At 42.5% G+C, this 72089-nt stretch overlaps 3 non-coding genes across 3 annotated transcripts; 2 read left to right on the top strand and 1 right to left on the bottom strand.

The window, feature by feature from the left end:
* The first annotated feature begins 27717 nt into the window (after positions 1 to 27717).
* LOC120274353 lies at positions 27718 to 27823 on the top strand. Its single transcript, XR_005540879.1, has one exon. It is a non-coding gene; the product is annotated as a small nucleolar RNA R71 (small nucleolar RNA).
* A 19044-nt stretch (positions 27824 to 46867) lies between these two features.
* LOC120274192 lies at positions 46868 to 46974 on the top strand. Its single transcript, XR_005540727.1, has one exon. It is a non-coding gene; the product is annotated as a small nucleolar RNA R71 (small nucleolar RNA).
* Positions 46975 to 55522: 8548 nt separating this feature from the next.
* Positions 55523 to 55629, bottom strand: LOC120274267. Its single transcript, XR_005540797.1, has one exon. It is a non-coding gene; the product is annotated as a small nucleolar RNA R71 (small nucleolar RNA).
* Between the last annotated feature and the right edge of the window lie 16460 nt (positions 55630 to 72089).

Raw genomic sequence — 72089 nt, 5'->3', positions numbered from 1 at the left:
CTAGGAGAGATTGAAAGGGGATACTTGTACCTACACGCCAAGAAATCGGGTGTTGGTAGCCCTCCATTGCTAGGTTTAAGCCGAAGGATAGTAGGTTTACTCTTATTAGAGATTTCCTAGAACTTAATGCGATCATAGGTTTGTTAATCTGGAAGAAATTCTGATTGACATTCGTATGGGATCAGGGGTTAGTCACCGAGAGATTGTGGCTAATCTACTCATGAGATCTCTAGGTCTCAATTATCATCAATGCATCTTTAACACATCCTAGTTTGGGACTTAATGACAACCCTAGGTGGATTCCTTGTCCAAACACTACCTTCTCATGCTTTATACTCCCTTGTTTATTTACATCTGTGTGCTAGTTATCCGGCCATAGATTAGTCAGTTTATTTTATTTTATTTCATTTGTTCTTCATACCAAGAATTGTAGGCTAGATAATAGATGAAGGGTGAGTAATAATACTTCCTTAGCCCCGTGGAATACTACGACCCCTGTGTCACTCACAGGGTATTACTTGGCGATCCCGTACACTTGCGGGCGATCAATCAGAGGGGAAAGTGGATGCTCCTGTACCTCTCGACTCACCCTCTCAACCCTCTCCAACCTAGCTTTGTCTAACGCTCGTGGTGTGTCACTCACTCACAAGGTTACCAACAAGAACTCTCAACCCTAGTGTCACTCTAGGGAAAATGTTCATACAATCAAGCATTCAAGGTTAGAACTCACAATAGACATCAATTAATTGAAAGCATAATAAAGAGATTCAATGAAACAAATACATCCTAGGGTTCACAAATACCCAAGTGCCCACTAAGGGTTTAGCTCTCCATGGAGCTAAGTACAATCAAAGATATAGAATGTAAAAGCAATAAATACCTAGAGAAACCCCCTTGATAGTCGTGTCGATGGTCTTGTGGAAAATCCTCTACTCGTCGTCCAAGGATTCCCTTGTCCGGTATAGGATACGCCTCGACGGAAGCTCCCCTACCAACCTTCTTCCAAAGGAATGATGATGTCAGAGCCATAGAACCTCTCTAAAACCCTAGACAATACCTCTCAAAACCCTAGCTGAAGCCTTCTCTCATGTTGGGGAAAAGATGGAGAAAAGAATCTTGAAATCGGGGCTGAAATCGGCTTTAAATAGGGCTGGAATCGGGCATCCACACGGTCCTGTGGATTCTTCACACGCCGGTGTGGATTCTCTATTTTGCAGTTTTCTCAGCCAACTATAAACATTGCTTCTACAGTACTTTGCTACAGTATTTCTACAATACTCTGCTATAGTATCGGGCCTGAAAATACTTCCCGAATCCATACTTTCATAGAGGTAACGCAAAACAGGCACACGTTCACGTCGTGGATTGCTTTGCTTCTTCAATGACGGATAAGTTGATGGAGATGTTGTTCTATGTGCATAAGTCAAAATGTTTGAGTGTGACTGCCCTTGTACCCCTCCAAATGCTTGTGCTAACTCAAATACGAGGAGGTTGGCACATCCTCTAGCATCTCACACCCGACCTATGTCATCGCGTTTGAACCTTAGCAAGATTTCCTCCAAAATCGGTGCATTATGATCCACATTGGCTTCTTTCCTTCATAATTGGGTTCACAACCCTACCTGCATAAAATTGGAAGTGCTTGGCCTTAGGCACACCAAAGTGTACAGAGAGAGCATTCTACAAGTACAAGGGACTTATTTATCTACAAAAGTGACAACAATTTCAAAGATGGTAGTAGCTTCACACATCCTCTAAGGTAGCCCTTTCCAAAGCGGCCGCTAAGGTGGCTTTAACATTTTCGAGGTGGTTGCTCTTTCTACCGGAGTGGTAGCTTTCACTAATCCTATGAGATAGCTCTTTCTCTCATTAGGGCATAGCTAGTATCCGAATTATGAGAGTAGCTTCATACTTCATAGGTGGTAGCTCTTTCCACGCAACAAGCACAAATAAACAATAAAACTATTTTGTTCCTTCTTTTCATTTTCCATTTTTTATATTTTTTATATTTTTTTTATTTTTTTTACACTAAACACAACTATAACTAGTCCCTTTAACATCGAACATGAGTTTCCAAAAGAGTTTAAAGAGTGAGTAGTGCAGTGAGTGTACTTCGGGCAAAAATTCCTAAAAATTCAAATAAAAGTAGAGCATGAAGATATTTAATGTTAAAAATTTTCCTAAACTCAAGAATACAATCATTGCAACTAAGGTGAACTGCCATTGGCTATACGAGCATGTGTAACAATTAAGAACGATAAAAAGGATGTATGCACTATGAAACTCCCCCCCACACTTAAGATGTACATTGTCCCCAATGTACACATGCAAGCTCACTCATAATGTATATCAATGAAGAATATATGTGGGAGAAGCAATCAAAACAATACTCCCCTGGCTCCTAGTGTCGCGTTTGATGGAGCTAAGTCTTTGGGAGTAATGTTCCAACAGGTTCTGAAGCTCACACGGGCAAGTGCCGAAGCACCTTAGCCGTGCCCATGATAGAGTCTCAATTCCCATAATAACAAGACCATCTGCACGCATACACGAGGGGGTTCAGTGAAGCTCAATACAACAAAAATAACTCGAGATGCAAAATGAAAATAAACTCAGAAGGAGAATTCTTTATGACTGAACAAGTCTAAAATAAAATGAAAAATAAAGATAATGCAGAAAACAATAAAGTCAAATGTCGATGTCTCGCTCTGTCGGCTCCTCTGCTACTGCTGGTAGTGGGGAAACATAAGGTGGATCCACCCGTGCTGGTATAGGAGATGGAGGTGCAAGAGATGCTGAGGGGGGGCTGAGGAGTCCTCGGTCGCAAGACAAATAAGGAGGCGATGTCTCGCTCTAAGATCTGCTGTAATACATCAAAACGTGCCATGAACTCTATGTACTGAGTAGCCTGCGTAGCCCTAATCTCGGCAATCTCTGCTCGCACCACTCCTGAAGTATTCTCGATCCTCTCAAAATGATCATGGGCTCGAGATGGTGTAAACAAACATACAGGGGGTACGTTCTCCACCACTGGAGGTGCCTCGGTCTCCACTGATACTGATGGAGGCTCATCACCTGTATCCTCGAATGGCATATTCAGCACATAAACACCATTTGGATATTTACTGACCAAACCCACGAGCCTCATTGTCTCCAACCCAAGTGGTGCTGGTATTATCGTCTTATCGGCTCCGCTGATTTTGTCTCGTAGACCCATCCCCAAAATCAGTCTAGTAATATATGTACCCGAGAAAATGACACCTAGTCTGGGATATTGTCCTAGATGCTTCAAATACTCAGCTAAAATGTGCCCCAGATAGACCGGCTCATTCCGAACCATGGAGTGTAAGTACATAAGTTCTTGCTTGTTTATGACTCCCGTGCTATCACCGCAACCATTCATTGAACTGCTTATGATGGCGTGAAGATATCTATAACTAGGTCAAGATAAACATGAGGCCTTAGACACTCCTGGTTCATATCGCCACTTTCCACATAGCATTTCATACGCCTCCTTGGGAGATAAACCCGACATGTCAATCGGAAGATTCTCATACTCCTCAGTCTCAGTATACTCCTCATCATATAGACCAAGTCTAGTGGAGAACTATGTGACGCTTATACTATGATTTTGCCCAAAAGCTCTGAACTGAATAGTGCGAACACTATCAAAATGAGTGTACGAGATCGCCAAGTAATACCCTGTGAGTGACACAGGGGTCGTAGTATTCCACGGGGCCAAGGAAGTATTATTACTCACTCTTCATCTATTATCTAGCCTACAATTCTTGGTATGAAGAACAAATGAAATAAAATAAAATAAACTAACTAATCTATGGCCGAGTAACTAGCACACAGATATAAATAAACAAGGGAGTATCAAGCATGAGAAGGTAGTGTTTGGACAAGGAATCCACCTAGGGTTGTCATTAAGTCCCAAACTAGGATGTGTTAAAGATGCATTGATGATAATTGAGACCTAGAGATCTCATGAGTAGATTAGCCCCAATCTCTCGGTGACTAACCCCTAATCTCATACGAATGTCAATCAGAATTTCTTCCGGATTAACAAACCTATGATCGCATTAAGTTCTAGGAAATCTCTAATAGGAGTAAACCTACTATCCTTCGGTTTAAACCTAGCAATGGAGGGCTACCAACACCCGATTTCTTGGCGTGTAGGTACAAGTATCCCCTTTCAATTTCTCCTAGATCTAGTATACGTGAGTAGGTCACATCTACGCATACAACTCATAGTAGAATTACGGATCTCTCCATACATGTAATTCTAGACATGAAAGCATGAAAGATTAAATCTCAAACAACCATCAAACTCAATTAAGAATAACATTCCAAGTTCATACACAAGATTAGCCCTAGGGTTCATCCAAATCCAAACACAACAATAAGTTAATCCCTCATGACAAGGCATACTTATACAACATACAAGGAAAAGAAAGACAATAAAGAAGCAAGAAAACTCCCTCTACGATCTTGATCTCCTTGAATCGATGAAGCTTCGAATGATGATGCAATGGTGGTCTAGATCTTCAATCCAACTCCTTCTCCTATGCTCCTCTCCCTCTTGGTGATGATGGGTGCTCATTTCCCACAAGGATCGTCGCCGGAAGATTGCCGGAAGGCCTCAAGATTGTGTGGTGGCGGCGGCCCAAGAGGCCAAGAAGAAGTCTTTTCAAAAAGTCCTCACCAATGCCCTAATATACCCTAATCATTTCCTCCAAATTGACCTCAATGAGGACCTCATTGAGCTCCCCATTGACATTGTTCGGGGTAAGAGGACTCCTCAAATGCACTCCAAATAGTATCCATACTGGCTCAATGAGCACCTCATTGAGCCAGTATGCCTTCAATCAATCAACTTTCTTTTGTGCTACAGTGATCATCCCGGGCTCTATACCGGGCAGCATTGAGGCCGTATGCCATGATTTGATTCCTGCCTTGAAAACTCCCCAGATGCTACAGTCTTTGCTACAGGGAATACACTACAGTACTGCGCCCTGGTTTTCTTCTCCTTTTCGCCCAAATTATATCTTTGTGTCCTCCATGGCATTCCCGTGCCCTGCAAAGCAAATAATACACGATTAAGCACAAAACGGGCATCAATTCTAGTAAAAATACATGCTAGAAGCGACAAATACATATACAGAAATATGTACATTTAGACACTTATCATGAGCATAAAAACGGTCGAACTCAAATGAAGCAAGCACCTCTAAAGTGAGTGAGCGGATAGTAGGATCATGAATATTCAATAACTTGTGCCAACTACCGACCAATAATAGTTTCTCGACCTCATCAGCCATGTCATTTGCTAGTTGCACCTTCCCGAGTGACCCAACATCCGGGATTCATGCTTAACCAAACTTGAGCCTTGCTAACCGCTCAAACTGAGCTCGATATGTAGGAAGTGTGAATTCCATGACTTCCGGCTCAGGGGCAGGCCCTCTAGGACGTTTAGCAACTGCCTTCTTCGATCTGGTGGTCATAGCTGCATGTATTAGAAAAAAGAAAATCAATCAGTTTCATTCAGACTGCAAGAAAATAACAACACACGGCCGTGCGGAAATTCCACACGCCCATGCAGTTTCACTGGGTGTGGAAAACGCATGGCCCTTGTAGCCATTCTTCCAGCTATACCTCTATCTCACTTCCAGTTCTTATCAAAAACAAATCATAACCATTTAAGCAAGAAACCGATGTGTATTATCCATTTTAGTCACAGGTAATCAGCTAGACTCAAAAGAAGTCAGTGACGAGAGAAAACAAAGGCTTACCGACGAGTTGAAGCTAAATACCCCTACAATCCACACAATGCACAGTAAATTGATTCAAAGACAACAATAGGAGGACAGGAGAATGTCGGAAAAAATGTTCTTTCGGCGGCTTACGATCAGTTGAGGAACAAGGTGTGACCAATGTAATGGGAGAGAAGACAGTCTTTTAATTCCTGGAGATCCACACGGGTATGTGGGAATCACCCACGCCTGTGCGCCTTCAAACGAAGGTCTCACAGGGGCAGACACATGCCACTTTGGCTGCGCTGGATATCCGAGAAATTATCCTAAGTGCTCCGCATGCCCGTGTGGGATTTACGCACGGTCGTGGACATTTACAGGCTCAACTCACAAGGGCAAGCACACGCCCCTGTGTCTTCTCGGGATGGCGAGAGTTCCTCTGTAGAGAATCGCACAGGCGTGCGGAAATTACCCACGCCCGTGCAGTTTTAACAAGGTCACCCACATGAGCGAGTTCACGCCCCTGTGCGCTCTTGGGATAATTTGAAAAACTCTGCAGGAAATCACACGCCCGTGTGGAAATTACCCACGGGCGTGCGATGTTTGCATGGTCATTCATTGGGGCAGCCGCACGCCCCTGTGCCTTCTCTTGATGAGCTTGCAATACAAATCCACGGGCGTGCGGAAATTCTACACGCCCGTGCATTTTCACTAGATGCCTTAGAAAAACCTGCAGGCTCTGCAGAAAGTTTATGAACATGTTTACACACTCAGAGCCTGCCCTAGTATGCAATTTTTACCAGTGAAAAACTTGGAATAAAGCTCAAATGACATAACTTAGCCAATTCCACATGAAAACACACGAAGAATATTCAAAGCCCACAAGAAAATCTCAGCACAAGCATCTAAAAATCAAGACACCAACACTTAATGAATTATTCATTCAAACAAACTGAACTAGAAGATAAGAAACAGTAAACCCTTGGGTTGCCTCCAAAGAAGCGCTTGTTTAACGTCACTAAGCTTGACCTACCTTGCCTTACCTCACGGGGGTTCATGGAGGAATAATACTTCTCTATTGTCACTACAAATCTCTCTGCCATAGTATGTTTTCAGCTTATGTCCATTCACCTTGAATGTGCCCTTCTCCGGATGGTTAATCTCAATGGCCCGATGAGGTGAAACTTCGGTTATGGTATACGGACCAGACCACCTTGATTTGAGTTTCCCTGGGAATAAACATAGACGATAGTTAAATAGTAACACCTGATCGCCTGCTTTGAAGTCCTTTGGAATCTTAATATGCTTGTCATGCCACTTCCAAATTCTTTCCTTATATATCCTTGCATTCTCATATGCCTTCATCCTCCATTTGTCTAACCCATTGAGATGTAATATTCGTTGCTCTCCAGATTTGCGCAAGTCAAAATTCATCGCTTTAATTGCCCAATATGCTTTATGCTCCAATTCCACCGGTAAATGGCACAATTTTCCATACACTAAATTATACGGAGTGCTCCCTATTCGGGTTTTGTAAATTGTTCTATGAGCCCAAAGTGTGTCATCTAACCTTTCAGACCAATCTCATTTCCCTTGTTCCACTTATTTCGTTAAGATCCTCTTGAGCTCTCTGTTTGTAACCTCCACTTGCCCACTCGTTTGTGGATGGTAAGGAGTAGCAAGACGATGATGAACTCCATAAAGTTTTAACACTTTCGCCAATTGTGTGTTACAAAAATTGGTTCCCCGATCGCTAATGATAATTCTTGTAGTTCCAAATCGAGTAAATAACTTCATAAAAAACTTCACCACAGTTCTTGCATCATTAGTTGACAGAGCCTGGGCTTCCACCCAGTTGAAAACATAATCAACGGCTACCAGAATGTATTGATTGCCATTGGACTTTGGAAATTGTTCCATGAAATCAATTCCTCATACATCAAACACCTCGCAAAATTGCATAGTATTTTGAGGCATCTCTTCCCTCCGTGATAAGTTTCCAGCCCTTTGACAACTATCACATCGTAAAACGAATTGATGAACATCTTGTAATAAGGTCGGCCAATAGAATCCAGCGGCTAAAACCTTCGCTGTAGTTCGACTTGATGCATAATGCCCCACCACTGGACCTGAATGACAATGGGCAATGATGTTCCAACCTTCCTCCCTGGAAACACATCTTCACACCACCTAATCTGCACAAATACAGAATAGGTAAGGGTCTTCCCAGAAAAAATTCTTAAGGTCACTGAAAAATGTCTTCTTCTGTTGAAAGTTAAACCCTACTTCAATACCCTTCCTGACAGATAATTTGCAAAATTTGCGAACCATGGAATATCTTTTGATTCTGATGTCTGTACCGCATACAAATGCTCTTCAGGGAAGAAATTATTAATTTCCTTGCTTATCGGTACTTGCCCCTCACAATCTTCTAATCTCGACAGATGATCTGCAACCATATTCTCTGTCTACTTTTTATCTTTTATTTCCATATCAAATTCTTGCAACAACAATATCCACCAAATCAATCTCGGTTTCGCATCTGCCTTGTTCATGAGATAACGGAGTACAGAATGATCTGTGAACACTGTGACATTAGATAGCATGAGATATGGTCTGAATTTATCAAAAGCAAACACTACTACTAATAATTCCTTTTCAGTCATGGTGTAATTCTCTTGTGCACTTGTGAGAGTCTTGCTAGCATAATAGATCGGTCAAAATTGCTTATTTGTCCTATGAGCCAAGACCGCTCCACTGCATAATCACTAGCATCACACATTACTTCGAACGGCTCATCCTACTTCGGTGTTGTCAGGATTGGTGCTTGCACTAACTTTTCTTTCAGCACATTAAATGCATTCAGACAGTTGTTTTCGAAATAAAAAAAGGTGTATCCTTCTCCAAGAGTTTGGTCAACGGTTGGGAGATCTTTGTAAAGTCCTTAATGAACCTTCTGTAAAAACCTGCATGCCCAAGAAACTGCGAATGCCTTTCACATTCGTAGGTGGAGGAAGCTTTTCAATTATCTCAATCTTCGGCTTATCCACCTCTATACCTACCTGGGAAATCTTATGTCCAAGGACAATGTCTTCTTGCACCATAAAGTGACACTTCTCCCAGTTGAGGATGAGATTCTTCTCTTTACATCTCACCAATACTCTTTCCATATTATTTAAGCAAGCATCAAAAGAGACCCCGAACACTGAAAAATCATCCATGAAAACTTCCATAATATCTTCGAGAAAGTCATCAAAAATGGCTGTCATGCAGCGCTGGAATGTTGCAGGGGCGTTACACAACCCGAAAGGTATTCTTCTATAAGCAAAAGTACCAGAAGGGCAAGTAAATATGGTCTTCTCCTGATCTTCTGGGGCTATTGGGATTTGAAAATATCCCGACATGCCATCAAGGAAGAAGTAGAAATGATGCCCCGCTAGTTGTTCCAACATTTGGTCAATAAATGGCAAAGGAAAGTGATCTTTCCGAGTAACGTCATTCAGTCTTCTATTGTCAATGCAAACTCGCCAACCAGTAACTGACCTAGTTGGGACTAACCCATTCTTTTCATTCTTTACTACTGCCATTCCTCCTTTTTTTGGGACAACTTGGGTCGGGCTCACCCACTTGCTATCATATATGGGGTAGATGATTCCTGCATCCAAAAGTATTATTACCTCCGCCTTGACAACCTCCTTCACATTCGGGTTCAATCTTCGCTTAGGTTGGATCATAGATTTGTACTCATCGTCCATTAAAATCTTATGAGTGCAGAATGATGGGTTTATACCCTTAATGTCGGAGATCTTCCATGTAATAGCTGATTTGTGTTTTTTCAACATGCTAACAAGCTTATCCTTCTGTTTTGCAGACAAGTTTGAAGCTACAATCACAGGGAATTTAGAGTCCTCCATTAAGAATGCATATTCCAAATGTGCAGGAAGAGTTTTAAGCTCAAGTTCTGGTGGTTCAACAATTGATGGGCGCAAGTTGTCCTCCTTCAATCTATCAATCTCCTCGAAATCATTTGCCTCATGTTCATAGTTATTCTCCTCTTCTTCCACCTGGGTACCTATTTCTTTACAATCTGCAACGGATATCAACGTGTCCATTCCACGTAGTTCCGCTTTTGAAATAGCAACTCCCACTAAAAAGAGTTCTTGCCTTTGTTCTTGATAGGAAGAATCAAACTGAGCAAGGATTCTTTCTACACTTTCCTCCAACTGATCACTCATTGACACCGACGTGGATCCCTCAAACTACTTTGTCACATTATCTAATTCACAGTTTTGCCCTTGAATCCTAGCGATGTACTCTTCAACTGATTCTTCTACTGGCTGTTGAGTTGCACACTGCTCTTGATGAGAATAACATGGTATGTCGTGAAATGCAATTGTTTTAACTTTCTGCTCCACGTGTTCAACCATTATCATGATAGTGTTAAATGACTCAAACATGTTAATCATTTTTTGTAATAAAAAACAAATAAGGAAAAATCAGAACAATGATAGAATAAGAAGATATGAAATAGAATGTATGGTAAAATAGCTAAGAAAACAAAGTCCAAAGTATCTCTAAACGCCTACTCTCCGGCAACGGCGCCAAAATCTTGACAAGATTCCCTTGCGTATATCCCGCAAGTGCACGGGTTTGTAGAAGTAATAATCCCGGATGAGCGGGTATCGAATCCACATGGAGTAGGGAATAAAAACACTTAATCCGCTTCTTAGCTATGTGAAAAGTCAGTAGTGATAAGTGTGATAATGATTCAATTCTCAACAGTAAAAACAACAAGTAAGAGAGCACGAGTAAAAGAGGAGGTAAGGCAATCGATAAAGATGGGGTACTCAGATAATGCTCCGCCTAGGACAACCGTTTCAAGTGCAAGAACCCTTTATTATGCTTCCAAATCAATGCAATGGTGAGTCGTCGAAATCCTTAAATGCATAGTCCCAAATCTAAGGTCAACTATGCCTAACTCTATACATGTCCCGGAGGAAAGATTAGATAACCTCTCAACCTCGCACTCGAATAGAGTTGCAAAGAGCTCTAGGGATTCCAATTGATAAATCTCTTCCTAATTATAGACCCAACCCTTTGGTAAAGGTGGAAGGTCCCTAACCATGATTAAGCCCTAGATACTAAGATCACCTCAACGCTTCACTCCGTTGCACGTGCAACTAAGCCGCAGTGGAGGGTCATCCCTTAGACCATTCACTCTATTATGGCCACAAAGAATTCGAGGAACGGAGGTAGAATTTATCACATCGGAGGCGAAAGGGGACACTCCTGTACCTCTCAACTCACTCTCTCAACCCTCTCCAACCTAGCTTTGTCTAACGCTCGGGGTGTGTCACACACTCACGAGGTTACCAACAAGAACTCTTAACCCTAGTGTCACTCTAGGGGAAATGTTCATACAATCAAGCATTCAAGGTTGGAACTCACAATAAACATCAATGAATTAAAAGCATAATAAAGAGATTCAATGAAACAAATACATCCTAGAGTTCACAAATACCCAAGTGCCCACTAGGGGTTTAGCTCTCCATGGAGCTAAGTACAACCAAAGAAATAGAATGTAAAAGCAATGAATCTATAGAGAAACCCCCTCGATAGTCGTGTCGATGGTTTTGTGGAAAATCCTCTACTCGTCGTCCAAGGATTCTCTTGTCCGGTATAGGATACGTCTCGACGGAAGCTCCCCCACCAACCTTCTTCCAAAGGAATGATAATGTCGGAGCAGTAGAACCTCTCCAAAACCCTAGCTAATACCTCTCAAAACCCTAACCGAAGTCCTCTCTCAAGTTGGGGAAAAGATAGAGAAATAAATCCTGAATTTGGGGCTGAAATCGGCTTTAATTAGGGCTGGAATTGGGCATCCACACGGTCCTGTGGATTCTTCACACGGCCATGTGGATTCTCTGTTTTGCAGTTTTCTCAGCTGACTGTGAACAGTGCTTCTACAGTGCTTTGCTACAGTGTCGCTACAATGCTCTTCTATAGTATCGGGCCTGAAAATACTTCCCGAATCCATACTTTCATCGGGGTAACACAAAACGGGCACACGTTCACGTCGTGGATCGCTTTGCTTCTTCAGTGACGGATAAGTTGATGGAGATCTTGTTCTATGTGCATTAGTCAGAATGTTTGAGTGTGACTGCCCTTGTGCCCTTCCAAATGGTTGTGCTAACTCAAATACGAGGAGGTTGGCACACCCTCTAGCATCTCACACCCGACCTATGTCTTCGCGTTTGAACCTTAACAAAATTTCCTCCAAAATCAGTGCACTATGATCCACATTGGCTTCTTTCCTTCATAATTGGGTTCACAACCCTACCTGCATAAAAGTAACATAAAAACACACATATTACTGTAAAACCCTGAGAAAACTAATTCTCAATATAAGGAAAGAATGCTTCGCATTCATATCGCACAAGCACCTATCAGACTCCCCCACACTTAAGCTTTTGCTTGTCCTCAAGCAAAAATTAAACATTCTGTGCATAGATAAAGGAAATATTGGAAATTCTTGGCCTTAGGCTCACCAAAGTTTACAGAGAGAGCATTCTACAAGTAAGGGAAATTTCAACATTAAATACAAAAACTCAATGCTCTAGCTAAAAATTTGAATAAAAAAGGACAACAAACCCGAAATCGTGTAAGTGTGTGAACTCACTCAAAACAACCCAATGTATACTCCTCAAAGTTCTAAGTACAAGGGACGTATTTATCTACAAAAGTGACAACAATTTCAAAGATGGTAGTAGCTTCACACATCCTCTAAGGTAGCCCTTTCCAAAGCGGCCGCTAAGGTGGCTTTCACACTTTCGAGGTGGTAGCTCTATCTACCGGAGTGGTAGCTTTCACTCATCCTATGAGATAGCTCTTTCTCTCATTAGGGCAGAGCTAGTATCCGAATTATGAGAGTAGCTTCATACTTCATAGGTGGTAGCTCTTTCCACCCAACAAGCACAAATAAACAATAAAACTATTTTGTTCCTTCTTTTAATTTTCCATTTTTTTATTTTTTTATTTTTTTTATTTTTTCTTACACTAAACACAACTATAACTAGTCCCTTTAACATCGATCATGAGTTTCCAAAAGAGTTTAAAGAGTGTGAGTATTGCAGTGAGTGTACTTCGGGCAAAAATTCCTAAAAATTCAAATAAAAGTAGAGCATGAAGGTATTCAATGTTAAAAATTCTCCTGAACTCAAGAATACAATCATTGCAACTAAGGTGAACCGCCATTGTCTATATGAGCATGTATAACAATTAAGAACGATAAAAAGGATGTGTGCACTATGAAACTCCCCCCCCACACTTAAGTTGTACATTGTCCCCAATATACACATGCAAGCACACTCATAATGTATATCAATGAAGAATATATGTGGGAGAAGCAATCAAAACAATACTCCCCTGACTCCTAGTGTCGCGTTTGATGGAGCTAAGTCCTTGGGAGTAATGTTCCGACGGGTTGTGAAGCTCACACGGGCAAGTGCCGAAGCACCTTGGCCGTGCCCATGATAAAGTCTCAATTCCCATGATGACAAGACCATCTGCACGCATACACGGGGGGGTTCAGTGAAACTCAATACAACAAAAATAACTCGAGATGCAAAATGAAAATAAACTCAGAAGGAGAATCCTTTCTGACTGAACAAGTCTAAAATAAAATGAAAAATAAAGATAATGCAGAAAAAAATAAAGTCAAATGTCGATGTCTCCCTCTATCGGCTCCTCTGATACTGCTAGTGGTGGGGAAACATAAGGTGGATCCACCCGTGCTGGTATAAGAGATGGAGGTGCAGGAGATGCCGAGGGGAGGCTGAGGAGTCCTCGGTCGCAAGACAAATGAGGAGGCGATGTCTCGCTCTAAGATCTGCTGTAATACATCGAAACGTGCCATGCACTCTGTGTACTGAGTAGCCTGCGTAGCCCTAATCTCAGCAATCTTGGCTCGCACCACCCCTGAAGCATTCTCGAGCCTCTCAAAACGATATGGGCTCGAGATGGTGTAAACAAACATACGGTGGGGTACGTTCTCCGCCGCTGGAGGTGCCTCGGTCTCCATTGGTACTGACGGAGGCTCATCACCTTTATCCTTGAATGGTATATTCAGCACATAAACACCATTTGGATATTTATTGACCAAACACATGAGCCTCATTGTCTCTAACCCAAGTGTGCTGGTATTATCGTCTTCTCGGCTCCGCTGATTTTGTCTCGTAGACCCATCCCCAAAATGAGTCTAGTAATATATGGACCTGAGAAAATGACACCTAGTCTGGGATATTGTCCTTGATGCATCAAATACTCCGCTAAAATGTGCCCCAGATGGACCGGCTCATTCTGAACCATGGAGTATAAGTATAGAAGTTCTTGCTTGTTTATGACTCTCGTGCTATCACTGCGACCATTCACTAACCTGCTTATGATGGCGTGAAGATATCTGTAACTAGGGTGAGATAAACATGATGGCGTGAAGATAACCCTTGTGAGTGAATGACACACCACGAAAGTTAGACAAAGATATGTTGGAGAGGGTTGAGAGGATGAGTCGAGAGGTATCGGAGTGTCCCCTTTCCCCTCCGGTGTGATTCATCCTACCTGCATTTCCTCAAGTTCTCTGTGGTCATAGTAGAGTGAATGAGCTAAGGGATGACCTTCCACTTGGGCTTAGTTGCAGAGGCAAGGGAGTGAAGTGTTAAAGTGATTTTAGCACCTAGGCCTTAATTGTGACTAGAGACCTTTCACCTAGACCCAAGGGTTAGGTCTATATCTAGAAAGAAGATTTATCACTTGGAATCTATAGAAGTCATTGTGATTCAATACGAGTGTGAGGTTGAGAGATTGTTTAATTTCTTCTCTTGGACATGTATAGAGTTAGGTATGGTTGACCTTAGATTTGGGATCATGTATTGAAGGATCTCCACGATTCGTTAATGCATTAGTTAGAAAGCATGTTAGAGGGTTTTTGCACTTGAAATGATTGTCCTAGGCGGAATAATATCCGGGTACCCCATTTATATCGATTACCTTACCTCCCCTTTACTTGTGCCTTCTATCTTGTACCTTTTACTTTTGTTTACATTACATCTTGTTACACAACTATTAATCAGTTTTCGCTTAGTTAAGAAATAATTCAAGTATTTTTATTCCCTACTCCCTGTGGATACGATACCCACTCATCTAGGATTTTTTACTTTGACAAACCCGTGCACTTGTGGGACATACGCAAGGGGCGTTGTCAAGTTTTTGGCGCCGTTGCTGTGGAGTAGGCGTTTACAAATACTTTGCACTTTGTTTTCTTATCTACTCATTCATTCATTCTATTTCACATATTTTTTTCTATCATCATTCTAATTTGTTTTCTTTCATGGGTGCAGCTCCAGGTTATAATCCGATGGAACCCTTCGATATTGATTGAAGAAGATCCTCGACTTGAACATACACTCAGAAAAAGGGGAAAAGAATCTATGCAAGAACCATCTAATCAAGCTGAAATAGAAGTTGAAGGGTTAGATAATATGGCAGAACAAAATGAGCAATAGAGGACACTTTCTGATTATGCTAGACCCTACATTTTTGGCACACAATCGAGTATTGTGCGACCCCCAATTATAGCTCCAAACTTCGAGCTGAAGCCAGCATTCATCCAAATGATTCAGCAATCAGTGCATTTCAATGGGTTGGACGATGAGGATCCAAACAACCATATAGAGAACTTCTTGGAAGTTTGTGATATGCTGAAGATTAATGGTGTATCAGGAGATGCTATTAGATTGAGGGTTTTCCCATCCTATCTCAAGGGAAGAGCCAAGCAGTGGCTACATTCTTTGCCCAAGGCCTCCATCATGACTTGGAACGAGATGGTCGAAGCTTTTCTTGCTAGATACTTTCCTCCGGGGAAGTCGGTCAAGCTTCGCAATGAGATATCATCATTTGTGCAGATGGAGTTAGAGTCATTGTTTGAGACATGTAGCGCTTCAAGGACTTTTTGTGGAGGTGCCCACAACACGGATTTCCCGAATGGATGATTATTAAAACTTTCTAGAATGGGATGAATCCGAGTATAAGGTAATTGCTAGATGCCACCGAAGGAGGTATAATGGGGAGTAAAACCCCGAAAGAAGCCTGACAGTTAGTAGAAGACATGGCCATGAACAGTTATCAGTGGAATGCGCAGGAAAGGAAAAAGGTGGCCGGGCTTCATGAAATAGATGCAATAACTTCGTTGACGGCTCAAGTGGAATCGTTAAGTAAGAAGTTAGACCTTCTAAGTTCTAATAGAGTGGTGGCCATGACAACTTACACCAAATACGGTGGAGGACATGCTCCCTCTGATTGCCTAATCTCTATTGGTGATGCATCTTCAGTGGAGAAAGTCGATTTTGTGGGTAATGCAATGAGGAACCAAGTGAATCCATATAGCAACACCTACAATCCGGGTTGGAAGAGTCATCCCAATTTCTCGTGGACCAACCAAGGACCACAAAAGGCCATGGCACCAACGGGTTTCCAACACAACAAGCCCCAAACATAGAGAACCGAGTTTCAGGCTTGGAAACCCGAATGACCAATTTAGAGAAGGCATTGACTAGATTTGTGCAATCATCAGATACAAGGTTTCAATCAATCAAGGCTACAGTTCGCAACCACACCGCTTCTTTGCACAATCTTGAGAATGAACTGGGGCAAATTGCAAAGTCTCTATCAGAGAGATCACAAGGAAACTTGCCGAGTAATTCTAAGACCAATCCTAGAGAGCATGTGAAGGTGATCACTTTGAGAAGTGGTAGTGAGGTTGAGTGTAAGCTTCCGAGTGAGAAGTCCAGTGTAGAAGCACCCGAGGTCATAGAGGTTAAGGAGGGAGCAAGCAAAGAGAAGGTGGTGGCACCCCCACCTTTCAAGCCAAGAGTCCCTTATCCCTCTAGATTGAATAATGACCAAGCGGATGAACAATACAAGAAGTTATTGAGTTTGTTCAAGCAACTACACATCAACATTCCATTTGTTGAGGCATTATCTTAAATACCTAAGTATGCAAAGTCCTTGAAAGACTTGTTAACCAACAAAATTAAATTGGAGGAGAGTACCTCTATGATTTTAGATGGTTCTTGCTTGGCGGTCTTGCAAAAGAATATGCCGAACAAGAAGAAAGACCCAGGAAGCTTCATCATTCCATGCAACATTGGTAATTTGGGTGAAGAAATGGCATTGGCGGTCTCAAGGGCCAGTATCAACGTCATGCCGTATACTTTCTTTCAGAAGCTAGGCTTGGGAGAGCCTAGGCCTGCTCGGATGACATTGCAATTGGTGGACTGAACAGTGAGACATCCGAGGAGCATTATTGAAAACGTGCTTGTCAAGGTAGACAAGTGCATCTTTCTTGTAGACTTTGTAGTGTTGGACATCGATGAGGATGCGGATGTACCTTTGATACTTGGGAGGTCATTCTTGCGCACTTCCAAGGCATTGATCGACATGGACTGCGGGGAGTTGACACTGAGGGTTTGAGATGATAAGCTCACATACCAACTCACTGAAGCCATGCGACATTGTCTTGACTTTGATGATACTCTTTAGGTTTTTGACACTACTAATGAGATTGTTGATGAATATATACAATAAATGTTTAATCTGGACCTATACGAGGGTTTGTTTAACTAAGAGGTGGACAACGAGGAAGTAATGATGTTTGGTTCAATGGAAGAAGTACTATCTACTCCAGGGATCATGAAGAAGGTGCTCAAGAAGATGAAGAGGGCAAGGTGACACCACTGGAAAAGTCCCAATGCTGTTGGGGATGTACGAGAACTGAACAAGTTGGATGAACCATTGCTAGGCGGTACAAAGCCCGATAAGTCTCCCTCTACCTTTAAGAGACTTTTATCTTCATGCTTTCAAGCTATGGGTAAGATGGTAACTTTCATCTATGAACCACCGTGAGGAAAGATAAGGTATGTCAAGCTTAGTGACGTTAAACAAGCACTTCTTAGGAGGTAACCCAAGTGTTTACTGTATTCTTAGTTTTTTTTTAGTTTAGCACTTGCATGAATAAGACTTTAAGTGCTGGTGTCTATATATTTTAACACATTGCCATGATTTTCTCGTGGAGTTTTGGTGTAATCGTGCGTATTAATGTATATGGCGAAGATTTGGTCATTTGGGCGAGTTTTTCATGTTTTAGCTGGTGTATTTTGCATAGTAGGGCAAGCTCTGAATGTTTATACATGTTCAACAATTTTTTGTTGAGCCTGTAGAGTTTTCTAAGGCATCCAGAGAAAACACACTGGCGTAGGTATTTTCCACTCGCCCATGGACCTACATGGTGAGCTCATCCAGAGAAGGCACAGGAGCGTGGACTTGCCCCAGTAAATGACCTTGTGAGTTTAGCACACTCGTGGGTAACTTTTGCACGGGAGTGTGTATTTCTGCAAAGACTTAGCAATTTTTCCCGACACTGGTTCATGGACTCAGCCCTGTGGGCGATCCTGTGATAAATGCATGGGCGTGGGTAATTTCCACACGCCTGTGTGGATCTGTATAGCAGATCTCTCCTCCATCCCGAGAAGACATAAGGGCGTGCGCTCACCCTTGTGAGTTGGACCTATGAATGTCCATGCCAGTGCCGAATTTTCGCACGGGCGTGTCAAACACTTAGTGATTCTTCTTTGTTGGATAGAGAAGCCACAGGGGCGTGTGTCTGCCCGTGTGGGTCGAGTGCACGGGTGTGGTCATTTTCTGCACGCCCGTGCAGTTGTATTTAGAGACAAAGGAGTGTTTTCCCGAGAGCGCATAGGGCCGTGTGTCTACCCCCGTGGCTTTCTCCCTTAGAGGCACACGGGCGTGTGTGATTTCCACACACTCGTGCGGATGAACAGAATGTCAAGAGGTGTGAGTTATTTTTAAAGCCTCGTCATTTCTCTTCATTTTCACACTCCTCATTCATCTAAGAGCACACCTGCACTCTTCCCCGAATTCGTATTACCCATATGAAGAAATTTTTACTTGGTTTTCTTGCCGAATCAAAGTTTTAAAATTCAACTCACTGATAAGCCCTAATTCTTGTTTTTCTCCATTAATTCTTGATTTTAATCGATGAAACTGGTTAATGTTACTTCATTTCTACAATTCAAAGGGTATTCCATGCTTAGAACGAAGTAATAAACAATTAAATGGTGTCTTCTTTGAATTTTGAAGCGCGACCGTGCGGTTTTCATGCCCTGTGTATCTACACAAGCATGTGGAAATTCCACATGACTGTGTGGATTTCTGCAACATTATTCCTTTGAGCCAATTTGAATGATTTCTTTTGTAATTCTTGCAGATATGACACCTACGACTAAGATCGCGACCGGTAAATATCCCAGGTAGCAGTCCCAAGAGATAGAACAGATTCAGTTCGTTATTATCGAGCATCAGGCTCGTTTTGAGCATCTGTCGAGACTTCTGTTTGGACAGACTCGATTCCTGGACATAAGCATATTTCAAGACATACAATAGGGAAAAGAGTTAGCCGATGAGGTAGAGGACTTGGTGTCGGTTAGAGGGTGGAGACAATTATTTAAGATCAGAGAGCCTGCTATCCGTACACTTACACTCGAGATGTTATCCTCATTCGAGTTCGACCGTTCTTATGATAGATTTGACAGCTATGATGCTATACAATTCAGACTACTGGAGGATCACTACAACATGAGTGTAACACAGTTTCCGATCAGACTAGGGTTGTATAAGGCGGCATTCACAGACACTAAGGAGTATGCTCTGTTACCGATAGATTATCTGGGCGCCATAACCATGCAGATGGCGTATGGAATGCTATGTGGCAAGGGCCAGAATGAGAAAGGGGTGTCCAAAGCCATGTGCCTTACCCGACCTGCCAATCGATATTTGTATGTCGTTACAAGCAGGTCGGTGAATAGCCGTGGTGACATTACCGACGTCCTGAGCAGGCAGGAGCTCCTGTATCTTCATTCGATGGTTTAGAGCACACCGATCCATTTGGGACATATCATCACGGAGTATTTATGACATCAATGGTAGTATGGTAGATTAGGAGTGTTCTACTCAAGTCCCTACATCACGAGATTGGTTATGGGTATGGGTCTTTTGACCACAATTCGAGGGATCGCGAAGGCGAGCATACCTACTCCATTGGGCATAAAGACATTGAGACTGATGGGATGGTGTGCAAAGTTTGGTCTAGAGTGTACACTCTGATTTCACTTACCCAAGAGGCAGTAGAGGGAGGCGACGATGATGCGGAGGCTTCTCAGCCTGCTCCCGAGCCTCATCCAACACAAATGGAGACCGAGGCACCTTCTTGAGCACAGGACCGACCCAAGTGTGCATGGTTTCATCATCTTGAGCCTATGATCATTTGAGAGGGTCGAGATAACTGAGGTACGAGCAGAGATAACAGAGGTCCGGGCGATATAGGATGCGCATCATGTGGAATTTATGCCACGTTTTTATATGTTACAACAGATTCTTGAGCGAGACGCTGCCTCATCGTTTGTTCTACGACCACGGACATCTCAAGCTCCTCCAGCATCACCATCACCACCTCTATTGGCACCCTTTGATCTAGCATCAGCATCAGTAGTAAAGTAGAGACATGATGACACCGATACTTGACTTTATTTTTCATTTCTTTACTTCTGTATTTTATTTTGAACTTGTATACTCAGAAAGAACTTTCCTTATAAGTTAATTTTCATTTTGTTGTCTTGAGTTGTATTCATTGCCTTATCTTTTGTATATACTCGAGCTGTTTTTATTTTTATTGAGCTTTACTGAACCCCACATGTATGTGTGTAGATGGTCTTGTTAGTATGGGAATTGAGAACTAGTCATGGACACGGCCAATGTGGGCTGTGTGTGCTTCACAACCCATTGGAACTTTACTCCCAAGGATTTATCTCTATCAAATGCAACACTCGGAGTCAGGGGAGTATTGTTTCAATTGCCACTCTCACATCTATACTTGATTGCTTTATTTTCTATTGTGCTTGCATGGTATATTGGGGACAATGTACAACATAAGTGTGGGGCAGTTTCATAGTGCAAATATCTTTTATATTAGTTTGATTGTTATACATGCTCATATAGTCAATGGTGGTTCACCTTAGTTGTATTGATTGTATTCCTGAGTTTAGGAGAGTTTTTAACACACAATGCTCTCATCCTCTAGTTTTTAATTGAATTTATAGGAATTTTTGCCCGATTCATACTTGTTGCACTACTCACTCTTTAAACTCTTTTGGAAACTCAAGTTTGATATGAAAGGTAGTAGTTATAGTTGTTTCTTTTATTAATTTTAAAAAAAAGTTTCATTATTTAGTTGTGCTTGTTGGGTGGTGACAAGTTCCCCTTGCGTATATCCCGCAAGTGTACGGGTTTGTCGATGTAATAATCCCGGGTGAGCGGGGTCGAATCCACAGGGAGTAAAGACAACTTAAGTGTCGGGGGGAGTTTCATAATGTGCACATCTTTTCTATTGTTCTTAATTGATATATGCTCACATAGTCAATGGCGGTTCACCTTAGTTGCAATGATTGTATTCTTAAGTCTAGGAGAATTGTTAACATTGAATGTTTTCATGCTCTAGTTCTTTCTTGAATTTTTATGAATTTTTGCCCAATTTACACTTAGTGCACTACTCACTCTTTGAACTCTATTGGAAACTCATGTTTGATGTTAAAGGGACTAGTTAGGTTTACTTCTTTTGCTAACTTTTGAAAAAAAAAATTTGAAAATTTGAAGGAACAAAATAGTGTGATAGTTTATTTGTGTTTGTTGGGTGGAAAGAGCTACCACCTATGAATTATGAAGCTACTCTCACAAGTCGGATACTAGTTATGCCCTAATGAGAGGAAGAGCTATCTCATAGGATGAGTGAAAGCTACCACTCTGGTAGAAAGAGCTACCACCTCGAAAGTGTGAAAGCCACCTTAGTGGCCGCTTTGGAAAGGGCTACCTTAGAGGATGTGTGAAGCTACTACCATCTTTTAAAAATTTTTATCACTTTTGTAGATAAATAAGTCCCTTGTACTTAGAACTTTGAGGAGTATAACTTGGGTAGTTTTGAGTGAGTTCACACACTTACACGAAATTTGGGTTTGTTGTCCTTTTTGATACAAGTTTTTAGCTAGAGCATTGATTTTTCGTATTTAGTGTTAAAATTTTCCTTACTTGTAGAATACTTTCTTTGTATACCTCGGTGAACCTAAGGCCAAGCACTTTCAATATTTTCTTCATTGATGCCCAAAATGTTTTAATATTTGCTTGAGGACAAGCAAAAGCTTAAGTGTGGGGGAGTTTGATAAGTGCTTGTGCGATATTAATGCGAAGCGTTCATTCCTTATGTTGAGCATTACTTTTCTCAGGTTTTTACATTAATATGTGTGTTTTTATGTTACTTTTACACAGGTAGGGTTGCCGAGTATGAAGGAAATAAGCCAATGTGGATCATAATGCACTTATTTTGGAGGAGATCTTGCTAAAGTTCAAACGCGAAGACATAGGACAGGTGTGAGATGCTAGAGTGTGTGCCAACCTCCTCGCATTCGAGTGAGCACATTAATTTGGAGGGGGACAAAGGAGTCATACTCGAGCATTCCGTCTTATGGATATAAGAACAAGAGCTCCACTAACATGTATATCATTGAAGAAGCAAGTGATTCACGACGTGAACATGTGCCCGTTTGCGTTACCCCTATGAAAGTATGGAATTGGGAAGTTATTCGGGGGGAGACTGTAGCAAGTACTGTAGCAACATTGTTCACAGCCGGCCGAGAAATCAGAGAAACATGGAATCAACATGGGCGTGTGGAAATTATCCACGCCCCTGTGGAAATTCCGCACGGGCGCGTGTAGCGTCCACGCCCGTGGAGTTGCCCGATTCCAGCCTTATTTAAAGCCGATTCCGCCCGATTTTGGTATTCTTTTCTCCATCTTTTCCCCAACTTGAGAGAGGGCTTCGGCTAGGGTTTTGATGAGTATTGGCTAGGGTTTTGGAGACGTTCTATGGCTCTGACATCGCGCGTCATTTGGAAGAAGGTTATTGGGAGAGCTTTCGTCGGCACCAATCAGGCGAGGTGTATCCTAGGCCGGACAAAGGATCCCTTGTGACGAGTAGAGGACTCTCCACAAGACCATCGACATGACCAATGAGGCGGTTTCTTTATGGATTTATTGTACTTAGCTCCATGGAGAGCTAAACCCCTAGTGGGTACTTGGGTGATTGTGAACCCAAGGATGTATTTGTTTCATTGGACTTCTTTATTATGCTTTCAATAAATTGATGTTTATTGTGAGTTCCAACCTTGAATGCTTGTTTGTATGAACATTTCCGCTAGAGTGACACTAGGGTTGAGAGTTCTTGTTGGTAACCTTGTGAGTGAGTGACACACCACGAGCGTTAGACAAAGCTAGGTTGGAGAGGGTTGAGAGGGTGAGTCGAGAGGTACAGGAGCATCCCCTTTCCCCTCTGACGTGATAGATTCTACCTCCGTTCCTTGAGTTCTTTGCGGCCATAATAGAGTGAATGGTCTAAGGGATGAACCTCCGCTGGGTCCTAGTTGCGCATGCAATGGAATGAAGCGTTGAGGGGATCTTAGTATCTAGGGCTTAATTATGGCTAGGGACCTTCCGCCTGGACCAAAGGGTTAGGTCTATAATTAGGAAGCGATTTATCACTTGGAATCCCTAGAGCTGATTGCAACTTTATTCGAGTGCGAGGTGGAGAGGTTATTTAATCTCTCCTACGGGACATGAATAGAGTTAGGCATAGTTGACCTTAGATTTGGGACTATGTATGTAAGGATTTCCAAGACTCACCATTGCATTGATTAGGAAGCATAAGAGAGAGTTCTTACACTTGAAGCGATTATCCTAGGTGAAGCATCATCCGAGTGCCCCATCTTTATCGATTGCCTTACCTCCTCCTTACTTTTGCTCTCTTACTTGTTGCTTTTAATTGTTGAGAATTGAATCATTATCACACTTATCATTGTTGATACTCCACATAGCTAAGAATCGAATTAAGTGTCTTTACTCCCTACTCCCTGTGGATTCGATACCCGCTCACTTGGGATTATTACTTCGATAAACCCGTGCACTTGCGGGATATACGCAAGGGGATCTTGCCAGAACCAAGGTCAGTCACAACAAAGACCACCACCACTGCAAGGTCCTCAGTTTCAGCCCCAACAACTACAAGATAGGAAATATACCACTGAAGATGTGTTGGCAAAGTTCATGATTAATAATGAGGCAAGATTTTAGAATATCAACAATTAGCTAACGCAGCATGGGGGACAATTCAGTGAGATAAGCACTGTGTTGAGAAATCTTCAAGCGTCTGTGCAATCTCATGAGAACCAGGTGGGACAGCTTGCTAGAGCACAATCAGAACGACCCTCAGGTAGTTTACCAAGCAATACTGAGAGTTACCCGAGGAAGCATTTAAAGGCTGTCACACTAAGAAGTGGGAAACAGTTGGAGGCAAGGACCAAGGAGAGCCCAAGTGCCTCCAATGATGGGGTAGCTGTTCTGGAAGACACTTGTTCAAGTGAGAATACAAGTGAAAAGAGTGAGAAGAAGCCTGATGAAGATGTTCCTTAGTCTCCGATCCGAGGAGGGCCTAGGTATAAACCTGTAGTGCCATACCCCTCCAGGCTCAAGTAAGACAAGGAACAAGCCCAACTCAAAAAGTTCCTTGGCATTTTCAAGCAACTTCACATTAACATGCCCCTGGTCGAGGCTCTTTCACAGATACCCAAGTATGCTAAATTCTTGAAGGATCTCCTCACCAATAAGAGGAAGCTAGAAGATTTGGAGACTGTGACTCTGTCAGGGAATTGTTTTGGTGTGATCCAGAAGATGTTTACTAAGAAACTCACTGATCCTGGCAGCTTCATCATCCCCTGTGTGATTGGGGAAGGAATGAAAAAAAATGCTTTAGCCGATTTTGGGGACAACATAAATGTGATGCCATATAATTTGTTCTTGAAGTTAGGGTTAAAAGATTTGAGGCCCATGCGGATGACCCTGCAGCTTGCAGGTCGCTCAGTGAGAAGACCTCGAGGAGTGGTTGAGGATGTTCTAGTTCAAGTGGACAAACTTATCATTCCAGTGGACTTTGTGATTTTAGATGTGGACGATGATGCTAAAGTCCCTTTGATTCTCGATCGCCCATTCCTCAACACTTTTGGTACTTTGATTGATGTTAAGGGAGGCAAGATGACCTTGAGAGTTGGAGATGAATAAGTGGTCTTCACCCTCCCCGAAGCAATGAAAAACACACTTGATCATGATGATACTTTATACTTTACTAATAATACTAATTTAATCATCTCTGATTGTGTACAGGAGGTTTTGGCTCTAAATCCCTTGGACGAGTACTTGGAGGGGTTCGAGATCAATGAGGTTAAGGCCAAGGTCCCCTCTCATCCACCAACTCACAAAGTAGCCCACCTCATGGACAGAAAAAGAAAACCTTGAAGAAAGTGTGGAGAAAAGCGAATGAAAGATTGAAAAGAAGTGTGTTTGTCTCCACAATGCCACCCAAGGAGGTAGACCGCTTATATTTTAAGAGCCAAGGCAAGTTCCAAATTTTTTCATGTCTCTCAATGAGCTTTCTGGGTAACAACACTTTCCCAAAGAATGGAGGTAACTCTCCACCATATGTCCCACCATGATCATGAGGTAAAATTCTTCAAGCTAACGACGTTAAACAAGCGCTTCTTGGGAGGCAACCCAAGATTTTGAACTCTTTACCTTTTCTTTTCGTATTCTTTGAGTGTTTGTGGTTTGTGTTCTTTAGTTTTTGTGCATGTTTGGTAGCCTTGTTCATCGTCTTTCTTATGTTTTTCATCCATGTCGTTGAGAATGCCTTGAGTGATTTGATGATTAGACTCCATGAAATTAAATTCTTGAGTGTTTATGTGCTTAATTTGGCTTTGTTTTCATTGTTTTTTTTAGATTTGGAGGAGGCTAAGTTGATGTAAATCTGGAAATCACCTGTTTTATGACAGCGAGAGAGGCCGTGAGCCATCCAGAGGGCTCTTACGGGTGCCCTTGCGCCCGCAGGTATACCGTGAGGCATCCAGAGAGCTCTCACCGGTGCCCTTGCGCCCGCAAAGGCACCCGTGAGCTATCCCGAGAGGCCTTGCGGTTGCCCTTGTGGCCGCAAGGGCACCCGCAAGGACACCCGAGTGAGGGTTTAAATCAGCCCCTCACTCATCTTCTTTCATCTCACTCACACACTCATCTTCTTTCTCTCATAACTTTCTCATTTCTTTACCAAATCCACTCATTTATTTTGCTCTAGATCACTCTACCCCTCCTCTAATCTTATTTTATGAAGGAATTTCAAGGTTTAAACACTCTCTTGGCCATTTTAATATTTTGAATCACCCCATTTACTTTAGCATTAAGGTATGTCTCTAATCTCTCAAACCTTGAGCTTTTGATGTTCTTTTTGGGCTGATCCTGTGGTGTTTTTCCTCTTTGGATGATGGAACATGTGTGGAATGAAACTATGTGATTGTAAATTTGTTGTGCTCCATTTACTGTAGCACTGGCATTTTTTTACTAGTTTTCATTCCATTGAGATTGTATTTGTTTAAAACTTGGTTAATTGTTCTTCCCTTGGTCTTGTAGGTATGAGGGTTAAGAAAGTGGCCTACAAGAAGGCTAGGGGGGACCCTTCTCCCCGTCCCAATGAACCAAAGTTTTAGAATGAAGAGCACAAGACACGTTATGCACTTTTATCGCGGAAGGGGTTTGGAACCATTCGGAGAATAGACTGGGATGTCTTGAAGCTGTTAGGGTTGGATGGTATCATCTTGGAGCTCATCTCCCATAGTGGGTGTGACAAATTATTCTCCATTGAAGTGCCCACCTACAAGGAGTAAACACTAGAAGTTTTGAGCACCATCGAGGTTGCGAAGCATTGTCCATTCACTCACCAACCAAGTTCTATCTCCTTTCATGCATTCAGGAAGAAGCATCGAGTTACGCAAGATCACTTTGGTGTACTCTTGGGTGTTTACATTGAAGCATATACACTCACACCCAGATTCAAAGACTTATCACATGATTTTCTGCACCTGGTAACAAGTGAGAAGTATTGGGCTTCCATGGTGACTTGTTCGAAGACCCGGATGGCGTCTCAAATGTCGAACCCCGCGCATCGCTACATACATGCTCTACTTACTAGAGGTATCGGGGAATGGCTAGACTCTACGGAGATGGTATCTCGCACAGATTTATTGATGCTCTACAGCATTATTGAGCGTCACCCCCTCCACATGGGACACCTTGTTGTGGAAGTCCTAGCACACCAGGGGCAGTTTGTTCGCCTTGGGGCCATTTTCGCCGGACCATACATCACATGAATGATTAGAGGCATGGGCCTTATTGAGCATACCCAGGGTATGACAGTTGTTGGCACTATCACCCCGCTTGGGATGCAGAATCTTGTATGCATTGGGATAGTTGTAAAATAGGGTGATGGTTACAAGCTTGCATAGTGTCAGCGGTGTTGCTATAAGGATTGCCTTGTACTCTTCCCGAATTGCCCACAAAATCTACTTGTTCAGTTGGGGCTGAAGTAGCAATCAAAATAGGACAATCAGATGGCATATGTGAACCCCCACAACCATCACAACTTATGATAGTAGCTACCCTCGGTGAACTCAATGTATCTAATTTTTTGCTCAATGCCTCTAGTTGGGCTGCCAAAGATGTAACCGCATTAATTTAATGGAGTCTGGCCACTTTCTTCTTTTCTCTTGCATTCCATTAGTAGCTATTCATGCCCATTTCTTCTACCTCCTACGGGGTTTTGTTCCCCATTGTACCTTCTGCGGTGGCATCTAGAAGTTGTCTTGTAATTGGATTCAACCAATTGTGAAAAGTCTGAATGATCATCCATTCGGGGAACTCATGTTATGGACACTTCCGCAAGAGGTCCTTAAATCGCTCCCAAGTCTTAAACAAGGATTTAGGTTCCATCTAAAGAAATGAAGATATCTCATTGCGAAGCTTTGCCCACTTTCCCACAGGGAAGTACCTTGCATGGAAAGCTTCGACCATTTCATTCCATGTTGTGATGGAAGCTCTTGGCAATGAATGGAGCCACTATTTAGCTCTTCTTTATAGAGAAAATCAGAAAGCCCTCAATCTTATAGCATCATCCGTAACACCATTGATCATCAATATGTCACAAATCTCCAAGATGGTTTCAATGTGAATGTTTAGATCCTCATCGAGCAATACATTAAGCTGCGCTGACTGCTGTATTACTTGGATGAATGCTGGCTTTAGCTCAAAATTTGGAGTAGTAATTGGGGGCTGACATGACTGAATATGCGAGTAAACTGCAAGTGTACGGGTGTCGAAGTAATAAATCCCAGGTAAGTGTGTATCGTATCCACATGGAGTAGGGAATAAAAATACTTAAATTGTTTCTTAACCAAGTGAAAGATGAATAATGGTTTTGTTAACAAGTGTAATGCAAACAAGAATAAAAGAGACAAGAAAGAAAAGCACAAGTAAAAAGGAGATAAGGTAATCGATATAAATGGGGTACTCAGATATTATTCCGCCTAGGACAATCATTTCAAGTGCAGAACCAACAATTATGCTTCTTAATTAATGCATTAGTGAAATGTGGAAATCCTTCAATACACCGTCCCAAATCTAAGGTCAACCATGACTAACTTTATACAATGTCCTGGAAGAGAAATTGAACAAACTCAACACCTCGCACTCGAATAGAATCTAATAGAGTTCTAGAGATTTCAAGTGATAAACCCTCTTCCTAGATATAGACCTAACCCTTTGGTCTAGGTGGAAGGCCCCTAGTCACAATTAAGTCCTAGGTGCTAAAATCACTTTAACGCTTCACTCCGTTGCCTCTGGAACTAAGCCCCAGCAGAAGGTCATCCCTTAGCCAATTCACTCTACTAGGACCGCAAAGAACTCAAGGAAATAGATGTAGGATAAATCACACTGGAGGGGAAAGGGTACGCTCCGCTACCTCTCGACTCACCCTCTCAACCCTCTCCAATCTAGCTTTGTCTAACTCTCGTTGTTTGTCACTCACTCACAAGAGTTACCAATAAGAACTCTCAACCCTAGTGTCACTCTAAGGGAGTATTCATTCAATCAAATATTCAATATTGGAACTCGAATAAAGCATCAATTAATGAAAGCATAATAACAGGTTTAATGAAACAAATACATCCTAGGGTTCACAATTTCAAGTACCCACTAGGGGTTTAGCTTTCCATGGAGCTAGTTACAATCAACAATGAAATCAAATGTAAAAGCAAGCAATCCATAGAAAACCCCCTCGATAGTCATGACAATGGTCTTGTGGAGAAGCCTCGACTCTTCCAAAGGTCCCTTTATCCGGCCTAGGATACACCTCGCTGGATCAATACCAACGAAAGCTCTCCCACTAACCTATCTCCAGATGGAGCATGATGTCAAGCCATAGAACCTCTCCAAATCACTTTCCTATACCTCTCTAAACCCTAGCCGCCGCCCTCTCACAAGTTGGGAAAAAGATGGAAAAAAAGAATTGAAATCAGGGCTGAAATCGGCGTTAAATAGGGCTGGAGTCGGGCATCCACACACCCCTGTGGATTCTCCACACGGGTCTGTGAAAATTCCACACAGGCATGGATTATGTCCACACGCCCATGTGGATTCTCTGAACTTCACTTTTTCAGCCGACTGTGAACAAACCTGCTATAGTATTGACCCGAAACACTACTGAATCCATGTTTTCATCGATGTAATGTAAACGGGCACACGCTTACATCATATATCGCCTTGCTTCTTCAATAAATGGCTTTGTTGGTGAACATCTTGCTATCAATGCATAAGACAAGATACTCGAATATGACTTCCTTTGTGCCCCTCCAAATCATTGTGCTAACTTGAATAAAAGGAGGTTGGCACACATTCTTGCATCTTGAACCTGACTTATGACTTCACATCTGAACCTTCTCAAGATTTCTTCCAAATAGTGCATTAATGACCAACATTAGCTTCTTTCTTTATCATTCAGCTTCACAACACTATACGCATGAAAGTTATATAAATGCACACATATTAGTGCAAAAACCTGATAAAAGTAATGCTCATCATAAGGAAAGAACACTTCGCATTCTTATCACACAAGCATTTATCAGGGGCCGCACAATACTCGACTGCGTGCCCATAATTGAGGGTATAGCATAGTCTAAAAGTGTTCTCTATTGTTCATTCTGCTCAGCCATATTTTCTGACCCTTAACCTTCTACTTTAGCTATATTTGACGGTTCTTGCACAGGTTCTTTACCCCATCTTCTAAGTGTATGTTCAAGTTCAGGATCACCTCAAACCAATATCGAAGGATTCCCTCGGGTCATAACCTAGAGCTGCACTAAAAGAAACTAAAACAAATCAGAATGATGATAGAAAGGGAAAAGGTGAAACAGAATGAATGGTTAATATCTAAAATAGCAAAGTGCAAAGTATCTCTAAAATGTCTATTCCCTGGCAACAACGCCAAAAACTTGATAACGCCCCTTGCGTATGACCCACAATTGCACAAGTTTGTTAAAGTAATAAATGCCAGGTGAGTGGGTTATCGTATCCATAGGGAATAAGGAATTGAAACACCAAGATTGCTATTAAACAAAGTGGAGATGAAATAATGATGGTGTGGATAAAGATCGATGCAAATGAACTAAAGAAAATAAGAAAGAGAGGCACAATAAAATGAGAGGAAAGATAATCGATACAAGTGGGGTACTTGGATATTATTCCTCCTAGGATTATTTCTTTAAGTGTAAAACCAGCTATTATGCTTCCTAACTAATGCTTAATGAGTCGTGGACATCCTTAAATGCATAGTCTAAAACCTAAGGTCAACTGTGGCTAACTCTACAGTATGCCCCCGCGGAGAAATCAACCAATCTCAACACCTCACACAGTGTAAAGTTACAAGAAGCTCTAGGGATTCCAAGTAATAAATCCTATTCCTATATGTAGATCTGACACTTTGGTCTAGCGAAAGACCCCTAGTCACAATTAAGCCCAAGTGTTAAAGTCAGTTTAATACTTCACTCTATTGGTCGCGCAACTTAGCCCCAGTGAAGTTCATCCCTTAACCCTTCACTGTATTGTAACCGCAAAGAATTATTGGAATGCGGAGGTAGGATAAATCTAACTGGAGCGGAAAGGGGACGCCCTGCTACCTCTCGACTCACCTTCTCGACCCTCTCCAATCTTGCTTTGTCTAACCCTCATGGTGTGTCACTCACTCACAAAGATTACCAAGATGGACTCTCAACCCTAGTGTCACTCTAAGGGAGAAATCATTTAACAAGCATTCAAGATTAGAACTCAATTAAAGACATCAATTAAGGAAAGCATAATTAAAGGTTAATAAAACAAATACATCCCAGGGTTCACAAATCTAATTACCCACTAGGGGGTTTAGCTCTCCACGGAGGAAGATACAATCAATAATGAAATTGAAAGTAAAAACATGTAATCCATAGGAAAACCCCCTCGGTATTCATGTCGATGGTCTTATGGAGTAGCCTCATCCTCTCCAAAGGTCCCCTTGTCAAGCCTAGGGCACACCTCGTTTGATCAGTGCTGACGAAATCTCCCCAATATCTATCTTCCAAGGGAAATGCGGTGTCAAAGCCGTAGAACCACTCCAAAAGACTTGCCAAAGCCTCTCTAAACCCTAGCCGCTGACAGTCCAAAAGTTGGAGAAAAGATAGAAGAAAGGATGAAAGATGGATCCCCAAATCGGTACAAGTCACTGCTTTATAAAGGTCTTTAATCGGGCATCCACACGGGCGTGTCAAATTTCCACACCCCTGTGTGGTTTTCTGGAAATCTGATTTTCTGTGAGCCATGAATAGTAACTTCGACAGTAAATTGCTATAGTGATTTGCTACAGTCTTGCTACAATACTCTGCCATAATACTCCCGAATCCATACTTTTTATTGAGACAACATAAATGGGTACACGTCTGTGCCATAGATTGCGTCGCTTCTTCAATAAAAGCTATTATTGGTGAAGATCTTAATATCATTGCACAAGTTGGGATACACAAATGTGATTGCCTTTGTGCTCCTCTAAACCATTGTGATTGCTTGAGCGTATGGAGGTTGGCTCACATTCATGTATCTTCAATCACAACTTTTATATTCATGTTTCTTCGCACCAAGTCTTCATCAACAAAGTACAATCACAATCCACTTTGGCTTCTTTTTTTCATATTTGGCTTCACAACCATTCATGCATGAAAGTACACAAAAGCACATATATTAACACTAAAATCTGATAAAAGTAATGCTCATTATAATAAAAGAATACATCGTATTCTTAGTACACAGGCACTTATCAAATTTATTAGATTAAACAAATGTGAAGACACAAGTTGTGCTTAAAGACATTTGGTTGTGTGCCAACCTCCATTGCATTCAAGAAAATATACAAATTGGAGGGGCACAAAGGCAGTCATACTCATGTGTTCTGACTTGTGCAATACTAGTAAGATCTTCGTCAATATGATTTCATTGAAGAGGCAATTTGATCTACCTCATGGATGTGAGCCCATTTTTGTGGCCTCAACAAAAAAGTGTGGATTTGGGAGTATTTTGGCGAAGTACTGCAGCAGCTTACTTTAGCAAATCACTGTAGAAAAAGTACTGCAACAGTTACTGTCCATAGCTCACAGGAAATCGACTTCTGGAAATTCACATGGGCGAGTCGAAATTCCACACGCTCGTGTGGATGTCCGATTTTAGCCCCTATAAAAGATGCGATTTTAGACGTTTAAGGGATCTTTTTTTCATTTTTTTCCATTTTTGGAGACACTCGCGGCTAGGGTTTGGAGAGGTTTTGGTTATGTCTTTGGAGGAGTTCTATGGCCTTTGACACCGTATTCCTTAGGAAGATAGTTATTGGGGGAGCTTTGGTCGGCATCAATTCGGCGAGGTGTGCCCTAGGCTTGACGTGGGAACCCTTGGAGAAGACGAGACAACTCTACAAAACTATCGATACGGACTACGAGATGGTTTTACTAATTGATTGCATGCTTTTACATTTGATTTCATTATTGACTGTGTCTTGCTCTATGGAGAGCTAAACCCCTAGTGGATGCTTGGACTTGTAAACCCTAGTATGATTTTGTTTCATTGATCTTTCATTATGTTTTTTTAATTGATGTTTTTAATTAAGTTCCAACATTGAATGCTTGTTGAATTGATTTTCTTTTAGAGTGACAGTAAGGTTGAGAATTTATCTTCGTAATCCTTATGGATGAGTGACACACCATGAGGGTTAGACAAAGCTATGTTATAGAGGGCCGAGGGGGTGAGTCGAGAGGTAGTGGAACGTCCCCTTTCCATTTTGACGTGATTTATCCTACCTCTACGTTCAAAGAGTTCTATATAGTCACAATAAAGTGAAGTACTAAGAGACAAAATCTACTGGGGCTTAGTTGCGCGAGCAATAGAGTTAAGTATCAAAAATTAATTATTAGTGCTAGCGCATAATTGTGACTAGGGGTTTTTTTCTCATGGACCAAAGGGTTAGATCTATATTAGGGAATAAGGTTTATCACTTGGGGTATTGACACGACCCTTTTGGATGTTAACCGCAACTACACGAGTTTGTCAAAGTTGTAATACCCCGGTGAGAGGGTAGTCAAATCCTTAAGGAATAGTTCTTACAAACACAAAGATTGCTATTTAACTAGAATGAAAATGAGTCGATGGTGATGTGAAAACAAATCAATGCAAGTAAAAATAAGAAAAGAAGAAAGAGATGCAAATAAAAGATAGGAGAGACAATCGATGATAAATAGGGTACCAGTATATTGCTCACCCTAGGACTATTGCTTCAAGTGCAAAACCAATCATTATACTTGACAACGCCCTATGCGTATGCCCCACAAGTGCACGGGTTTGTTGAAGTAATAAATCCCAGAAAAGTAGATATCGTATCCACATAGAGTAGTGAATAAAAACACTTAAATTGTTTCTTAACTAAACGAAAAGTTAATAGTAATTTGTGTGACAAAATGTGATGTAACAAAAGTAAAAGAAACAAGAGAAAGAGTGCAACTAAAGGGGAGATAAGGCAATCGATATAAGTGAGATACCCGGATATTGTTCCACCTAGGACAATCGTTTCAAGTGCAAAATACCTCTATTATGCTTTCTAAGTAATCCATTAATGAGTCTTGGAGATCCTTAAGTACATGGTCCCAAATCTAAGGTCAACCATGCCTAACTTTATACAAGTCCCGGAGGAGAGATTGAATAACCTCTCAACTTTGACCTCGTATAGAATCACAATGAGTTCTAGGGATTCCAAGTGATAAATCCTCTTCCTAGATGTAGACCTAACCCTTTGGTCCAGGTGGAAGGTCCCTAGACAAAATTAAGCCCTAGGTGCTAAAATCACTTCAAAGCTTCACTCCGTTTCCTTAGTAACTAAGCCCCAGCGAAAGGTCATCCCTTAGCCCATTCACTCTACTGTGACCTCAAAGAACTCAAGGAAATAGATGTAGGATAAATTACACCAGAGGGGGAAGGGGACGCTCCGCTACCTCTCGACTCACCCTCACAACCCTCTGTAATCTAGCTTTGTCTAACCCTCGTGGTGTGTCACTCACTCACAAGAGTTACCAATAAGAACTCTCAACCCTAGTGTCACTATAAGTTAGTATTCACACAATCAAGCATACAAGATTGAAACTCAAATAAAACATCAATAAATTGAAAGCATAATAAAAAGGTTCAATGAAACAAATACATCCTAGTGTTCAAAAATATCCAAGTACCCACTAGGGGGTTTAGCTTTATATGGAGCTAATTACAATCAATGATATCAAATGTAAAAACAATGAATCCATAGGAAACCCCCTCGATAGTCGTGGAGATGGTCTTGTAGAGAGTCTTCTACTCATCCAAGGGTCCCTTTGTCCGGCCTAGGATATACCTCACCGGATCGGTGTCAACAAAAGCTCTCCCACTAACCTTCTTCCAAACAGAGCGCGATGTTAGAGCCATAGAACATCTCCAAATTTCTAGCCAATACCGCTCAAAACCCTAGCCACAACCCTCTCTCAAGTTGGGGAAAATATGGAGAAAAGAATCCTGAAATCGGTGTTGAAATCGGCCTTAAATAGGGCTAAAATCGGGAATCCAGACACCTATGAGGGCGCCCCTGTGGATTTTTTATACGGGCGTGTGAAATTTCCACACGGGCATGTGGATTCTCTGTTTTACTCCTTCTACGACCGGCTGTAAACAGTTTCTGCTACATTATTTGCTACAGTACCCTATTACAGTACTGGTTCGAAACACTCCAGAATCCATGTTTTCATCGAGGTAACGTAAACGGGCACACGTTTGTGCCGTAGATCGCTTTGCTTCTTCAATAAATGGACACGTTGGTGGAGACCTTGCTATACATGTACAAGCCGGAATGCTTGAATGTAACTGCCCTTGTGCCCCTCCAAATCATTGTTCTAACTTGAATACAAAGAGGTTGGCACACATTCTCGCATCTTAAATCCGGCTTATGTCTTCACGTTTGAACCTTCTCAAGACTTCCTCCAAATGGTGCATTCACGATTTATATTAGCTTCTTTCTCTAACCTTCGGCTTCACAACCCTATATGCATGAAAGTAACATAAATGCACACATATTAGCGTTAAAACCCGAGAAAAGTAATGCTCATCATAAGGAAAGAACACTTCGTATTCTTATCACACAAGCACTTATCAAACTCCCCCACACTTAAGCTTTTGCTTGTCCTCAAGCAAAAATTTAAACAATAAAGCATAGACGAAGGAAATATTGGAAGTGCTTGGCCTTTGGTTCACCAAAGCATACAAAGAGAGCATTCTACAAGTAAGAGAAATTTCAACACTAAATACAAAAAATCAATGCTTAAGAGAAAAACTTGAACCAAAAAGGACAACAAACCCGAAATAGTGTAAGTGTGTGAACTCACTCAAGTCAACCCAAGGTATACTCCTCAAAGTTGTAAGTATAAGTGACTTATTTATCTATAGAAAGTAACAACGATTTCAAAGATGGTAGTAGCTTCACACATCCTCTAAGGTAGCCCTTTCCAAAAAGGCCGCTAAGGTGGCTTTCACACTTTCGAGGTGGTAGCTCTTTCCAGCGGAGTGGTAGATTTCACTCATCCTATAAGTTAGCTCTTTCACTCATTAGGGCATAACTAGTATCAAACTTATGAGAGTAGCTTCATACTTAATAGGTAGTAGCTCTTTCCACCCAACAAGCACAACTAAACAATAAAACTATTTTTTTTCTTTCTTTTTTTTTTGTAGAATTGACAAAAGAAACAACTATAACTAGTCCCTTTTACATCAAACTTGAGTTTCCAAAAGAGTTTAAAGAGTGAATAGTGCAACAAGTGTCAATCGGGCAAAAATTCCAAGAAATTCAAGCAAAAACTAGAGCATGAGAACATTCAATATTAAAATTTCTCCTAAACTCAAGAATATAATCATTGTAACTAAGGTGAACCGCCATTGGCTATGTAAGCATGTATATCAATCAAAACTAGTATAAAAGATATGTGTACTATCAAACTCCCCCCCACACTTAAGTTGTACATTGTCCCCAATGTACACATGCAAGCTCACACATAATGTATATCAATCAAGAACAAATATGGGAGAAGCAATCAAAACAATACTCAACTGACTCCTAGTTTTGCATTTGATGGAGCTAAATCCTTGGGAGTTGACACGCGTCCGAAGTATGCGTGTAAACCACAAATGCACGGGTGTCGAAGTAATAAAATACCCGGTGAGTCGGGTAGTCGAATCCACAGAGAATAGGGCTACTAGTAGTAACTTCTTCTCTGCTTTCGAACCTAATGATAAATGGAAAGGTGTGGTGATCTAATTTGCGAAGAAATGAATACCGGAGACGAATATGCAAGAGTTAAATGGATGGAGATCTCAATCAGTAAAAGTGGGGTATTCAGGCAATGCTCCCCCTAGGATTCAGGTATTAGGTACCGAATGAGCAAAGTGTTTCTATGAAGAGTAAGTTAAGTCGTGGGAATCCAAATATAATCGGATCCGGCCTCCCGATCACCGATACTAGTCCCCTACAAGGTCCCGGTGGAGAAATCGCTCAATCTCAACACCTCACACCCCATATGACCGCAATAGGCTCTAGGGACACCTAAGAGTGAAACCGATTCCTAAAGATAGATCCAACCCTAATTCCCGGCGAAGGATCTCTAACCCCCTACAAGGTCCCGGTGGAGAAATCTCTTAATCTCACGCCTCACACCAAATATGGTTGCATAGAGTTTAGGGAATAAAGAGATAGGAAACACTCAATCGGAAGAGAGAGGGGATATTCCACTATCTCATGACTCACCCTCTCAACCTTCTTTAACCTTGAAGTTCTAACCCTAATGGAGACCTCTCTCTCACCAAGGTAACAAATCATGCAAACCAAATAACAAAAAGATCAATAAGGTAAGCAAGCATTATACATTCAAGATTAAAACTTAATCAAACTCGGATTAAATAGAAACACTAAGCAAATCCACAAAAGATGAGAATCCTAGGGTTGACAAGCCCAAATACCCTCTAGGGTTTTAGCTCTCCATGGAGCAATATACAAAACACACCATCAATGAATGAAAGTACATTAAAACCATAGAAATAAACCCCCTTATATATGAACTGATGGCCTTGATGGAGAGCTTCGGCGTCTTGAAGGACCCACTCCAAAGCTAGGTTCACCGGTGGCTTCCTTGATGCTATGACGGAGGAGGAATCGATCAAAGTTGGTGACGAAGCGCCTCCAAAGCCGCAAAGACCTTATCTCGAAACCCTAGCCGTCTCACCCCTCAAGAGCCGCACAAAAGATTAGAAAGAATAGGGAAAAACGGCTATTTATAGGCTTTAGATCACGTCTGTCACGTGCCCCCACGCGCCCGTGTGGATTTTCCACGCGCCCGCGTGGGCTGCAGGAATTTCCACACGGGCGCGTGAACAGTAATTTTGCTGCAGTACTACTACAGTGAAATTGCTACAGTAGGCCACATGTCCAGGCACACGTCCATGTGGTAGGCTATAAAATTTTTCTTCATCGACGTATTTTTGAGAGGTTTTGCAATCTTCACAAAGAAAAGGAATATGAAGATGTGGCTGCCTTTGTGCCCTTCCAACTAGTGAATTGACTTGAATCTTCTTGGAAGTTGGCACATATCTCCACGTTCATGAACTCCTCTCGTGTCTTGGTCCTTGAATTGAACCAGAACTCCCAACATTATGCCTTTATAGCCTATCTTTGCTTCCTTTTATTCTAGAAGGCATTTACAACCTATTTGCATAAAAGAACACCAAATACACAATATGAGACATAAACCATAGTAAAAATGATGCTCAATGCATGTAAAACATATATAAAAATATGTCTACTCAAGCACTTATCAGGAGTAAAATTCCAACGGGTTCTGATACTCACACAGCCAAGTGCCAAAACTCCTTGGCGGTGTCCATGACAAATTCTCAATTCCCATGTTGACAAGACCATCTGCACGCATACATGAGAGGGTTCAATGAAGCTCAATAAAATAAAAACAATTCGAGTATATAAAAGATAAAGCAATGAATACAACCCAAGGCAATAAAACGAAAATAAACTCAGAAGGAAAATCCTATTTGAGTATATAAGTCCAAAAGAAAATACAAAAAGTAATAAAAATGACGAAAACAAAGTCAAGTGTCGATGTCGCGCTTTGGCTCTACTGGTAATGCTGGTGGTGATGAGGTACACTGTGGGTCAGCAGGTGCTGGATGATAAATGTCTAAATGTACGTATTTTGTACGTACCAATATGCATATTTATTGTATTTTATTGAGAACTCTATGCCTTTCTTATAGTTTAATCATTTTATTTCATGTTTCAGGCACAAAGCAAGCCTAGGAGAGCCCAACGATGGAATGTAAGAAGAAATCGACATCGAAAACGTCATTTTTGGACACCGGGCACTGTACATGCACTATAGCAGCCCGGAACATAAAAATCTCAGAAAAAGTCTAAGTCTGGATTTCCTTACCGCCAGTATTATGACCATCCTCGCGGCAATATTGTGAGCGTGAGGCCACCCGTAGGGAAGCCCGAGTTCATCCCTTTATTAGCATTGTTAGGATTTCTTTTGAGAGGGGAAGCCTTCTTCTTGGAGCTCACCACCACCAAACTAAATCGGAGATAGAAGTAATGTCTTGAGGGCATTTCCATGGAGGATTCGATGAGGAGAGTGCGATTTTGGGCGAGATCTACTCCTAGGTCTTGTGTAGAGGAGTGACAAGTACCCCTTGCTTATATCTCGCAAGTGCACGGGTTTGTCAAAGTAATAATCCCGGGTGAGCGTGGTCGAATCCACAGGGAGTAGGAAATGAAAATACTTAATTTGGTTCTTAGCTATGTGGAAGATGAATAGTGATTGGTGTGAAATTGATTCAATTCTCAATAATAAAAGAAACAAGTAAGAGAGCAAGAATAAAGAAAAGGGTAAGGCAATCGATAAAGATGGGGTACTCAGATGATGCTTCACCTAGGAAAATTGTTTCAAGTGCAAGAACTCTCTCTATTATGCTTCCTAATCAATGCAATGGTGAGTCGTGGAAATCCTTACATACATAGTCCCAGTTCTAAGGTCAACTATGCCGAACTCTACTCATGTCCCGGATGAGAGATTAAATAACCTCTCAACCTCGCACTCGAATAAAGTTGCAATGGGCTCTAGGGATTCCAAGTGATAAATCACTTCCTAATTATAGACCTAACCCTTTGATCCAAGCGGAAGGTCCCTAGCCACAATTGAGCCCTAGATAGTAAGATCTCCTCAACGCTTCACTCCATTGCACGCGCAACTAGGCCCCAGCGGAGGTTCATCCCTTAGACCATTCATTCTATTATGGCCGCAAAGAACTCAAGGAACGGAGGTAGAATCTATCACGTCAGAGGGGAAAGGGGACGCTCCTGTACCTTTCGACTTACCCTGTCAACCCTTTCCAACCTAGCTTTGTCTAACGCTCGTGGTGTGTCACTCACTCACAAGGTTACCAACAAGAACTCTCAACCCTAGTGTCACTCTAGGGGAAATGTTCATACAATCAAGCATTCAAGGTTGGAACTCATAATAAACATCAATTTATTGAAAGCATAATAAAGAAGTTCAATGAAACGAGTACATCCTAGGGTTTACAATCACCCAAGTACCCACTAGGGGTTTAGCTCTCCATGGAGCTAAGTACAATCAAAGAAATTGAATGTAAAAGCAATGAATCCATAAAGAAACCCCCTCGATGGTCGTGTCGATGGTCTTGTGGAAAGTCCTCTACTCGTCGTCCAAGGATTTCTTCGTCCAGTATAGGATACGCCTCGATCGAAGCTCTCCTACCAACCTTCTTCCTAATGGAATCACGATGTTAGAGCCGTAGAACCTCTGCAAAACCTTGGCCAATACCCCTTGAAACCCTAGCCGAAACCCTCTCACAAGTTGGGGAAAAGATGGAGAAAAGAATACTGAAATCGGGGCTGAAATCGGCTTTAAATAGGGCTGGAATCGGGAGACTACATGGGCGTGTATGATGTCACATGCCCCTGTGGAATTTCCACGCGGGTGTGGATAATTTCCACACGCCCATGTGGATTCTCTGTTTCTCCCGAATTCCATACTTTCATTGGGGTAACGCAAACGGGCACACGTTTACGTCGTGAATCACTTGCTTCTTCAATGATGTACACGTTGGTGGATCTCTTGTTCTTATATGCATAAATCAGAATGCTCGAGTGTGACTGCCTTTGTGCCCCTCCAAATGAATGTGCTCACTCGAATACGAGGAGGTTGGCACACACTTTAGCATCACACACCTGACCTATGTTTTCGCGTTTGAACCTTAGCAAGATCTCCTGCAAAATAGGTGCATTATGATCCACATTGGCCTATTTCCTTCATACTCGGCCTCACAACCCTACCTGTATAAAAGTAACATAAAAAACACACATATTAATGTAAAAACCTGAGAAAAGTAATGCTCAATATAAGGAATGAACGCTTCGCATTCATATCGCACAAGCACTTATCAAACTCCCCCACACTTAAGCTTTTGCTTGTCCTCAAGCAAACATTTAAACATTCTGTGCATCAATGAAGAAATTGTTGAAAGTGCTTGGCCTTAGGTTCACCAAAGTATACAAAGATAGCATTCTACAAGTAAGGAAAATTTCAACACTAAATACGAAAAAATCAATGCTTTAGCTAAAAACTTGAATAAAAAAGGATAACAAACCCGAATTTCGTGTGTGTGAACTCACTCAAAACACCCCAAGTTATACTCCTCAAAGTTCTAAGTGCAAGGGACTTATTTATCTACACAAGTGATAAAAATTTTAAAACATGGTAGTAGCTTCACACATCCTCTAAGGTAGCCCTTTCCAAAGCGGCCGCTAAGGTGGCTTTCACACTTTCTAGGTGGTAGCTCTTTCTACCCGGGTGGTAGCTTTCACTCATCCTATGAGATAGCTCTTTCTCTCATTAGGGCATAACTAGTATCCGCCTTATGAGAGTAGCTTCATACTTCATAGGTGGTAGCTCTTTCCACCCAACAAATACAAATAAACAAAAAAAACTATTTTGTTCCTTCTTTTCATTTTATTTATTTTTTTTTTTTAAAGAAGTAAACCTAACTAGTCCCTTTAACCTCAAACATGAGTTTCCAATAGAGTTCAAAGAATGAATAGTGCACTAAGTGTAAATCGGGCAAAAGTTCCTAAAAAATTCAAGCAAGAACTAGAGCATAAAAAACATTCAATGTTAACAATTCTCCCAGACTTAAGAATACAAACATTGCAACTAAGGTAAACTGCCATTGGCTACGTGAGCATATATCAATCAAGAACAATAGAAAATATGTGCGCATTATGAAACTTCCCCCCCCCCCACACACACTTAAGTTTACATTGTCCTCAATGTACACATGCAACCTCACTCAAAATATATCATTCAAAAAAATAGATGTGGGAGAAGCAATCAACACAATACTCCCCTGACTCCTAGTGTTGCGTTTAATGAAGCTAATTCATTGGGAGTAGTGTTCCAATGGGTCGTGAAGCTCACACGGCCAAGTGCCAAAGCACCTTGGCCGTGCCCATGACTAAGTCTCAATTTCCAAGAAAACAAGACCATCTGCACGCATACATGAGGGGGTTCAGTGAAGCTCAAGAAAAACAAAAATAACTCGAGTGTATAAAAGATGAAGCAATGAATACAACTCGATAATGCAAAATAACATAAACTCAGAAGGAAAATCCTTTTTGAGTGAACAAGTCTAAAAACAAGAAAATAAGATAAAGTAAAATGCATGAAAGTAAAAGAAAGGTCAAGTGTCGAAGTTGCTCTCGGGCTTCGCTGCTGCTGCTGCTGCTGAAGTGGAAGCATATAGTGGGTCCTCTGGTACTAGGGTCGAGGATGGAGGTGCTGGAGATACTGGCGGTGCCTGAAGAGTCCTCGGCTGCAGGGCGAATGATGAGGCGACGTCTCGCTCTAGGATCTGCTGTAATATGTCAAAATGTACCATGAACTCTGTGTACTGAGTGGCCTGCGTAGCCCTAATCTCAGCAACCTCGGCTCGGACCACTCCTATAGCATTCTCGAGCCTCTCAAAGAGATCATTGGCTCGAGAAGGTGAAAATATACGCACTGGGGTTGGTTCCTCGGCCGCTAGAGGTGCCTCGGTGTCCATCGATGCGGGCTGAGATGCTCCAGTGTCATCACCCTTATCCTCAGCTATCTCTGGGGCTGGTAGAACTAATGCAAAAACCCCTATCCGAACCCTGCAGACCATGCCCATCAATCGCATCGTCTCTAGACCCAGGGGAGCGGGTACACTCGTCTTCTCGGCCCCGCGGATCGAATCCAAGAGACCCATGCCCAGCACTAATCTCGTAATGTAAGGACCCGAGAATATCGCTCCCAGTCTAGTGTATTGTCCCTGATGTCTGATGTAATCATCCAAGATGTGCCCTAAGTGTATCGGTACGCGCTCTACCATTGAGTACAAGTACAGCAACTCCTGGTGGCACAAGACACCAGTACTATCGCCACGGCCATTCACCGACCTACTCATGATTGCGTGCAAATATCTGTAGGTACGCCGGGAAAGGCACGTGGCCTTGGAGACCCCCGGCTCGTACTGACCCTGACCACATAGCACACTATAAGCTCTCTGCGGGGTCAAGGTTACAGGATAATCAGTAGGCAACTGTGCATACTCCTTTGAATCTGTGAATGCCTCCTCATATAAGCCAAGTAGTATGGAAAACTGCGTAATGCTCAAACTATGGTGGCGACCAAACACTTTGAACTGAATGGTGCCCAAACTATTGAAGCTCGCATACGCTCTATCAAACTCAAACGAGGAGAACACCTCCAGTGCAAACTCTCGCATAGCTGGCTCTCTAAGCGTCATCAACTGCCGCCAACCACCATCTGGAACAAGGTCCTCAACCTCATCAGCGAACTCATCTCCCTACTAAAGACCTCGTAATATAGTCGTGTCAAGGAATCAAGTCTGTCCGAAGCGGAGTCTCAATAAGCGCTCATAACGGGCCTGATGTTCGAGAATCGCAAATCGCATGCCCTTGGGCTTAGAGGATGACTCACATGGCCTCTTATCAGCTTACTTCTTTGTCCTAGGTTCCATGATCTGCCAAATTTAAACAAAATTAGTCAAACAAATTGATAAAACAATACTGCAGAAATCCATACGGTTGTGTGGAATTTCTGCACGTCCGTGTGGATTCACGGGGCGTGAGAAACGCACGGCCAGGTATCAACAATCCAAAAATACACATCAAAAATATCTTTAACTTCGTTCTAAATGTAAATCATTGTTCCAATTGAAGAAACGAAGCATTGTTAACTAGATTAATCAATAGAAATCATGAATTGACGAAAAAGATGAAGAAAATGAATTTACCGACGAGGAGAAATGAGAAAATAGTGAGCCGGCTGGAAAAATTGCTAAAATCCCACCAAACTGGCGCAATGGACTCGGAGAATGTTGTGAGAGTGTTTTCAAGGGAAAAGGAGTCGTGAAGAAGGAGAGAAATCATCCCCTTTTTAAACAGAACTCTCGACTTTTGACGTTCTGTGCATCCACACGGGCGTGTGGAAATTCCCCATGCCTGTGTGCCTCACTTCAAAAGCTCCACAGGGGCGTATGAACGCCCCTGTGCGCTCTCAGGAAAAACTCTCACTGACTTAGAACGATCTCCCACGGGCGTGCGGAAATTATCCACGCCCGTGCGCCAGACCCACAGGAGCAGACGCACGCCCCTGTGGCTTCCCTGGTCATCTGAGAAAAATATCAAGTCGCCCACACGCCCGTACGGAAATTCCCCACGGGTGTAGGTATTCACATGCCTCAACTCACAGGGGCGGCCGCACGCCCCTGTGTTTTCTCGGGATGGAGGGAGCAATCTGCAGAGTTTCGCACGGGCGTGCGGAAATTACCCACGCTCGTACGAAACTCTGTGTGTTGTCGGGAAAATCTGCCCAACTCTGCAGGAAGGCACACGCCCGTGTGGAAATTATGCACGGGCGTGCGCCAGTCGCATGGTCATCCACAGGGGCAGCCACACGCCCCTGTGCCCTCTCTGGAAGAGTTCACAGTACACATCCACGGGCGTGTAGAATTTCCACACGCCCGTGTGTTTTCTCTGTATGACTTAGAAAAACCTGCAGTCTCTGCAGAACTAGTCTGAACATGTTTACACACTCAGAGCCTGCCCTATTGTGCAAGATATACCAGATAAAAACACAAAATAGAACTCAAACGACCAAACTTCGCCAATTCTCAACAAAACATACAATGAATTCTTTTAAAAACCCACAATAAAATCACAGCACAAGCACTCAAAAATTGAAACACCAACACTTAACAATTTATTCATGCAAACAAACTAAAGTAAAAGTACGAAAAAAAAACAATAAACACTTGGGTTGCCTCCCAAGAAGCGCTTGTTTAACGTCACTAAGCTTGACGTATCTTTCTTACCTCACGGTGGTTCATGAATGAAGGTTGCCCTCTTACCCATAACTTGAAAGCATGATGAGCAAAGTCTCTTGAGGGTAGAGGGTGCACTATCGGGCTTCGGACCACCTAACAATGGTTCGTCCAACTTTCTTGGCTCATGTATGTCTCCAACAGTCTTGGGGCATTTTCGGTTGCGTCTTCGAGCCCTCTTCATTTTCCGGAGCACCTTCTTCAAGATTCCCGGGGTAGATGTTTCCTCTACAGTCGAACCAAGCATCATTACTTCTTCATTGCTCTCCTCTTGGTCGAACAAACCTTCATACGGATCCGGGTTGAACATTTCCTGTATATATTCATCAACAATCTCATCAGTAGTGTCTAGAAAATACAAAGTGTCATCAAAATCGAGAGAATGCCGCATGGCTTTAGCAAGGCGGTAAATGAGCTTATCGTCTCCGACTCTCAACGTGCGCTCTCCGCCGTCCATGTCAATCAATGCTTTGGAAGTCCGCAAGAACGGTCTCCCAAGTATCAAGGGTACATCTGCATCCTCATCAACATCTAGCACTACAAAGTCAACCGAAGAAATATACGTGCCCACCTTGACAAGCACGTCTTCAATGATGCCTCTCGGATGTCGTACCGTTCGGTCCGCCAATTGTAAAGTCATTCGAGTAGGCCTAGGCACACCCAAGCTTAGCTTTTGGAAGAAAGTATATGGCATGACGTTAATACTTGCCCTTGAATCCGCCAATGCCATTTCCTCACCTAAGTTGCCGTTGTTACACGGAATAATGAAGCTTCCGGGGTCTTTCTTCTTGTTCGGCATGTTCTTTTGCAACACCGCCGAGCATGAAGCATCAAGCACCACTGAAGCACTATCCTCCAATTTCCTCTTGTTGGTCAATAGGTCTTTCAGGAACTTCGCATACTTAGGCATTTGAGCCAAAGCCTCAACAAAAGGAATGTTGATGTGGAGTTTCTTGAACAAACTCAGGAACTTCTTATACTGGTCATCCCCTTGCTCATTCTTTAATCTAGAGGGATAAGGGATTCTTGGCTTGAAGGTTGGGGGTGCCACCTCTTTCTCTTTGTTTGCTCCCTTCTCAACCTCTATGACCTCGAGTACGTGTTCTTTCGGCTTCTCACTCGGAAGCCTCCTTTCAACCTCATGACCGCTTCTCAAAGTGATCACCTTCACATGTTCTCTCGGGTTGGTTTCCGTGTTGCTTGGTAAATTTCCATGTGGCCTTTCGGAAAGAGATTTCGTAATTTGCCCCACTTGATTTTCAAGGTTATGCAAGGAGGCGGTGTGATTGCGAAGTGTAGCCTCGACTAATTCAAACCTTGTATTTGCCGATTGAACAAATCTAGCCAAGTGCTTCTCCAAATCTGTCATTCGGGTTTTCAAGCCTGAAATTCTGTTTTCCACTTGAGGGGCTTGTTGTTGTTGTTGGAACCCAGATGGCCCCATGGTCTTCTGTGGTCCTTGATTACTCCATGAAAAGTTGGGATGATTCTTCCAACCTGAATTGTAGGTGTTGCTGTATGGATTCCCTTGAGGTCTCATTCCATTACCTACAAAGTCAACATTCTCAACTGAAGAAACATCACCTATGACGATTGGGCAATCGAAAGGAGCATGTCCTCCACCACAACTGGTACAATTTTTCACGGCCACAACTCTATTCGAAGCTATAAGATCTAGCTTCTTACTCAAACTCTCCACTTGGGCCGCCAATGAACTTACCGCATCAATTTCATGGAGACCGGCCACCTTTTTCTTTTCCCTAGCGTTCCACTAGTAGCTATTTAACCCCATTTCCTCAATCAATTGATGTGCCTCGTCGGGGGTCTTGCTACCTATGGTACCTCCTGCCGCCCCATCCAAGAGTTGCCTTGTACTCTGGTTCAAACCATTGTAGAAGGGTTGAACAATCATCCACTCCGGGAATCCGTGTTGCGGACACTTGCGCAAGAGTTCCTTGAACCTTTCCCATGTCTCAAATAGAGACTCCAATTCCAACTGCATAAAGGATTAGATCTCATTCCTAAGTTTTGCTGATTTTCTGGGAGGGAAATAACGGGCTAGAAAAGATTCTACCATCTCCTCCCATGTAGTGATTGATGCCCTAGGTAATGAGTGTAGCCACTACTTTGCTTTCCCCTTTAAGGAAAATGGGAAGGCTCTCAATTTGATGGCATCATCCGTCACACCATTTATCTTCAGCATGACACAAACCTTGAGGAAGCTCTCTATGTGACTGTTTGGATCCTCATCAGCCAAACCGTTGAATTGTGCAGACTGCTGCAGCATATGGATGAATGCCGGCTTTAGCTCAAAATTCTGAGCTGTGATTGGGGGACGCACAATACTCGATTGTGTCCCCAACACTGAAGGTCTGGCATAATTGGATAGTGTCCGTTGTTGCTCATTTTGTTCTGCCATGGTGTCAGATCCTTCTACTTCCAAATTAGCTGGATTAGGTTGTTCTTGTACAGGTTCTTTCCCTTTCCTTCGAAGTGTACGTTCAAGCTCAGGGTCTCCTTCAATCAATATTGATGGATTCCCTCGGGTCATAACCTAGAGCTGCACCAAAAGTAAAGAAAAAGAAAATCAGAACGATGATAGAATAAGAAGATATGAAATAGAATGTGTAGTGAAATAGCTAAGAAAAAAAACTGCAAAGTATCTCTAAACGCCTAGCTCCCCGGCAACGGCGCCAAAAACTTGACAAGTACCCCTTGCTTATATCCCTCAAGTGCACGGGTTTGTCGAAGTAATAATCCTGCGTGAGCGGGGTCGAATCCACAGGGAGTAGGGAATGAAAATACTTAATTTGGTTCTTAGCTATGTGGAAGATCAATAGTGATTGGTGTGAAATTGCTTCAATTCTCAATAATAAAAGAAACAAGTGAGAGAGCAAGAATAAAGAAAAGGGTAAGGCAATCGATAAAGATGGGGTACTCGGATGATGCTTCACCTAAGAAAATCATTTCAAGTGCAAGAACTCTCTCTATTATGCATCCTAATCAATGCAATGGTGAGTCGTGGAAATCCTTACATACATAGTCCCAATTCTAAGGTCAACTATGCCGAACTCTACTCATGTCCCGGAGGAGAGATTAAATAACCTCTCAACCTCGCACTCGAATAAAGTTGCAATGGGATCTAGGGATTCCAAGTGATAAATCGCTTCCTAATTATAGACCTAACCCTTTGATCCAGGTGGAAGGTCCCTAGCCACAATTAAGCCATAGATACTAAGATCTCCTCAACGCTTCACTCCATTATACGTGCAACTAGGCCCCAGCGGAGGTTCATCCCTTAGACCATTCACTCTATTATGGCCGCAAAGAACTCAAGGAATGGAGGTAGAATCTATCACGTCGGAGGGGAAAGGGGACGCTCCTGTACCTCTCGACTCACCCTCTAAACCCTCTCTGACCTAGCTTTGTCTAACGCTCGTGGTGTGTCACTCACTCACAAGGTTACCAACAAGAACTCTCAACCCTAGTGTCACTCTAGGCGAAATGTTCATACAATCAAGAATTCAAGGTTGGAACTCAAAATAAACATCAATTTATTGAAAGCATAATAAAGAACTTCAATGACACGATTTCATCCTAGGGTTTACAATCACCCAAGTACCCACTAGGGGTTTAGCTCTCCATGGAGCTAAGTACAATCAATGAAATTGAATGTAAAAGCAATGAATCCATAAAGAAACCGCCTCGATGGTCGTGCCGATGGTCTTGTGGAAAGTCCTCTACTCGTCGTCCAAGGATTCCTTCATCCGGTATAGGATACGCCTCGATCGAAGCTCCCCTACCAACCTTCTTCCTAATGGAATCACGATGTCGGAGTCGTAGAATCTCTCCAAAACCTTGGCCAATAACCCTTGAAACCCTAGCCAAAACCCTCTCACAAGTTGGGGAAAAGATGGAGAAAAGAATACTGAAATCGGGGCTGAAATCGGCTTTAAATAGGGACGGAATCGGGCGACTACACGGGCGTGTATGATGTCACAAGCCCCTATGGAATTTCCACATGGGCGTGGATAATTTCCACATGCCCGTGTGGATTCTCTGTTTCTCTGATTTCTCTGCCGGGTTGCTACAGTACTTGCTACAGTACTTGCTATGGTACCTGCTACGGTACTCTGCCGGAAATACTCCTGAATTCCATACTTTCATTGGGGTAACGCAAACGGGCACACGTTCACGTCGTGAATCACTTGCTTCTTCAATGATATATATGTTGGTGGGGTTCTTGTTCTTGTATGCATAAGACGGAATGCTCGAGTGTGCCTGCCTTTGTGCCCCTCCAAATGGATGTACTCACTCGAATGCGAGGAGGTTGGCACACACTCTAGCATCTCACTCCTGTCCTATGTCTTCGCGTTTGAACCTTAGCAAGATCTCCTCCAAAATAGGTGCATTATGATCCACATTGGCCCATTTCCTTCATACTCGGCCTCACAACCCTACCTGCATAATAGTAACATAAAAGCACACATATTAATGTAAAAAACTGAGAAAAGTAATGCTCAACATATGGAATGAATGCTTCTCATTCATATCGCACAAGCACTTATCAAGGAGGTTGAAGACAAGGGAAGCCACATCTTGTGTGCCATCTTTGGAAACTTCTCTGGCCTTCATTCTTTGAGATAGTGTTTCTCATGTTTTGTTTGGTTGTTTGCATGGGTTTCTTGTTGTATTTGATAACTATGGACAATTAAACCCCAAGGTCACCGGATGTAGGTGAACCTTCGGGGGAACTTGTGCTTGTATGCATGCTTGGTTCTTTCTATTGTATTTTGGCTTGTTTATGATCCTTGCTTAGTGTATTTGAATGTTTTAATCTGCATGAGAACTCGGTGTATCAATTCTTAGGTAATGCTAGGTTGCATGAACATTGCCCTAGTGCTAGACTCACCAAGTTTGTAAGGGAAGCACATATAAATACACCGTGACAATCGGGTATTTATACCCTTCCAATTCTAGGGTTAAGTATTAGCTTGTATTCTAACCCTAACTTGAGAAACCACCTTTCCCATTGCAATCGTAGGAGGATTTGAGTGGATGAGATTCAGTATCCAATACTCGTACCGGATTAGGGGTCAATTGCCGTGACCATCGGGTTGACCTAATCTAGGATTTTCTCGGTCTAACTAGCCAATTGCATGTTAGTTTTGGCATCCTGCACAATTTAGTAGCCCCTAAGAGGATCCTCATCCGTGACCGATTTCTTTCCGTGATTATCCTCGGTATCTTGCCTTCATTGTTAGCATTTTATTTGCATTTTACTTGTTTATTTGTTTTATCACTATGATATTCAAACTTGGAGGTTAAACAACACAGCAAAGAGGAAGTAAGAGTAGCTTCTCGGGCCCTTGGGAATACGACCCCTTCGTGCTCGCAGGAGGGGTATTACTTGGTGATCCCGTACACTTGCGGGGAAGCGACCAAGTTTTTGGCACCCTTGCCAGGGACCCACGAGGAATACTCTAAAAACATTAAGCATTCTTGCATTTACTACTTTATTACATCCCGCCATATCCCCTTATCTTTCTCTCTTGTAAATCCTTGTGTGTTGACCTCTATTTTTGTAAATATCTCTTTTGTCTTCTTTAACTATGGCTTTGACTAAAGATCGGGTTATTTACCACTGGTCACAGGATTCGTAGCCTCGTAACTCATACGAGCTAACTGGATGGGGTAGTTTTTATTTTGATGATGATCTGTGGAAGAAATAGTATTGTGAGGAGTCGATCAATTCAACTCTAGAGACACAGAAGGTCCAATTATTTCTTGAGGAATACATGGAAACAGATGGGGCGAGCCTTGTAGGGAATTTTTGTTCACGTAATTACCAATTCGACCCTGTCAATGATGAATCAAGAGACAGTTCTGACGGATCCCCACGGTCAACAAGTCTTGTTGAAGAGGTGACGGATCCAACGGGGTCAGGAGGTTTAGAGGAAATGGATTATTCTCAAGTGAGTGACTTATTTTTGATTGGGGCCGAGGTTCAGGTGACAGAAGATAGTTCGAGCAGTGACAATTCATCTGAAGAAGAGAATGAGAGAGTTAAGAAATGTGATCTCGGGAAATATGGGAGATTGAAATCATCAATTGAAAAACCACCTGAACTAGAGCTGAAACTCCTTCCCGAGCATTTAGAATATGCCTTTCTGGGTGATGGTTCCAAGCTCCCGGTCATTATAGCATCTGACTTGACAACTGAGCAGAGGGATAAGCTTTTAGTTGTACTGAAAAGGCACAAAAGGGTGATTGCGTGGAAAATAGCTGATATCAACGGAATCATCAGTGCATCTTTTTGTACACACAAGATTCTCATGGAGGACAATCAGAAAACCCACAGCGATATCCTAACTAAGGCTTAACCCTAACATGAAGGACGTAGTAAGAAATAAGGTTATCAAGTTACTTGATGCAGGTATAATTTATCCCATCTCTGACAGTGCATGGGTAAGCCCAGTACAGGTGGTACCGAAGAAGGGAGGAATGGCAGTTCTCACCAACGAGAAGAATGAGCGTGTTCCTACCAGAGCTATAACAGGTTGGAGAGTCTGCATAGACTACAGGAAACTCAATGACGCCACGAGGAAGGATCATTTTCCTTTGTCTTTCATCGATTAGATGCTCGAACGACTTGCAGTACACTCTTATTACTGCTTTCTAGATGGGCTCTCTGGGTATTTTCAGATACCTATTGGCCCGGAAGATCAGGAAAAGACCACCTTCACCTGCCCATATGGCACATTTGCTTACCGTCGCATGCCTTTTGGATATACAATGCTCAAGCTACTTTCCAAAGGTGTATATTAGCAATTTTTGAAGATATGATGGAAGACATCATGGAGTTATTTATGGATGATTTCTCTGTTTTCGGTGATTCGTTCGAGTTATTTCTCAAAAATCTGGAATGAGTCTTGAACAGGTGCGAGGAGACTAACATGGTGCTCAGTTGGGAAAAGTGCCATTTTATGGTCAAGGAAGGTGTAGTTCTCGGATACAAGATATCACAGAAAGGGATTGAAGTGGACAGGGCAAAAGTGGAGACCATCGAGAAACTACCACCCCTTACGTCAGTGAAGTCTATCAGAAGCTTCTTGGGACATGAGGGGTTTTATAGGAGGTTTGTCAAGAATTTCTCCTTGATCGCTCAACCCTTGACAAAGCTACACGAAAAAGATGCTCCGTTTGGGTTTAACGATGAGTGTATGAATGCTTTTATAGTCTAAAAGAGAAACTCGTGGAGGCACCAATTGTAGTTTCTCAAGATTGGAATTTGCCATTCGAATTGATGTGCGATACAAGTGATTATGCAGTTGCTGCAGTGGTTGGGCACCGCAGGGACAGTCATTTCCATACTATTTATTATGCAAGTAAAACTTTAAATGCAGCCCAGGAGAACTACACCACCACTGAGAAAGAACTCCTTGCAGTAGTGTTTGCTTTTGACAAATTCCGGTCATACATGGTGTTGTCTAAAGTAATTGTGTACACTAATCACTCTGCACTCAAATATTTCCTGAATAAATCAGATGCCATACCTCGATTGATCCGTTGGGTACTTTTGCTACAAGATTTTCACTTGGAGATTAAAGACAAAAAGGGGGCAGAAAACTTGGCTGCGGATCACCTATCACGCATTGAGGGCCCCACTGATGATGTGATGGTAAAGAGAGAGATAAATGATGCATTCCCAGGGAAACAACTATGCAGTATTCAAGTGGTAGCAGAGGATGAGACCCCGTGGTTCGCTGACATCACAAATTATCTAGCGACAAAAACTTTTCAGAAGTGGCTCACATATCAACAAAGAAAGAAATTCTTCACCGACCTCAAGCATTATATCTGGGAAGACCCGTATCTTTTTCGGTTTTGTGCGGACCAAGTTGTTAGGAGATGTGTTTCACAAGAGGAGGGGCATGACATTTTGAGGCATTATCATTCAGGTCCAACCGGGAGTCACTAAAGTGGAAACAGAACAGCCATAAAAATCTTGGATGCGCAGACATTTGTGCAGACATTTGTGCAGCATTGCGATAAATGTCAAAGGACGGGGAATATTTCAAAAAGGGACGAGATGCTGATAAGTGCTTGCGCGATATGAATGAGAAGCGTTCATTCCTTATGTTGAGCATTACTTTTCTCAGTTTTTTACATTAATATGTGTGCTTTTATGTTACTATTATGCAGGTAGGGTTGTGAGGCCGAGTATGAAAGAAATGGGCCAATGTGGATCATAATGCACCTATTTTGGAGGAGATCTTGCTAAGGTTCAAACGCGAAGACATAGGACAGGAGTGAGATGCTAGAGTGTGTGCCAACCTCCTCGCATTCGAGTGAGTACATCCATTTGGAGGGGCACAAAGGTAGGCACACTCAAGCATTCCGTCTTATGCATACAAGAACAAGAACCCCACCAACATATATATCATTGAAGAAGCAAGTGATTCACGACGTGAACGTGTGCCCATTTGCGTTACCTTGATGAAAGTAGCACTGTTCACAGCCGGCCGAGAAATTAGAGAGACAGAGAATCCACACGGGCGTGTGGAAATTAACCACGCCCTTGTGGAAATTCCGAACGGGCGCGCGTACCGTCCACGCCCGTGGAGTTGCCCGATTCTAGCCCTATTTAAAGCCGATTCAGCACCGATTTTGGTATTCTTTTCTCCATCTTTTCCCCAACTTGCGAGAGGGCTTCGACTAGGTTTTCGAGGGGTATTGGCCAATGTTTTGGAGAGGTTCTACGGCTCTGACATCGTGATTCCATTAGGAAGAAGGTTGGTTGGGGAGCTTCGATCGAGGCGTATCCTATACCGGATGAAGGAATCTTTGGACGACGAGTAGACGACTTTCCACAAGACCATCAACACGACAATCGAGGGGGTTTCTTTATGGATTTATTGTTTTTACATTTGATTTCTTTGATTGTACTTAGCTCCATGGTGAGCTAAACCCCTAATGGGTACTTGGGTGATTGTGAACCCTAGGATGTATTCGTTTCATTTAACTTCTTTATTATACTATCAATAAATTGATGTTTATTATGAGTTCCAACCTTGAATGCTTGATTGTATGAACATTTCCCCTAGAGTGACACTAGGGTTGAGAGTTCTTGTTAGTAACCTTGTGAGTGAGTGACACACCACGAGCGTTAGATAAAGCTAGGTTGGAGAGGGTTGAGAGGGCGAGTTGAGAGGTACAGGAGCGTCCCCTTTCCCCTCTGACGTGATAGATTCTACCTCCGTTCCTCGAGTTCTTTGCGGCCATAATAGAGTGAATGGTCTAAGGGATGAACCTCTGCTAGGGCCTAGTTGCACGTGCAATGGAGTGAAGCGTTGAGGTAATCTTAGTATCTAGGGCTTAATTGTGGCTAGGGACCTTCCACCTGGACCAAAGGGTTATGTCTAAATCTAGGAAGAGATTTATCACTTGGAATCCCTAGAGCTCTTTGCAACTCTATGCGAGTGTGAGGTATTGAGATTGTTCGATTTCTCCTCCGGGACATGTATAGAGTTAGGCATAGTTGACCTTAGATTTGGGACTATGTATGTAAGGATTTCCACGACTCACCATTGCATTGATTAGGAAGCATAATAGAGAGTTCTTGCACTTGAAGTGATTATCCTAGGTGAAACATCATCCGAGTACCCCATCTTTATCGATTGCCTTGCCTCCTCCTTACTTTTGCTCTCTTACTTGTTGCCTTTAATTTCTGAGAATTGAATCATTACCACACTTATCATTGTTGATACTCCACATAGCTAAGAATCGAATTAAGTGTCTTTACTCCCTACTCCCTGTGGATTCGACCCTGCTCATCCGGGATTATTACTTTGACAAACCCGTGCACTTGCGGGATATAAGCAAGGGCATCTTGTCAAGTTTTTGGCGCTGTTGCCGGGGAGTTAGGCGTTTAGAGATAATTTGCACTTTGTTTTCTTAGCTATTTCACTACACATTCTATTTCATATCTTCTTATTCTATCATCGTTCGGATTTTTCTTTTTTTCTTTACTTTTTGAGTGCGGCTCCGAGGTTATGACCGAGGGAATCCATCAATATTGATTGAAGGAGACCACGAGCTTGAACGTACACTTCGAAAGAAAGGGAGAGAACACATGACAAGAACGACCTAATCCGGTGATTTGGAAGTAGAGGATCGACAACATGTAGAACAAAATGAGCAACAACGAACACTATCCGATTATGCCAGACCTTCAGTGTTGGGGACACAATCGAGTATTGTGCGTCCCCTAATTACAGCTCAGAATTTCGAGTTAAAGCCGGCATTCATCCATATCTTTGCAGCGATCCGCACAATTCAGCGGTTTGGCCGATGAGGATCCAAAGCAGATCACATAGAAAGCTTCCTCGAGGGTGTGTGACATGCTGAAGATAAATGGTGTGACGGATGATGCCATCAAATTGAGAGCCTTCCCATTTTTCCTTAAAGGGAAAGCGAAGCAGTGGCTACACTCATTACCTAGAGCATCAATCACTACATGGGAGGAGATGGTAGAAGCTTTTCTAGCCCGTTATTTCCCTCCCGGAAAATCAGCAAAGCTTAGGAATGTGATCTCATCCTTTATGCCGTTGGAATTGGAGTCTCTATTTGAGACATGGGAAAGGTTCAAGGAACTCCTGCGCAAGTGTCTACAACACAGATTCCCAGAGTGGATGATTGTTCAAACCTTCTATAATGGTTTGAACCTGAGTACAAGGCAACTCTTGGATGCGGCAGCAGAAGGTACCTTAGGTAGCAAGACCCCGACGAGGCTCGTCAATTGATTGAGGAAATGGGGTTAAATAGCTACCAGTGGAATGCTAGGGAAAGGAAAAAGGTGGCCGGTCTCCATGAAATTGATGCAGTAACTTCATTGGCGGCCCAAGTGGAGAGTTTGAGTAAGAAGCTAGATCTTATACCTTCGAATAGAGTTGCGGCCGTGACCAATTGCACAGGTTGTGGTGGAGGACATGCTCCCTCCGATTGCCCAATAGTCATTGGTGATGTTTCTTCAGTTGAGAATGTCGACTTTGTAGATAATGGAATGAGACCTCAAGGGAATCCATATAGCAACACCTACAATTCAGGTTGGAAGAATCATCACAACTTTTCATGGAGTAATCAATGACCACAGAAGACCATGGGGCCATCGGGGTTCCAACAACAACAAGCCACTCAAGTGGAAAACAGAATTTCAGGCTTGGAAACCCGAATGACGGACTTGGAGAAGCACTTGGATAGATTTGTTCAATCGGCAAATACAAGGTTTGAATCAATCGAGGCTACACTTCGCAATCACACCGCCTCCTTGCACAATCTTGAAAATCAAGTGGGGCAAATTGCGAAATCTCTTTCCGAATGGCTACATGGAAGTTTACCAAGTAACACGGAAACCAACCCGAGAGAACATGTGAAGACGATCGCTTTAAGAAGCGGTCGTGAGGTTGAAGGGAGGCTTCCGAATGAGAAGCCGAAAGAACACGCACCCGAGGTCATAGAGGTTGAGAAGGGAGCAAACAAAGAGAAAGAGGTGGCACCCCCACCTTTCAAGCCAAGAATCCCTTATCCCTCTAGATTGAAGAATGACCAAGGGGATGAACAGTATAAGAAGTTCCTGAGTTTGTTCAAGTAACTCCACATCAACATTCCTTTTGTTGAGGCTTTGGCTCAAATGCCTAAGTATGCGAAGTTCCTGAAAGACCTATTGACCAACAAGAGGAAATTGGAGGAGAGTGCTTCAGTGATGCTTGATGCTTCATGCTCGGCGGTGTTGCAAAAGAACGTGCCGAACAAGAAGAAGGATCCGGGAAGCTTCATTATTCCATGTAACATCGGCAACTTAGGTGAGGAAATGGCATTGGCGAATTCAGTGGCAAGTATCAACATCATGCCATATACTTTCTTCCAAAATCTAGGCTTGGGTGAGCCTAGGCCTACTCGGATGACTTTACAATTGGCGGACCGAACGGTACGACATCCGAGAGGCATCATTGAAGATGTGCTTGTCAAGGTGGAAAAGTACATTTTTCCAGTTGACTTTGTAGTGCTAGATGTCAATGAAGATGCAGATGTACCCTTGATACTTAGGAGATGGTTCTTGCGAACTTCCAAAGCATTGATTGACATGGACGGCGGAGAGCTTACATTGAGAGTCGGAGACAATAAGCTCACTTACCGCCTTGCTGAAGCCATGCGGCATTCTCTCAATTTTGATGACACTTTGTATTTTCTAGACACTGCTGATGAGATTGTTGATGAATATATACAGAAAATGTTCAACCCGGATCCGTATAAAGGTTTGTTTGACCAAGAGGAGAGCAATGAAGAAGTAATGATGCTTGGTTCGAATGGAGAGGAAACATCTACCCCGGGGATCTTGAAGAATGTGCTCCGAAAAATGAAGAGGGCTAGGAGACGCTACCGAAAATGCCCCAAGACTATTGGAGACGTACATGAGCCAAGGAATTTGGACGAATGATTGCTAGGTGGTCCGAAGCCCGATAGTACACCCTCTACCCTCAAGAGACTTTGCTCATCATGCTTTCAAGTTATGGGTAAGAGGGCAACCTTCATTCATGAACCCCCATGAGGTAAGAAAGATACGTCAATCTTAGTGATGTTAAACAAGCGCTTTTTGGGAGGCAACCCAAGTGTTTACTGTTTTCGTGCCTTTTAGTTTAGTTTGTTTGCATGAATAAATTGTTAAGTGTTGGTGTTTAAATTTTTGAGTGCTTGTGCTACGATTTTATTGTGGGTTTTAATGGAATTCATTGTGTGTTTTGTTGCGAATTGACGAAACTTGGTCGTTTGAGTTCTATTTTGTGTTTTTATCTGGTAAATTTTACAAAATAGGGCAGGCTCTGACTGTGTCAACATGTTCATAATATTTCTGCAGAGCCTGCAGGTTTTTCTAAGTCATCCAGACGAAATGCACGGGCGTGGGGAATTTCCACATGCCCCTGTGGACGACCATGCGACTGGCGCACGCCCGTGGGTAATTTCCACACAGGCGTGTGCCTTCCTGCAGAGTTGGGCAGATTTTTCCGAGAACACACAGGGGCGTGGACTAGCCCCTGTGGGTGACCTTGTGAACCACACACGGGCGTGGACTCGCCCCTGTGGGTGACCTTGTGAACCACACACGGGCGTGGTGTAATTTCCGCACGCCCGTGCGAAGCTCTACAAGTTGTTCCCTCCATCCCGAGAAAACACAGGGGCGTGCGGCTGCCTCTGTGAATTGGGCTTGTGAATGTCCACGCCCATGGGGAATTTCCGCACGGGCATGTGGAAGACTTGATATCTTTCTCGGATGTCCAGGGAAGCCACAGGGGCGTGCGTCTACCCTTGTGGGTCTGGCGCATGGGCGTGAATAATTTCCACACGCCCGTGGGAGATCGTTCTAAGTCAGCGAGAGTTTTTCCCGAGAGCGCACAGTGGCGTGCATACGCCCCTGTGAAGCTTTTGAAGTGAGGCACATGAGCGTGGGGAATTTCCACACGTCCGTGTGGATGAACAGAACGTCAAAAGTCGCGAGTTATGTTTAAAAAGAGGATGATTTCTCTCCTTCTTCACGACTCCCTTTCACTTGAAAACACTCTCACAACATTCTCCGAGTCCATTGCGCCAGTTTGGTGGGATTTTAGCAAGTTTTCCGGCCGGCTCTCTATTTTCTCACTTCTCATCATCGGTAAATTCATTTTCTTCATCTTCTTCGTCAATTCATGATTTCTATTGATTAATCTGGTTAACAATGCTTCATTTCTTCAATTGGAACAATGATTTATGTTTAGAACGAAGTTAGAGATATTATTGAGTTGTATTTTTGGATTGTTGATACCTGGCCGTGCGGTTCTCACGCCCCGTGAATCCATACGAGCATGCGGAAATTCCACACGACCGTGTGGATTTCTGCAGTATTATTTTATCAACTTGTTTGACTAATTTTGTTTAAATTTGGCAGATCATGGCACCTATGACAAAGAAGTAAGCTGATAAGAGGCCACGTGAGTCATCCTCTGAGCCCGAGGGCATGCGATTTGCGATTCCTGAACATCAGGCCCGTTATGAGCGCTTATCGAGACTCCGCTTCGGACAGACTCGATTCCTGGACACGACTATATTACGAGGTCTTCAGCAGGGAGATGAGTTCGCTGATGAGGTTGAGGACCTTGTTTCAAATGGTGGTTGGCGGTAGTTGTTGACGATTAGAGAGCCAACTATCCGAGAGTTTGCACTGGAGGTGCTCTCCTCGTTTGAGTTTGATAGAGCGTATGCGAGCTTCAACAGTTTGTGCACCATTCAGTTCAGAGTGTTTGGACGGCACCATAGTTTGAGCATTACACAGTTTTCCATACTACTTGGCTTATATGAGGAGGCATTCATAGATTCAGTGGAGTATGCACAGTTGCCTACTGATTATCCTGGAACCTTGACCCCGCAAAGAGCTTACAGAGTGCTATGTGGTCATGGTCAGTACGAGCCGGGGGTCTCCAAGACAACGTGCCTTTCCTGACCTGCCTACAGATATTTGTACGCAATCATGAGTAGGTCGGTGAATGGCCGTGGTGATAGTACTGGTGTCTTGAGCCGCCAGGAGCTGCTGTACTTGTACTCGATGGTAGAGCGCGTACCGATCCACTTAGGGCACATCTTGGCTGATTACATCAGACACCAGCGACAGTACACTAGACTGGCAGCGATCTTCTCGGGTCCTTACATTACGAGATTAGTGCTGGGCATGGGTCTCTTGGATTCGATTCACGGGGCCGAGAAGACGAGTGTACCCGTTCTCCTGGGTCTAGAGACGATGCAGTTGATGGGCATGGTCTGCAGGGTTCAGACAGGGGTTTTTGCGTTAGTTTTACCAGCCCCAGAGATAGCTGAGGATGAGGGTGATGACGCCGGAGCATCTCAGCCTGCCCCCGAGCCTCAGCCCGCATCGATGGAGACTGAGGCACCTCCAGCGGCTGAGGAACCACCCCCAGTGCGTATGTTTTCACCTTCTCGAGCCAATGATCGCTTTGAGAGGCTCGAGAATGCTATAGGAGTGGTCCGAGCCGAGGTTGCCGAGATTAGGGCTACGCAGGCCACTCAGTACACAGAGTTCATGGCGCGTTTCGACATATTACAGTAGATCTTAGAGTGAGACGTGCCTTATCATTCATCCTGCAGCCGAGGACTCTTCAGGTACCGCCAGTACCTCCAGCACCTCCATCCTCGACCCCAGCACCAAAGGACCCACTATATGCTTCCACTTCCGCAGCAGCAGCAGCGGGGCCCGAGAGCGACTTCGACACTTGACCTTTCTTTTACTTTCATTCATTTTACTTTATCTTATTTTCTTGTTTTTAGACTTGTTCACTCAGAAAGGATTTCCCTTCTGAGTTTATGTTATTTTGCATTATCGAGTCATATTCATTGCTTCATCTTTTATACACTCGAGTTATTTTTGTTTTTTTCTTGAGCTTCACTGAACCCCCTTGTGTATGCGTGCAGATGGTCTTGTCTTCTTGGAAATTGAGACTTAGTCATGGGCACGGCCAAGGTGCTTTGGCACTTGGCCGTGCGAGCTTCACAACCCGTTAGAACACTACTCCCAATGAATTAGCTTCATCAAACGCAACACTAGGAGTCAGGGGAGTATTGTTTTGATTGCTTCTCCCACATCTATTTTTGAATGATATATTTTGAGTGAGCTTGCATGTATACATTGAGGATAATGTACAACTTAAGTGTGGGGGGGAGTTTCATAATGCGCACATCTTTTCTATTGTTCTTGATTGATATATGCTCACATAGCCAATGGCGGTTCACCTTAGTTGCAATGTTTGTATTCTTAAGTCTAGGAGAATTGTTAACATTGAATGTTTTTCATTCTCTAGTTCTTGCTTGAATTTTTAGGAATTTTTGCCCGATTTACACTTAGTGCACTACTCACTCTTTGAACTCTATTGGAAACTCATGTTTGATGTTAAAGGGACTAGTTAGGTTTACTTATTTTGGAAAAAAAAGGGAAAAATGAAAAGAAGGAACAAAATAGTTTTTTGTTTATTTGTATTTGTTGGGTGGAAAGAGCTACCACCTATGAAGTATGAAGCTACTCTCACAAGTCGGATACTAGTTATGCCCTAATGAAAGAAAGAGCTATCTCATAGGATGAGTGAAAGCTACCACCCGGGTAGAAAGAGCTACCACCTCGAAAGTGTGAAAGCCACCTTAGCGGGCGCTTTGGAAAAGGCTACCTTAGAGGATGTGTGAAGCTACTACCATCTTTTAAAATTTTTATCACTTGTGTAAATAAATAAGTCCCATGGACTTAGAACTTTGAGGAGTATAACTTGGGGTGTTTTGAGTGAGTTCACACGCTTACACGAAATTCGGGTTTGTTATCCTTTTTTATTCAAGTTTTTAGCTAGAGCATTGATTCTTCGTATTTAGTGTTGAAATTTTCCTTATTGTAGAATGCTATCTTTGTATACTTTGGTGAACCTAAGGCCAAGCACTTTCAATATTTTCTTCATTGATGCACATAATGTTTTAATGTTTGCTTGAGGACAAGCAAAAGCTTAAGTGTGGGGGAGTTTGATAAGTGCTTGCGCGATATGAATGCGAAGCGTTCATTCCTTATGTTGAGCATTACTTTTCTCAGTTTTTTACATTAATATGTGTTTTTATGTTACTTTTATGTAGGTAGGGTTGTGAGGCCGAGTATGAAGGAAATGGGCCAATGTGAATCATAATGCACCTATTTTGGAGGAGATCTTGCTAAGGTTCAAACGCGAAGACATAGGACAAGTGTGAGATGCTAGAGTGTGTCCCAACCTCCTCGCATTCGAGTGAGTACATCCATTTGGGGGTGCACAAAGGCAGGCACACTCGAGTATTCCATCTTATGCATACAAGAACAAGAACCCCACCAACATATATATCATTGAAGAAGCAAGTGATTCACAACGTGAACGTGTGCCCGTTTGCGTTACCCTGATGAAAGTATGGAATTGGGAAGTTATTCAGGCTGAAGACTGTAGCAACATTATAGCGACTACTGTAGCAGCACTGTTCACAGCCTGCCAAGAAATCAGAGAGATAGAGAATCTACACGGGCGTGTGGAAATTATCCACGCCCGTGTGGAAATTCCGCACTGGCGCGTGTACCGTCCACGCTCGTGGAGTTGCCCGATTCGAGCCCTATTTAAAGCTGATTCAGCCCCGATTTTGGTTTTCTTTTCTCCATCTTTTCCCCAACTTGCAAGAGGGCTTTGGCTAGGCTTTCGAGGGGTATTGGCCAAGGTTTTGGAGAGGTTCTACAGCTCCAACATCATGATTTCATTAGGAAGAAGGTTGGTAGGGGATCTTCGATCGAGGCGTATCCTATACCGGACGAAGGAATCCTTGGACGACGAGTAGAGGACTTTCAACAAGACCATCAGCATGACCATCGAGGGGGTTTCTTTATGGATTTATTACTTTTACATTCGATTTCTTTGATTGTACTTAGCTCCATGGAGAGCTAAACCCCTAGTGGGTACTTGGGTGATTGTGAACCCTAGGATGTATTCGTTTCATTGAACTTCTTTATTGTGCTTTCAATAAATTGATGTTTATTGTGAGTTCCAACCTTGAATGCTTGATTGTATGAACATTTCCCCTAGAGTGACACTAGGGTTGAGAGTTCTTGTTAGTAACCTTGTGAGTGAGTGACACACCACGAGCGTTAGACAAAGCTAGGTTGGAGAGGGTTGAGAGGGTGAGTCGAGAGGTACAGGAGCGTCCCCTTTCCACTCTGATGTGATAGATTCTACCTCCGTTCCTCGAGTTCTTTCTGGCCATAATAGAGTGAATGGTCTAAGGGACGAACCTCCGCTGGGGCCTAGTTGCGCGTGCAATGGAGTGAAGCATTGAGGTGATCTTAGTATCTAGGGCTTAATTGTGGCTAGGGACCTTCCGCCTGGACCAAAGGGTTAGGTCTAAATCTAGGAAAAGATTTATCACTTGGAATCCCTAGAGCTCTTTGCAACTCTATGCGAGTGCGAGGTGTTGAGATTGTTCGATTTCTCCTCCGGGACATGTATAGAGTTAGGCATAGTTGACCTTAGATTTGGGACTATGTATGTAAGGATTTCCACGACTCACCATTGCATTGATTAGGAAGCATAATAGAAAGTTCTTGCACTTGAAGCGATTATCCTAGGTGAAACATCATCCGAGTACCCCATCTTTATCGATTGCCTTGCCTCCTCCTTACTTTTACTCTCTTACTTGTTGCTTTTAATTTCTGAGAATTGAATCATTACCACACTTATCATTGTTGATACTCCACATGGCTAAGAATCGAATTAAGTGTCTTTACTCCCTACTCCCTGTGGATTCGACCCCGCTCATTCGGGATTCTTACTTCGACAAACCCGTGCATTGAACCCTTGCATATTCGTATCTTTGAAATAGTGAATTGAGATCTCTCGCGTGGTGCCCTGGCCGTGACATGAACGCGCCCTGGCCGTGAGTTTGATAATGCAATGATTCAATGGTTCAATGCACCTTTCAAAGATCTCTCGCGTGGCGCCCTGGCCGTGACCAGAACACACCCACACGGGTGCATGGCTTCCCCACAGGCCCGCGTGGGCTGCTTTCAGGCCAAAAATTGGCCACACGGGCGCGTGGATTTTTCACGCGCCCGTGTGGATTTCTGCAGCTTGCCATTTCATGAAAATTTGCATTTCTTTGGCAGTTTTCTTGCAGGTATGCCACCAAGGACCGAAAAGTTTTGATCGTATACGATTAACGTTGGATGGGAACATTTTTTTGCACACCGGCAACACCAGAAGACGACGTCAATGCTTGAGTCGTCCCACTCATGATTCTTTAGTTTCCTTTACTTTTGTTTTCATTTTTTTTAGTTGTTATTTTATCTTTTAGAGTTTAGTTAACTTTGTGTTTTTGTTTTTGTTTGTGCGAGTTTGTGCTTCATGTGTTTACTTATAAGAACTCGTACATTTTTTTCTATTTTTGTTGAGCTTCATCGAGCCCCTTGTCTACGTGCAGGGATGGCCTTGAGAGTGATGTTGATAGTGTTTTTAGTCATAGACATGATCATGTGATATTGTCACATGGTCGTGTGAGCTTCACAACCCATACAACAAGCCCATGAGTTAGACTTCACCAAAGCGATTAATGAGGAGTTCGGGGAGTATTGTTTTTAATTGCATTTCCACACACATTATGCTTTCATTGTTATTATTTTTATTGTGCTTGCATGCGTACATTGAGGACAATGTACATCTTAAGTGTGGGGAAGGGTTCACCTTATACATGACTTTTACTTGTGTTTTTCATGAGCATGCTCTTGTTGCCAATGAAGGTTCACCTTAGGGTTAAGAGTTTAATTCTTAGTTTTTTTGGAGGTTATAAACATGGATTTTTATCATGCTCTAGTTTTTCATCCAATTTTTATTGAATATTTTTTTGTCGATTGCTCTTTACGCACTTTTTCTCGCTCATTAGACCTATGAAGACTCTAGTTCATTATGTTTGGGACTTTAGTGTGCTAGTTTTTTTATTTGAAAAAAAGAAAAAAAGAAATCATCATAGGAAAATCATCAGAAAAAAATTTGAAAAGAGAAATGGAAATTGTTTGTTGTTTGTACATAGGGTGTGGAAAGAGCTACGACCCATGATGTATGTAGCTACTCTCATAAGTCGGATACTTGTTATGCCCTAATGAGAGAAAGAGCTATCTCATGGGATGTGTGAAAGCTACCATCCTCGGTAGAAAGAGCTACCACCTCGAAAGTGTGAAAGCCACTCGGGAGGCATCTTGGGAAAGGGCTACCTTAGAGGTTGTGTGAAGCTACTACCTATTCTTTCTGTTTATAAATAAGTCCCATGTTAATAAGAACTTGCTAGTGGACATAGTGTTGACATGAGTTGAGTTTTTCACACACACACACGCATTCGGATTTTATCACATTCATTTTTGATTGGATTGTTTGCTAGAGCATTGATTGCTTTGTCTAGTGTTTGATTCTCTCCATGACTGTAGAATTTTATTCTTGTACTCATTTGGTGAACCTAAGGCCAAGCACTTCTCTTTTCTTTCAATAGGTATAATGTTTAATTTTGCTTGAGGACAAGCAAAGACTTAAGTGTGGGGGAGTTTGATAAGTGCTTGAGTAGACATATTTTTATATATGTTTTACATGCATTGAGCATCATTTTTACTATGGTTTATGTCTCAAATTGTGTATTTGGTGTTCTTTTATGCATATAGGTTGTGAATGCCTTGAAGAGTAAAAAGGAAGCAAAGATAGGCTATAAAGACACAATGTTGGGAGTTCTTGTTCAATTCAAGGACCAAGACACGAGAGCAGTTCATAAACATGGAGATGTGTGCCAACTTCCAAAAAGATTCAAGTCAATTCACTATTTGGAAGGGCACAAAGGCAGCCACATCTTCATATTCCTTCTCTTTTGTGAAGATTGCAAGACCTCTCAAAGATACGTCGATGAAGAAAAGTTTTATAGCCTACCACATGGACGTGTGCCCAGACATGTGGCCTTAAGAGAAGAGTGTTCGGATCACGTTTTGTGAAAAGTACTGTAGCATTTTCGTTGTAGCAGTACTGTAGTAAAATTACTGTTCACGCGGGCGCGTGGAAAATACACACGGGCGCGTGAGGGCACGTGACACACGCGATCTAAGGCCTATAAATAGTCGTTTTGCCCTATTCTTTCTCATCTTTTGTACGGCTCTTGAGGGGTGAGATGGCTAGGGTTTGGAGAGGAGGTCTTTGCGGCTTTGGAGGCGCTTTGTCACCAACTTTGATCGATTCCTCCTCCGTCATAGCATCAAGGAAGCCACCGGTGAACCTAGCTTCGGAGTGGGTCTTTCAAGATGTCGAAGCTCTCCATCAAGGCCATCAGTTCATATATAAGGGGGTTTATTTCTATGGTTTTAATGTACTTTCATTCATTGATGGTGTGTTTTGTATGTTGCTCCATGGATAGCTAAAACTCTAGAGGGTATTTGGGCTTGTGAACCCTAGGATTTTCATCTTTTGTGGATTTGCTTAGTGTTTCTATTTAATCCGAGTTTGATTAAGTTTTATTCTTGTATTCTCATTGCTTGCTTGTTTAATTAATCCTTGTGGTTGATTGGATTTGCATGATTTGTTACTTTGATGTGAGAGAGGTCTCCATTGGAGTTAGAACTTCAAGGTTAAAGTGGGTTGAGAGGTTGAGTCATGAGATAGTGGAGTGTCCCCTCTCCCTTCCGATTGAGTGTATTCTATCTCCGTTCCTTAAGCTCTATGCAACCATATTTGGTGTGAGGAGTGAGATTGAGAGATTTCTCCACCGGGACCTTGTAGCGGGTTAGGATCCTTCGCCGGGAATTAGGGTTGGATCAATCTTAAGGAATCGGATACAACTCTTGGAATCCCTAGAGTGCTTTGCAGTCATATGTGGTGTGAGGTGTTGAGATTGAGCGATTTCTCCACTGGGACCTAGTAAGGGACTAGTATCGGTGATCGGGAGGCCGGATCTGATTATATTTGGATTTTCACGACTTAACTTACTCATTATAGAAACACTTTGCTTATTCGGTACCTAATACCTGAATCCTAGGGGAAGCATTGCCCGAATACCCCACTTTTACTGATTGAGATCTCCATCCATTTAACCCTTGCATATTCGTCTCCGGTATTCACTTCTTCACACATTAGATCACCACACCTTTCCATTTATCATTAGGTTAGAAAGCAGAGAAGAAGTTAGTACTAGTAGCCCTGTTCCCTGTGGATTCGACTACCCACTCACTGGGATAATTATTACTTCGACACCCGTGCACTTGCGGTACATACACGCATATTCGGACGTGTCATTAAGCATTACTTTTCTCGGGTTTTACATTAATATGTGTGTTTTTATGTTGATTTTATGCAGGTAGGGTTGTGAAACCAATTATAAAGGAAAGAAGCCAATGTGGATCACAATGCACCGATTTTGGAGGAAATCTTGCTAAGGTTCAAACGCGAAGATATAAGTCGGGTATGAGATGTTAGAGTGTGTGCCAACCTCCCCGTATTTGAGTTTGCACAACCATTAGGATGGGCGCAAGGGCAGTCACACTCAAGCATTCCGACTTATGCACATAGAACAAGATCTCCATCAATTTATCCGTCATTGAAGAAGCAAAGCGATCCACGGCATAAACGTGTGCCCATTTATGTTAGCTCGATGAAAAGTGGATCCGGGAGTATTTTTTGGCAGAGTACTGTAGCGGTTACTGTAGTAAATCATTGTAGCAAACACTGTAGCAGTTACTGTCCACAGCTGCCTGAAAATGACAGATTCAGAGAATCCACATGCGGGTGTGGAAATTACCCACACCCGTGTGGAAATTCCACACGGGCGCGTGAAGCATCCATGCCCGTGTAGTTGCCCGATTCCAACCCTATTTAAAGACGAATCAGCCCCGATTTTAGTATTCTTTTCTCCATCTTTTCCCCAACTTGCAAGAGGGCTTCAGCTAGAGTTTTGAGGGGTATTGGCCAAGGTTTTGGGAAGGTTCTACGGTTCTGACATCGTCATTCCTTAGGAAGAAGGTTGGTAGGGGAGCTTCCGTCGAGGCATATCCTATACCAGACCAAGGAATCCTTGGACGACGAGTAGAGGACTTTCCACAAGAACATCGACATGACCATCGAGGAGGTTTTCTATGGATTCATTGCTTTTACATTCTATTTGTTTGATTGTACTTAGCACCATCGAGAGCTAAACCCCTAGTGGGTACTTAGGCATTTGTGAACCCTAAGATGTATTCATTTCATTGAATCTCTTTATTATGCTTTCAATTAATTGATGTTTATTGTGGTTCCAACCTTGAATGCTTGATTGTATGAACATTTCCCCTAGAGTGACACTAGGGTTGAGAGTTCTTGTTAGTAAACTTGTGAGTGAGTGACACACCACGAGCGTTAGACAAAGCTAGGTTGGAGAGGGTTGAGAGGGTGAGTCGAGAGATACAGGAGCGTCCCCTTTCCTCTCCGACGTGATAAATTCTACCTCCGTTCCTCGAGTTCTTTGCGACCATAATAGAGTGAATGGTCTAAGGGATGAACCTCCTATGGGGCTTAGTTGCGCGTGCAACAGAGTGAAGCGTTGAGGTGATCTTAGCATCTAGGGCTTAATCATTGTTAGGGACCTTCCACCTGGACCAAAGGGTTAGGTATATAATTACGAAGAGATTTATCACTTGGAATCCGTAGAGCTCATTGCAACTCTATGCCAATGCGAGGTGTTGAGATTGTTCGATTTGTCCTCCGGGACATGTGTAGAGTTAGGCATAGTTGACCTTAGACTTGGGACTATGTAATTAAGGATTTCCACGACTCACTATTGCATTGATTAGAAAGCATAATAGAGGGTTCTTGCACTTGAAATGATTATCCTAGGCGGAGCATTATCCGGGTTCCCCATCTTTATCGATTGCCTTACCTCCTTATTTACTTTTGCTCTCTTATTTGTTGTTTTTATTATTGAGAATTTAATCATTTTCACACTTATCAATATTGATCTTTCGCTTAGCTAAGAATCGAATTAAGTGTTTTTATTCCCTATTCCCTGTGGATTCGATACCCGCTCACCCAGGATTATTACTTTGACAAATCCGTGCACTTACGGGATATACGCAAGGGGACCTTGTCAAGTTTTTGGCGCCGTTGCCGGGGAATAGGAATTTAGAGATACTTTGCACTTTGTTTTCTTAGCTATTTACCCTTCATTCTATTTCACATCTCTTCTCTATCACCGTTCTGATTTGTTCTAAAAAAAAAAATATTATTTCACACATTCTTATTCTTCCATCATTCTCATTTGTTTTCTTTTGTCATGTCTTACTTTTTCTTGCAAGGATTTTAAATGATGATTGATCCAGTCATTGCTCTATATTTGCATGTTGAAGCTCTGAGTGAAAAAGTTGATAGAATTTTTGCTTCACAACAACCGAGCATTCCTTGTTGCAACACATATTATCCAATTGAAAAGGGCTACCCAAACTTCTTGTGGAATAGTGATGGACAATATTGGGAAGCCCCTCAAGAGGAAAGTCAAAAGGATGAGATACTCAGAGAGGATGCACTTCAGTTGCAAAGAGTATTAGCTAACTTTATTGAAGCATCCGATGTCTGCGTCCAAAATATGGAGACCACACTAAGATGTCATGAAGCCTCCTATAAAAATCTTGAGCATCAATTAGGAGGGATACTTGACACACTCTCCAAGGAACAACAAGCATTTGAGCATGCAATTCAAGTTCCTTGTAGAGATGATGTGGTAGTGAACGACAATGAAGAAGTTTGGCAAATTGAGTACATTGGTGTAGAAAATGAAAAGGGAGAAGCTGAATACCATTTTGAGATTTTGGACAGTGTGAATGAAGATTGTGGTTGTGAGCGAGAAAATTTTCAAGGGGATTTGCTAGTGTCATGTTCCTTTTAAGCTGAAAATAGACAAGAAGAAGTAAATCCTAAGGTAATGGAACAAGCACCACTCTTTGGGATTAATGAATTCATAAATTGCAAGAAAGAGATTTTGGGTTTGGAAGAAGACGTGGGTAGGAGATTGAAGCCATCCAATGACCCACCTGTGCTAAGCTTGGACAATTCCCAACCCAAATTGTTTCCATGGAGGCCAAAGGTAAGATGGTTGGACTCTCCAACAAATTTTCCATCCAGGCAAGTAGATTTTTGGTTTAAAGGAAGTAGTTATGCAATATCTAGTCGGGAGGAACACACTCTGTTCAAGCCCCCATAAGGTAAGGAAGAGGAACGTCAATCTAAGTGACGTAAAACAAGCGCTTCTTGGGAGGCAACCCAAGAAATTACTGTTTTCCTAGTTTTAGTTTAGTGTTTGCATGAATAAGAGCCAGAGTGTTGGTGTTTTGATTCTTATATGCCATTGCTATGCTTTTCTTGTGGCCATTGATGTTATCTTGTGCTTTCATGTGTTTTGGTGAAGTTTTGGTCGTTTGAACTATTTCTCATGTTTTTTACTGGTAAAACTTACATATTAGGGCAGGCTCTGAATGTGTAAACATGTTAAAAAAATTTTCTGCAGAGCCTGCAGAATTTTCTAAGGCATTCAGAGAAAACACAGAGGTGTGTGGAATTTCTGCACGCCCGTCGATTTGCACTGCGAGCTAATCCAGAGAAGGCACAGGGGCGTGCGGCTGGCCCTGTGAACGACCATGCGACTGTCACACACCCGTGGGTAATTTCTGCACGGGCGTGTGAATTCATACAGAGTTGGGTGGTTTATCCTGAGAGCACACAGGGGCGTGGACTCGCCCCTGTGGGTGACCTTGTGAACCACACACGGGCGTGGGTAATGTTCGCACACCCTTGTGAATCTCTTCAGAGGATCTCTCCATCCCGAGAAGACAAAGGGGCGTGCGTTTGCCCCTGTGAGTTGGGCCTGTGAATGTCCACGCCCGTATGGAATTTTCGTACGGGCGTGTGTCTTAGAGAATTTTCTTGGTCGCATAGAGAGTCCACAGGGGCGTGTTTCTGCCCCTGTGGGTCGGGCACACGGGCGTGGGTAGTTTCCACACGCCCGTGTGGATGTATAGAAATGCTAGAACCACAGGTTTTCTTTAAAATCTTTTCGGGTTTCTTCATCTTTTCATCCTCAAACGTTTTGAGAACACATCCTTGCTCTCTCCTGACCTCTCACCGTTGTTTTAGAGGGTTGTTAATTGAGTTTTTCGGCCGTTTTCTAGTCTTTCATTTTCATTTTGTCGGTAAGCTTCTCTTTCTCTTTTCTTTGCCAATCTTCATTTATTTTGCAGCACCAGCATCATCTTCACCAGTAGGGGAAACAGATGTACTAGCTATTGACACCGACACTTGAGGCGTCTTTACCTTCTCTGTTCTTATTTTTCGCATTTTATTTTCTACATTTTATTTTGGATTTGTATACTCAGAAAGGATTTTCTTTCTGAGTTTATTTTCATTTTGTTCTCTCGCCTTGTATTCATTGCTCTATCTTTTGTATACTCGAGTTGTTTTTGTTTTATTGAGCTTCACTGAACCCCCTCGTGTATGCGTGCAGATGATCTTGTCATCTTGGGAATTGAGACTTTGTCATGGGCACGACCAAGGTGCTTCGGCACTTGGCCGTGTGAGCTTCACAACCCGTCGGAACACTACTCTCATGGAATTAACTTCATCAAACGCAACATAGCCAATGGCGGTTCACCATAGTTGCATTGATTGTATTCTTGAGTTTAGGAGAATTTTTAACATTGAATGTTTTCATGCTCTAGTTCTTGCTTGAATTTCTAGGAATTTTTACCCAATTGACATTTGTTGCACTACTCACTCTTTAAACTCTTTTGGAAACTCATGTTCGATGTTAAAAGGACTAGTTATAGTTGTCTTTGTTGTGAAAAAAAAAATTAAAAAAAATGGAAAATGAAAAGAAAGAACAAAATAGTTTTATTGTTTATTTGTGCTTGTTGGGTGGAAAGAGCTACCACCTATGAAGTATGAAGCTACTCTCATAAGTCGGATACTATCTATGGCCTAATGAGAGAAAGAGCTATCTCATAGGATGAGTGAAATCTACCACTCCAGTAGAAAGAGCTACCACCTCGAAAGTGTGAAAGCCACCTTAGAGGCCGCTTTGGAAATGGCTACCTTAGAGGATGTGTGAAACTACTACCATCTTTGAAATTGTTGTCACTTTTGTAGATAAATAAGTCCCTTGTACTTAGAATTTTGAGGAGTATACCTTGAGTTGTTTTGAGTGAGTTCACACACATACACGATTTTGGGTTTGTTGTCCTTTTTTATTCAAACTTTTAGCTAGAGCTTTGATTTTTTTGTATTTAATGTTGAAACTTCCCTTACTTGTAGAATGATCTCTTTGTATACTTTGGTGAACCTAAGGCCAAGCACTTTCAATATTTTCTTCATTGATGCACAGAAAGTTTAATTTTTGCTTGAGGACAAGCAAAAGCTTAAGTGTGGGGGAGTTTGATAAGTGCTTCTGTGATATGAATGCGAAGCATTCTTTCCTTATGTTGAGCATTACTTTTCTTGGGTTTTTACATTAATATGTGTGTTT

This window comes from Dioscorea cayenensis, chromosome 12, assembly GCF_009730915.1.
Source record: "Dioscorea cayenensis subsp. rotundata cultivar TDr96_F1 chromosome 12, TDr96_F1_v2_PseudoChromosome.rev07_lg8_w22 25.fasta, whole genome shotgun sequence".
Taxonomy (NCBI): Eukaryota; Viridiplantae; Streptophyta; class Magnoliopsida; order Dioscoreales; family Dioscoreaceae; genus Dioscorea; species Dioscorea cayenensis.
This window is presented reverse-complemented; position numbering and strand designations above follow the sequence as displayed.